General features: G+C 43.1%; 1 protein-coding gene across 1 annotated transcript; it reads right to left on the minus strand.

Moving 5' to 3' along the window:
- Positions 1–5,979: 5,979 nt before the first annotated feature.
- On the minus strand, positions 5,980–59,116 carry LOC120314716 (gamma-aminobutyric acid type B receptor subunit 1-like; the record flags this gene model as incomplete). The annotated part of the gene is made up of 6 exons (XM_039358100.1): positions 59,096–59,116; positions 58,171–58,249; positions 18,982–19,185; positions 17,707–17,895; positions 15,001–15,033; positions 5,980–6,140 (listed from the first exon to the last, which is right to left on the minus strand). Coding segments are annotated over exons 2-6 (666 nt in total), but the record flags the coding sequence as incomplete, so codon positions are not given.
- Positions 59,117–70,525: the final 11,409 nt, after the last annotated feature.

Here is a 70,525-nt window from a genome sequence, read left to right on the forward strand (position 1 = left end):
TTGCAAGAAGAGTGCACAGATTGACTACAAGCAGCAGCATGACAAAGTAGCAACAATGGTGCATTGGAAGATCTCCAAAAAATATCATTTGCCTGTAAGCAAAAACTTGTGGGATCATAAAAGAGAGAAAGTCATAGAAAATGATAAAATTAAACTGCTCTGGGACTTCAGAATTCAAACAGACAAGCACCTGCAACATAACACCCCAGACTTAACAATTGTCGATAATAAAGACAAAAAAGTCTGGATAGTGGATGTGGCAGTGCCTGGAGATAGCAGAATAGAAGAGAAAGAACTGGAGAAGATAACAAAATACAAAGACCTACAAATAGAAATAGAAAGACTGTGGCAAAAGCAAGCAAGGGTAATACCAATAGTCATAGGCTCCTTGGGTGCAATCCCAAAACAACTGGAGCACCACTTGAACACCATTGGCATTGACAAATTCGCTATTAGTCAATTGCAAAAGGCAGCGTTATTAGGAACTGCTTCCATCCTGCGACGATATCTGTAATACAATCAACATCCACATCTGCCTATCCCAGATCATGGTAAGGACTCGATAGTAGACAAAATGCCAAATCCAGTCTGAACATCTGCTGACTGTGCGATGATCGTATAATGATATTGGAAGGGACCTTGGAGGTCATCTAGTTGTTTCTCTCCTTAATTAGTTTCCATCTGTTGCTTCTTGTCCTGCCATTGGAAAATAGCTTGATTCCCTCTTCTTTGTGGCAGCCCCTGAGATATTGGAACACTGCTATCATGTCCCCCCTCATCCTTCTCTTCATTAAACTAGACATACCCAATTCCAGCAACCTTTCCTTATATATTTTAGCCTCCAGTCCCCTAATCATCTTTATTGCTCTTCTCTGTACTCTTTCTAGAGTCTCAAGATCTTTTTTACATCGTGGTGACCAAAACTGGATGCAGTATTCCAAGCGTGGCCTTACCAAGGCATTGTAAAGTGCCAGGCCATTTTCTCAACGTCCAGTCATCTGAGGACTCTCCAATTAAGAGGTTGGGAGTTGGAGCCAAGTTGGCTAATGAAACTTCACCTCCCATTAAGGCAGAATATAGGCAACCTGAGACTCTTTTCTGCGATTCCCCACAGCCACCTAAGATCGCAGCTGCTAAAAATGGTGGCAGTTTCCTAAAATGTGTAGATCAGGGGTCTTGAAACGTGGCCTTTTTATGACTGGTGGACTTCAACTCCCAGAATTCCTCAGCCAGGCCTGCTGGCTGAGGAATTCTAGGAGTTGAAGTCCACCACTCATAAAAGGGCCACGTTTCAAGACTCCTGGTGTAGGTGGAAAACACCCAACTGGAGGCTTAACCTAACCAAAACAGTAAATGAAAAAAAAATCCAACTCTACCACAAAACAAAGCCATCCTGCGCTATCCTTTTATCCACTGTGCTCTCTGGCCATGCAAAAATATCACTGGCAAATATCTGTAGCTTGGGTGTAGGATGAGGATGAAGGTTCGTTCTCCGAGCTTGTGGCTGGTTTCTGAATGTTTTGTCACCAGGCTAGGTAATGTCGTCAGCGGCGTTGAAGATGTTACCTAGCCTGGTAACAAAATGTTCAGAAACGAACCACAAGCTCGGAGAACAAACCTTCACCCTCAAAAATATTACTCTCATCCTAGCCATCCAAAGGTTCCTCACACCTCCAACGGGCTTGAGCATGCAACCGATGCCCACCTATAACTATTCCCTAACTCTGCACCTTCTGTCTAACCCCTGCCTCGCTCTGTCTATCTTTGAACAAATGTGCCACCCAAGACCCTCCTGCTGTTTTTTTTTCTACACCCCCCCCCCCACATCCATGTGCCCGGTCCTGTTCCTGGCTATGAGCCTCCACAAGGGGATGATGAATTATTCAGGGCATCGCCGCCCCAAAAAAGAGGATCAGTTTCCATGGAAACCTCAGGCAGGCGCTGCCACGGCAACCTGTCAGCACCAGGGAGCGGGCTTCAATAGGGATGGAACAAAGGGAACGCTATGGGGGGGCGCGGTTGACTGGGAACCACAGGAGAGCAGAAGACAGGGAGAGAGAAACAGGAACAGACAGGGCAGGGAAGGGAGGTGTGTGTGGGAGAAGGGACAGACGACCAGACAGACTGACGGGTAGAGGAATGGATGTGAGCAGAGACTGATAAGGGAAGCAGAGAATAATAATAATAATAAAATTTACAGAAATTCCATGCAAGGGAATGGGGCAGGATGGTGGCAACTGGGCCACGTTGCTTTGTGCCCTAGGATGAGACGGAGGGGGAAAGGGCTAATGTGCACAGCCCTTGGGTAGCTGGGCAAAAGCTACAGGGATTTCAACTTGAGCATCATGTGTGGGAAAGTTTGTAGGAATGTGGCCTGCCTCAAGTTGCCAAAGTCAGTTCAAGAATCTTTAAGGCAAGGAGTTGAAGCAAATGAGGAAGTTAAGATGGGCGTTTTGGGAAATCTTGCCCACATACGCCCATCAGGACCACATTAACAGGCTCAGGGTGAGACCACCACTCCGTAGGTACACGTAGACCCAATGGCAGTGAAAATATCTCAGGAAAGCCACAAGAAAGAGCAGAAATGGTTTGGTTCATTTCCAATCTTAGGAAGAAAAACACGGTCCAATTATGGCAATATGTGGCATGAGCACTCATACCGTAATGGGCTTTACAGTGCTGAGGATGAAAACCAGGAGTCTACTCCAGTTAGGGGTAAAAGACGTGGCTTCTTCCCAGTTGTTATCTAGCCTGAAGGACATTCCAGAAGGCAACTACAGAAGAGAATATTTGTAGCCCAGGGTTGAACTGTGGATCTTTGGTGTTCTCTGAGTTTGGTTGCTTGCTTACAGACTTTTCATTACCAAACTGGGTAACATCATCAGTGCACTTACCTAGTTTGGTAATGAAAGTCTGCAAGAAAACAGCCAAGCTCAGAGAGCACCAAGGAACCCACATTCCAAAAGGCTTAAACCACACAGGAAATAATATTTTACAACAGCACCCCGGTTTCTCTTCCATTCATTATTTGTGGCACATTGTGCTGTTCAGTGCACAAGAACTCATCTAATACAGCTGATTATGAGGGAAAATATTTAAAAAAAACATATAGAGGTAAAAGCAAAAGGACAAAGGATTGAATAAGAACTTAACAAACAAGGGGAGTTGTCCAACACATATTAGAGAGCAATGACTGCAAATGGAACGACTCAAGATTGTTATCAGTCAGAAATGGTGCATGCAGACCTAAATGGATGAAGAACACAGCATGTGAGTGTGCAATGAAAGCACATAAAACAATTGGGCATGACCAAAGCTAGGTCCCTGGAAGTACCATGCTGATTCTCTGCACAATCTTTTTCTGTACAGTCTTTCTTGAGGGAGGCACATGAATTTAAAAAATGAAATGTTGAGAAGCAGAGAGGGTGATTGACAAGGATGTTTATACTTCAAGAGCAAGATCTGGTTTAGGGAGCATTTGCTATTCAACCCTATTTGCAACTGACTTTGGAATATTTTGGTTTGGGCAGGAACTGGTGCTCTGAGGATGCGGAATTTCACATCAACATTGGCTCAAAAGGAGATGAATGCTCCTCTCTATGTTCCTCCTCACAGAACCTGCACCAAAATCCACCCACATCTATAACCCTAGAGCAGTGTTTCACAATCTTGACAACATTAAGATTTGTGGACATCAACTCACAGAATTTCCCAGCCAGAAGTTGAAGTCCATACATTCAAATTGTCAAAGCTGAGAAACACTGCTGTAGAAAACAGGGGGTCCTCAACTTATAACCGTTCAGTTAATGACCATTCGAAATTAGGACTGTTCTGAAAAAAGGTGACTTACTGGTCCTCACACATGCGACGGTCACAGAATCCCCACTGTCACGTGATCAAAATTTAGGCACTTGGCAACTCTCATGTATTCACAGTGATTGCAATGTCCCGGGGGTTCATGTGATCATCATTTGCAACCTTCTCAGCCGGCTTCCGATAAACAAAGTCAATGGGGGAAGCCTGATTCGCTGATTGCGTAATACCCAGGACAAAACAATTGTAAAATTGGGTGTGAATCACTTAACAAACACAAATTCTGGTCCCAGTTCGGGGGGTCATATGTCAAGGACTACCTGTAACCTTGAATCAGATTATAGGTCTTTTCTCGGTTTATCCACATGGCTGGTACTCTAGTGAAGAGAGTCTCGTAACGTCTGTGATGCTACCTCAATCAACCTTTCATGACTATTGGCATAGTGACCTCCCATTTAAGATCTATACCTAAAAAAAACCCAATAACCAAACTACCAACTGTTGTAGAATGTACTGTATTATCTTCAAGAAACTGCTATGCTGACAACAAGGCCTCCAGTCCTATAAGCCCCATTAAGGACACAGTTTTCTGAGGGATCCTTGGTCCTCTCTGGGCTTGGTTGTTTTCTTGTAGATGTTTCATTATCCAAATTAGGTAATATCATCTGTGCTACTCAAGTTAGCCAATTAGAGTAGCACTGATGATGTTACCTAGTTTGGGTAATGAAAGTCTACAAGAAAACAACCAAGCCCAGAGAGGACTCCCTCATTTCAACCATGAGCTACAAAAATTCTTCCTTCATTGATATAGTTTTCTTCAAGCTGAACTTGAATCCTGGAAAGTGCATCCCTGCATTCACACAGTTGTCTTGGCAGTTGCACGGAAAGATTTTCTGCTGCCCCTGCTGGGATCTTTTTCGGGTCTAGCCTAAAGCCAAGAATTTTCTGGTGGTCCCTTATCCAAGTACAAACCACTCTTAAGCCAGCTCCCTAAAATGTACTTCTCAACTTTCATTCCTTTTAGAGGGTTAATTCTTTGCTCTTGCTGTTGCTGCTTCTCCTCTTCTTCCTTCTCACATTAAAAACATGCATCTTCCTCCGGCACATGTCTTTACGTGGGAACCCTAGCAAATTGTTAACTGAGTCATTCTCATGTTTGGAATCTCCAAATGACTCTTTCTCTTGCGCCTCCAGCACCAATCCCTTCCACAAGCTCCATTTCTGAAAATGCTCTTCAAACTTTGCTTCCAATGGTTGCACCAATGTCACTGCTCCAGTCCCACCTTTCTTCCATCTGTTTACTTTCTTGCTATGTTGGACCATAGCACCCTATGAGAGCTCTCTGCCACCCCTGGTCTTCCAGGTAATTCTTTTCACCAGATACTCTAATCATTGTCTGTGGCAGTACCCCAAGTGCCCCATAACTCATTTCGTCTTGGAGTTCTTTGGAGTTGCCCAAGCTTGACCAACTTCCACCAGCTCTTGCAAAGAAGTGAGAAATTGCATAGGATCATACCAAATGAGGCTCTGGCCCAAAGGTTCTGTTAAAAGTTGGATGGCAAAAGAAGGACTTCTGTGGGATTATGCTCACCGTTTCTCCCTCTCACATAGCTTGAAACCCTTGAATGCCAACTTAGTCCTGCTATTGTCCTCTCCCTCATCTTTTAGCCTTCTTGTGGATCCTTCCCGTCCTATGTCCTACGAGTTGAACTTTCACACACACCCTTGCTCCCCCATCAAGATCAGTTCCAGGATTTCCACATCTCTACTTTGAAGGCTGCTTTCTCTTTCCATCCTTCTATGAACCTCTCCCCCTAAGAATACCCTAGTTGCGTAGACCGACATCTTTTAAAATATCTTTCCAAGCCAAGCCGCTTTGGTCTCCATTTACAGATGGGTCCCTGCATGATCTGGAGGTGAGGAGGACTTGTTCCAAGATTTTCCCAGTATGCTTAAGCATCCCACTGCACACACAGAACTACCTTGGTTATAAGGCACAACTAACGTCCCCCTCTCTCAATTTCATTTCTCCCACATCCTTCCAGTGTAACGGGGGGGGGAGGCTTCCCTGCCGCAACCGAGGGCCCTCTCCCTTCCCTCCCCCTGAGGAAGCCCACCTGTCCCCACCTGGGCGCTGGGACAGGTGAGGCGTGGGGCTCCGCTCACCTCGCTGTCGCGGTGGTCGAGACGCAGCTCGTAGTCGGGCAGGATGTCCCTTCGGCTGTTGACGTCCTCGAGGGCCATCTGGGCGGAAGGCAGGCAGGCTTGGCCCCCCGGCCAGCCGCCGGTCATGGGGAAAAGCGCCCCGATGTGCAGCCTCTTCTTGCCTGCGCCCAGCGGAGGAGAGAGCAAGAGCCAGCCCGTGAGTACCAGCAAGGCCACCTGGGGGCCCCCGCCGGGCCGCGGGCCGGGTAAGGCCATGGTGCCGGCCGGAGGTCAGGGGCGACGGCGGGGAGGGCGCGCGGTGGTGGCTGCACTGCGCGGCGGTGGCGGCGGCGAGGGCGCCGGAGCCGGCTCCTCCATGGCGCTGCCCGGCGTCGGTGCTGCAGTAAGCGAACGGGCGGGCGGGCGTGTTGGCGATCGAGCCAGCCAAGAGGAGGAGGGGGGAGAGGAGGGGGAGGAGGGGGAGGAGGGGGCGGGGGCTGATGTCAGCGCGGAGCCGGCGCGGAACGCCGCCGTCCAAGGGCGCGGGGGGAATTGCAATAAGCCCCCCGCACCGCCTCGTCGCAGGGGCGGCGGGCGGGCGAGGGAGCGAGGCGGCAAAGGAAACGCGGCGATGGTGGGGAAGGTCGAAGAGGGAACGAAATGCAGGGTTGGTGGAGGAAGGCAAAAAAAAAAAAAAGGCGCTAAGAAAAGAGCAGACGGTTAGGAGACGGTTAGGGCGATGGGAGAAGCATGAAGAGCAAATGGATGAGAAAGGCAGAGAAAAGGCAGAGATGATGGAGAAGGCAAAGGATGAACGGAGCTAGGAACGCTATGAAAGAGGTCTAACATAAAGGATTCAAGTGAGACAGACCAGAGCCACGAGGAACAGAGTTGAGATTAGTAAACACACACATATATATATATACACACAGAGAGAGAGAGAGAGAGAGAGAGAGACAGACAGACAGACACAGATGGAGAACAGGAAGATGCCAAAGGAATGGATTAGGCAGATTGGCCAAAATTTATCCAGCAAAATCCCTCCAAGAACTACTATAATAGCTGGGGTTACCCAGCAGGCTAAGTTTGGCTGAACTTTATTATTGGGAGCTGAGGAAAGGAGTCGGGATCATGTGGAGGCAACCTAATTAGGTAATGATTCAGAGTGGTGTGAGAAATGGAAATTCAGCGGACAGGTTTAAGTCCTAATCAGAAAAGGGGGGGGGGGAGGACCAACAGGAGGCAAGATGAAATGATGAAGGAAGAGTCTGGAATGTTTTGGAGATATGTGGAGAAAGAATAATAGAAGGACAAGAATAGGGATTAGGAGGTAAAGAGATGAAAGACAGAGCAAGAGAGGTTGGGGATTTGGAGTTCATTGGAAAAAATATGGGCTGAGATGGGGGGGCTAGGTTAGGATGATGGAAGACCAGAAACTGATGGAAGTCCAAAGGAATGTCTGATACAAGTTGGAGATCTGAAGATAGAATGATAGATAGAAGCTTGGATAAAGAAAAGCTATGCAGGGAGGGAAGTGATAAAGATGTTGGAAGGGTGATTAAAGAAAAGAAACATGTATTTTTTAAAAAGGCGAAGAAACCAGAAAACTCAGAGTAAAATACCAGGCCCTGCACTGTGACTAGCAACATGCTTCTGTATTACTCATATTTGCTGGCATGTTGGAAGATGGACTCTGGAAAAGGGGGCAGTTAAAGAATGAAGAAATTATGTGGAGATAAGAGCAGAAGAGAAAGAGCAGAGAAAACAGAGGGAAGATGAGAAAAGTGTAGTGAGGCTCCAAGAAAAAGATAGTTGAAATTAGATGTAGGGAAGGATGGAGAAACAAAACAGCTGAGGTAGAAGGTGGACTAATGAGGACAGAGGAGAACAAACAGAAGTGCAGTTAAAGTCAGGAACACAGAAAGAGGAAAATGACAGATGCAGTTAACAAGCAAGAGCCAGATAGAAAAGCAGATATAAAGAAACACAATGCAGGATGGGAGTCAAAGAGGTGGGGAAAGGAGGCGGTAAAGAAAAGTGAAGAGGCTTTACAAAGACACACACAAAGCACAAAAAGGCTGACAAAGAAAGGCTGGAGGCAAGGATGCAAAACAGGCATGGAGGGAGGGGGAAAAAAGCAGTGGGATTTATCAAAACACACCAGAAGGGAAGCAGGGAAGCATTGAGTGATGGAAATAAAATTGAGGCAAGGATGCTGTGGAAATGGTGAACAACAACCAGCAATTCAGACAGATCAGCAAATCATAGCCATCAATAAAGCAGCAACTCTGACATGCAGAGGGAGCCGGTCTAGCGTTACAGAGGTACCAATTCTGAGCTTGGTAAGTCCAAACCACCAATAGATAATAGTTGAGTTACAACTTTTCCTATATCTTTGCTGCCACCTATTGGGTGCCTGGATATTTGTAGCCCAGATCACGCAGTCCTAATCTAGGTGGCCAGAAGAAGGGACAATATTCTTTTAGGTTATCTTACTCACAGATAAATAGCACCAAAGGAAGTAAACCCAGTTGTAGTGTCTCCATTCTGCAACACAATTATCAGGGCAGCAAAGTTGGATGTCGGGCCTAGCATGGAGACTCTGGGAGACAGGATTCCTGGGTTTTCTGAAAGGGGGGCTAAATTGATTAGAATAGTGGTACTTGTGCTGTTTTTTTGGAGGGGGGGGGTTGCATTGTAGAAGTCCTTGGCTCTTTCCCCAGCTCTGAGAAATGGGGAGGAGGTAGTGTATATCACCAATTCCTCTCCCTGCTGGTTGCTGACATTTCCATGGCAAAGAGACACATGCGGAGGTGTCTGGAAAAGGAACAGAAATAAAAAAGGGGGGGCTCCCTGCACCCCCTATTTAGTGTTCACCCCTGTAGGGAAACAGAGGCTTTGTAAGAAAGGATTATGTGGAAGAGGAAAAACAAGTGGAAAAGCAAAGGTTTGCCACCTGGTAATGGAGCCCCTGTTCCATCCTGTGTCCAGTTTCCCTGTTGTAACTCCTTAGATTCTCATCATAGTTTCTTCCCTATCTTAAAGTCCATTCTGCCTCTGTTAGGCAATTAATGTGAAGTCTTGTGAGGAAAAAGGAAAAAGGATTTGGAATTTGGGCTGTCAGGATTTTGATAGGTCAAATTATAATTCACATCATCTCCTGGAGGACCGCTTTCCAAAATGGCCAGGAGATAAATGTGTCCCTTTATACAGAGCACACACACACAAACACACATCAAGCAGCCTGTTTCAGCTCACAGAGCAAGGTGTTAAGGCTATAGATAGAATATTTGGAGATTCCATTTTTCTTGGCTATATCTTGTGAAAGGTATTGCCTCAAATGATAATAGAAGAGAAGTGTATGTGCAACAGTATTAAGAATACAAGAAGTCTGATGCATATTCTGGACTGCATCAATAGAAGACTTATCAAAAGACATTTGCCAGCTGTTTCCCCATTCCTCTATTGAAACAGCTGGCCTTCAGCAGTAGCTACTCTGAGGGGCAGAGCTGGTGAATGAAGAATGTGACAGTTGCTAGGCAACCGTATCCTACTGCCACTGGTAGATTTGGGCTTGGCAACAGAAGCCTAGTCTAGAGTCGGTTCTTGAAACCTGGTGCCCCCAGATGTGATAAGAGTATAAGGATGTTGAAATCTATTCTAAAATTTGCCTGGCATTTCTCTTTCCAGTAATGAAATAGCTGTCCTAGGGAATATGCTTTTCCTATGTTTAGGCTGTCACCTTCTAATCTGAACCCTAGTCCCATAGCTACCAATGGCATGACAGATGAGGCAGGGGGTATTTTCCTATCTATTTCTTCCCTATCTTAAGGTCCACTCTGCCTCTGTTAGGCAATTAATGTGAGGTCTTATGGGGAAAAAGGGGCACTAAGCCCCAGAGGAACAGGGAGGAATTATGGCTGCCTTATCTCCAATAGCAGTTAGATGATTTAATGTGTCTCATGCTTGGGTTGCAATGTGACAACCCTAATTCCTATTTAAAATTAAGTTTCTTCAAGTGGATGTGCACATATTCCTGGCATGTTCTTGGCAATCATATGGAAGAACTGGAATTACTAGGTGATTTTTTTATTCAAGTACTATCAGATCCGTCCTGCTTAGCTCCAAGCCTAATCAGGGTTGGACAACTGCTGCAATCTGCAAGAGACACCTGCCTTTAAAGAAAACCCAAGTCTGGCTCCTATGCCAACTGCTCACGCATGCTGGGGTAAAGGAGGAAGCCATCTGATCCTCCGCTTGTAGAACACCAAAAAAACCAAACAAACCCCACAGCAGTATGAAGTTATGCCTCTGTGAAAAGCACTTGTGGTCCACTGTGTCCTTTAAAATCCCAAGGGGAAATTACCTCATTGAATGACTTCAAAGTCTAATGCTTTTAAACAAGCTGCCCTGCAAATAATGAGGTCAACTTTTTTATCTGCCTGTCTAGCCAAGGCAGCATTCACACAGCCCAGCCTAATCTGATACTTTCCACATATGTGAGCCCCAAATGTATTTATTTATGAAATTTATTTGCCACCCATCTCATATCCAATGACTCTGGGCGGTTTACAACATAATCCCCAAGCTTCCATTTTAGCTAAATGTCCATGTCAAATTTTCTTCTAGTTCAACTATCTCAAATTTCTATTTTGCCATTTGAGACACTGGAACTCTTTCAGGGGCTTGCATATGGGCCAGTCTCATAGTATGGAGGGAACTGATGTGGACCACAATCATACTGTAACTAGACCAATTTCATAGTGGGAGGGCTGGCTTTTTGGAACTGCCTCCATCCTGAGGCTAAGAAATTGCCTTATTCCTCAGTTCTTGATGCCCTTACAATAGGTTCCAGGATTGTTGGTTAGGCAGCTCTATAGTTTTATTATTTTTTGTCTTGCTGCAAAACAAGCAAGATACTAATCAGCTCAGATATTTGCAAAGTCCACACTGGGAACAACCACAGGCTCCTGCAAACCTGAATATAAATCCAGTATGTGATATGAGGAACATACTGTGGAAAATCACAATATGATGGCAGTATATTAGATAAAAATACTGTCTACATCAGAATATTGGATCTGAATGACTGGGAAATGGAACAAGCATGATACAGGAGTATTCTTAGAAGCCTGAGAAGCATCATGTTTGCTACCATGGATCTGCAGGGCCTCAAGCCATTTTTTCTCAGTTGGATTAATCCCTGACCTGGCTGCCAGACATGGAATCATTCGTGCCATTAGTCTTCAGATACAGCTTCTATTTCTCTGCACACTTTCTGGCAGCTGTAAGGAACATGAATGGAACAGTGGAGAACCACAACACGATGGTAAGTTCCACAGGATGTATAGCCTTATAATTTATGGCCCAGCCTGGGATTATTCACTTCTGGGGAATGGTTTTGGCAGCATGCCTAGATAGCAAGTATTACAAATGCACAGACCAAAGGTTTCAGCAATCTAGCAACTGATAGAGGAAGAGAGGGAGAGTTAGCAGGCGGGTGCTTAATGTAAAAGCATACTAAAATTTTGGAAAGAACATTTGTTATCACCTTAGAAAACTCAAGATAACAGATAGGCAGGGGGTTCTTTCATATTGTTTTAACAGCAGTCCCATGAGTTGGGTTGAGTTGAGAGAGAGTGACTTGTCCTAAAGATACCCATCGAGATTCATGATTTAGTAAAGATATTTGACATCTCTTGCTTTACTTCCATAGGTAATGATGATTTTTTTTTCCCATACATCTAAGAAAGTGCAGGAAAAAACATGCAACCATCACTGACCATTTTCCAAACTAAACCTGGCATTTGCAAAAAAGAAATAAGATGTAAGTAGGCCCCTCTGTATATATTTGGGTGGGTGGGTGTGATAAGGAAGTTAAAAAACATCTATCTACAACTCAAACTTAATTAATGTGGTAGATCATGGTCCATAATCTTCACTGAAGAGGACTTCATCTTACGGAGGGTTGATTTTGGCTGATGATAATAAGAGCAACAACAATAATAATATAAATGCAGATTTTTTTCTGTTTAATTTGGGGCCTGCTGCACTATTACTTAACTACCAATATGTGACTCTCTTAGAGGTATGTGCATGGATCACGTTTTGCCTCATTTTTTTAAGCTATCAGCAGAGAAGTTCCTAATTATATTTTTGCTTCACTTATTCAGCTGGTCTCAGATGAACCTACCTCTCCTCAGCTTGTCAATAACATGAGGATTTTAGATAATTATTAATAGTTTTAATTATATTATTATTTTCGTTTTTAATTTGTTAATATTTGCTTTGAAAAGGAGTTAGTGTGTTATGGTTTTGATTGATAGTATAGTTGGTTAATGTTAGTTAGATTATGTTTGTTTATTTGTTACCCTGTAATCAGCTCTGGGAAGTGGGGAAGGGGTGGGATTGGGTGGGAGGGGTTTATATTGTAATTTGTAAAACTTTTAATAAAAAAAATAGTAATGCAGGAGGAATCAAAAAAAAAAAAATAACATGAGGATAAAGTATGTGGCTTCCTTTACACAGAGCACCTCTAATACCTCAAATCTACTATCAAAATGCAAACCTGAATGATATGCCCCATTCTGTATTCTTTAGACAAGGGTTTATGACTTCTAAATTAACTAGTTAAATAAATAAAACACGGAAAAAAATTCTTTTAAGGAGAGATGGATGAAAGAAATGACAGAAGAAGCAGGAGGCAACCCTTTATATGCAGGATCAGCAATTGAAATTCTGTGTCTCAAAGATCAAGGCAAGATACTATAAAATATGAATAAAGATGTAGCTCCTAATTTGTGCATAAAACACAACTGGCTGAAGGAAAGGCTTGTAGCCTGGACATTTTGCCCATTAAAAGATCTTCAGTCCAAGGAGAGCTCAGAGTGAGGGAGAACTGCAGCCTTGTTAGCAAAGATGGCCCTCAGCTACACACAGGCATCTTCTGATCTGAAATAAGGCAGCTTCCTCAGAGTTTACAGCAATGCCCCTTTAGATGCCAATAGAGTGTAGGTGGGGAAAAGCAAGCTTAGATTCCAAAAGTTTTGACTTCCTAGAAAATACATCTTTTTATTCAAACCATATTCAGTGCTGTATGGCTCCCAGCAATTTTTTCTTTCACCACAGAGAGCTAATACTAATTTTCCACCCTGATGCCCTCCACCAATGTTGAACCTCAATTCTCATAATCCCCAACCAATATCGCCAAAGCTGCAGAGCTGAGAAGGCAAGCTTTAAAAATAGAGGGTTCCATGTTCAGCTTCTGATAATCTTCTACTGGAAAGACTGAAAAGGCCCAGTTCTGCCCAAGACTTTGAAAAACCTTTTCTAAGGTAATGAGACAAAACTGGCGAAAACAGCACCCCATAATCCAGTGGCCCCAGTGCCTCCCAGCTCATGACTCACATTAAGCAGAAGAACAAGTAGTCTCCCAAGACATCTGGCAACTGGGGGGGAAGGGGGCTGCAAGCATTACCTATCAAAGAGTCAAGCTGGAGAGTTTCAACCTGGGGTTGAAAGGGATCTCTCTTTTCATAGCTTTAAAAAATAAGATCTGGATGAAAAAAGAGAGAAAAAGAGAAGGAAATGGCCTCCCAGCAACCAACTTGACTGAGAGACAAAATACGCAGGCAGAAAGATCCCTGCAGAGGGTCTGACCACAAAGTTGCAGCAGAAAGAATCGGAGATCAAGAATTCTGGGCAGATATGCCCCCTTTCAGCAAAATGGACAAAGCCCATAAAGTGAGAGCGGAGATGCATTAAAAGCACAAGAAAGAGTATCTGTATCTCTTCTGAATGCTAAAAACAACCCAAAGAAAACAGATCATGCCTTTTCAGCTTATTGTCACTTACAGAGTTGCTGTAGGAATGCAAAAGAAATTGCAAAGCTCCTAGGTGCCTGAAGGGCAGCGTATATAAAATGGAGAATCCTGGTCTCTTTGAATTGTCTGGCTGGGACTGGAAGGAACAACTTCACAGGGAATCTGATTCTCTTTGTTTAGTTAGGGATTCTTGTTGTGCCATATAGGTTTTGAAATGTTCCATTTTATTCCCTGTAATAAAATGGAATGACCAAGAAAATGCACATTAACAAGAAACCACCTCGGGAAATGATCCAAAGGTATAGGTTAACCTTTGACTCTTAACCCAGACGTTTGATGAGGGAAATTGAGACCTCTAGTCTCATCGCACATGCCATTTTTTATTTTTATATTCGATTGATTTGATTGTAACTTCTTTGTTCGATTGCTGTGAGCTGCCCAGAATTGTTCAGAATCAAGCTTGTTGTTGATCGCACAGTCAGCCTGACCTTTAGAGTAGTTTCGGCATTTTTAATCCATCTATCAAGTCCTTCCCAAGGACCTGCAATAGGCAGATGTTGTTGTTTGAGGGTGTTAATGATATTGTCAACTCAACCTGTTTTCTACCCACTAATTCAAAGGACGCTGTTGAGTTTTGGTTTTGGCATGAATGAGGGTGAACAAATTGAAGTACAAGATAAAAGTACATTTTGTGAAGAAATGTGCTAATCTGATAGAGAAGGGTTCTTTTTTTAAAAAAAAAAATTGGATAGTGTGGCAAGAACATCAATCACGGCTATTGCCAATTTCTTCCAAAGCCCATGTTGACCTGCCTATTTATCATCCATATTTGCCAAGTATATCTTGACACTGTACTAACTTGGTCTCATAAAAACTCTAAACTAAGTGACAGTTGCTTGGAGATGTAGATTGTTCTGGGATTAGTGAAGAATTTAAACATGTATGTTCTCTGTGTGATGCTGACACACCCCTCTTACATGTGTAGTGTGGTTGTTAAAGAATGGTGTAGTTGCCAAAGAATAAGCTTAACTATTGTGATCAGGATCTCAGAGAGAACAAAGCCTTGTCACCTATTAATGTCAGCTGGAACAGGCTGCCAGAGTTGCAGACCTTCAAGAAATATGCAAGACACACCCAATATTCATGAACACAAAGGGATGAAGTGAGCTTTGTAGACATGTGGGAACAAGGATGGCAGGCAAAACAGAAATCAACTCACCTGATCCAGACCGGGAAACAGGAGGACGCCACACTGCACAGAAACAGGAAGAGAAAGGGATGAGGGCCAAGAAAGATCTGGGAAACTATATTCACCCTTTCTCAAAGAGTGTGCCAGTACAATATATCACAAGAATATACTCTTTCACATGCCAAATTAAATGATTTGTGAGTGGCTGTTGTTGGCAGACAGCTCATTATCTTAGTAATATCACCAATAAAGCTGCTTAATAACATTGAGGATCCCTAAAATTTATTCTAAGCAGACGTATCGACTGAAATTTCAACAGACAAGTAAGTACCAAGTCCAACGGATAAATGGGAACTAGGTTGCAAATATGTGGACAGGTATTCCTCACCTTATGACCACAATTGGGATGGGAACCTCTGTTACTAAGTGATGTGATTGTTAAGTGAGTCTTATCCAATTTTACAACCTTTTTTTTTTTTGCCATGATCATTAAGTGAATCTAACTTACCCCATTAAATTTGCTTTTTGGAAGCCAACTAGGACAGGGGTAGGTAACCTTGGCTCTTTTATGACTCGTGGACTTCAACTCCTAGAATTCTGGGAATTGAAGTTCACGAGTCATAAAAAAGCCAAGGTTGCCTACCCCTGAGCTAGGAAGATCACATATGGTGATCATGCGACCCCAGGGTGCTGTAATCATCATAAATACATGCTGGTTGCCAAGCACCCAAATTTTAATCATGGGATCCCGGAGACATTCCAATGGTTATTATAAGACTGCTGGTAACTTTGAACAGTCATTAAGCAAATAGTTGTAGGTCAATGATTTTCTGTATGGCAAAAAGACACAGGAAACTTTACTACTTTGTTGTCATTTAATGATCATCTGGATTTTTGCAACCCATAACTGATAATCCTGTTGCCTTTGCTGGATTCAATCTGGTTTTGAGCCTGGATGGATTGAGATGACTAATCGTGGCCTTCCTTATATGAGTAGCTGAGGCAATTTTTTTAAATGTATTTTTTCTTTCCGTCTTCCACATTAATATAAATATATGTGGGTTTTTTTTACTGTTACAAACATTTCATTACTCTTTTTAAACCTGATTGTAAAGAACTTTGATATATTTTATGGGGAGAGGCAGATAAATGCATTTCATCTTTTATCATCCTCAGTATGATTAGCCTTGAAAAAGGCCTTCCGTTGAACCCCATCAAAAGACTTTTTGTTAACAATGGCATGAGTTGAGGGCGTATGAATTTGCATGTATGTGCCTGAGAGAGCATGCTTAAAGGAAAATATAAAGGAGTGTGTATAGGTGTATGTATGCTATACAGGAATGTATAGGAATCAATGAGTTTGAAGGCATGTATAGATGAGATGTGGGGGACAGTTCTGCTCCCTGATTCCACCCACTTGTCAAGGGTATGCCTATCTCCTGTCCAGTTAGCAGAATGAAGCCCACAAGCTTAAAATAAGTTTCCCACTCTATCTTCCTTCTTTCAGACCTTTGAGAGAGGCCTAATTGATAGAGGAGGCTTTTAATTGATTGCTTTTTTGGCTGTGTTATTTTACATATTATTTTTTTTCTCCCCAGCTGATGCTTTCTTTGATGCTAATAGATTCAACTGTAATTTTGAACTGCATATTTTTCATTTGTTGCACGATGCACTGTTAGGGAAGTCACTCTGAATTCATGCCCCGAGAAAGGTAGTATGGAAGCAGTTTCAATAAAGGAGAAGGGTCTGCTGTGAACTTATTTTATTCTGACTGATTTTTGCCATCAGCGCTATTACTGGTTGGGCTGCTGGAGTACTCTCATTCAGTTTACCAGGAAATTACTCACCACCATGAGCTAAAATGAAGTTCTAGGAATAATATTCCAATGCAAAGAAAACTAGAGCATACAAAAAAGCCCCACCAAATATGACTACTGCAAAACTCAGACTAAATCTGTGTTTTTTTCAAACTTGGCAGCCTTGAAATGTGTTAAAGATGAGTTGAAGTCTGCACATGGCAGGGTTGGGAAAAAACACTGCTCTAAGTCCATCTATCACAGTAATGGCGAACCTTTTAGAGACCGAGTGTCCAAACTGCAACCCAAAACCCACTTATTTATTGCCAGATGCCAGGTGGGCATGGCCCACTGGATGGGCGTGGCTGTGGTCATGGCAGATTGGGTGGGTGTGGCCAAGGTAGGCGTGATCACCTCAATGTTGCTCATGGGGAGGGACACCTGTGGGGGCCAGGCAGGGTGGGGGAGATCCAGGGGGTCTGGCAGGTGGGGCGGTGGGCAGGAGGCTCGTCCTGCGGGGTGAGGCGAGGCAAGGTGAGGCAGGGTGGGGGTGCCATTGTCACAGGGCAAGGTGAGGCAGGGGCCGGGGCGGCTGCTGCCTGACACCATCGGCCCCTACACACACAGGCCAGCGAGCGCATGGGTGCTGGGATGCATCCAGACATGTGGGACTTCGGCGAGTTAATGGGCGGTTAGTTGAAGAGGGACGGTTGCCATCTCCGGGGCATGGCACACGTGCCCACAGAGAGGGCTCTGAGTGCTGCCTCTGTCACGCGTGCCATAGATCGCCACCACTGATCTATCACAATTTTTTTTTCTCCCAGAATTTCTGAAGTTAACAATCTTGAATACTACTTTTTCCCCCAAACCTTCTGCTCCAAATCAACCTTCCCTATGTCTCTAAGATTCCCCAACTCTGCTCTCCTGCCTTATGACTTACACTCGCAAACAGGTTTGGTGGAGCTCCAGCGGCCCACCTTGGTGCAATTGCTGCGGGGACTGCCCACTAGGTAAAAGCCAGGATTGCAGCGATACTCCACCCATGTGCCTTCAACAGGCACCCGTTCAATTGCCCGGACAGTGACTTGCCCATTCTCCAGGTTCAGATGCATCTTGGGACAAGTAAGTACTGTAGAAAAAGAAGTATTCGTTTCAGAAATATTGGGTATTATTGTACATAGCTTGGCACTGCTTCATGAACAAACTAGCTCTTCACGCTGTATAAGTCTGTGGCTACCTGGACACAAAATTAATGTATCTTTGCGACAGGAATTTGACTGTTCAGTAATTCCATTGTCAGGGTTTCCCAACCATGGCAACCTTAAGACATGTGGACAGAAATTGGTGGCTGGGGGGTTCTGGGAATTGAAGTCCACGGGTCTTAAAGTTGCCAAGGTTGGGAAATCCTGCATTATGCTAGGCTATTCACATTTTCAAAGCTGAAAGCATCTTCTGCAAAATTCCTTTGTGCACTGTCACCCATCTTGATGAGTCCAAACTTAATGGACACAAGCTACAAGCAAATGTAAGTTGGCACTGTAAATTCCCCACACTTGTGTGGGTATTCTGGAGCTTCCTAAGAAATTTAAAATGACCATTTATAGCTGCCTGCCACCTGAAGACAATTTCAGTCTTGCATGCTGATGCCAGACCTGTGGCCTAAGTGCTAAGCTCAGGATTTGTTCGACCTATTGAGTGCTTCCTTTCAGTTACCTCCCCCAACCACCCCACAGAGCAAGAGTCTTTGCACAACAAGCAGGAATCCAACAGGTCAAGCTTTCCCCATCATATTCTCCCTGTGTTAAAGAACTTCCTCATGGATTATGCTGTTTCCACATGAATGCTCTCATGATGAAATAAGGTGAAACTGAAAAAGAATAAAGCTGCAAGGTTGTTTTTTCTTTCTTTCTTTTTTTAAAAAAACACCTTGCCTAGTAGGATGAAGTTAGTTGCAGAAGATATTTGGAGAGCAGGAAATTAGCTAAATGAAATAAATAGAAATCTGTCCAATGTGGCAGGTGCAGCTCATCTAGAAGCTCTGGACTGCACTGAAAGCTAAGCTATTTTGTCTCCCATTGTTCCCCAAGGCCTGGTGCTTTTAGCCCAAGCCAGGACAGTTTCCATAACCACCAGAAAGTTTCACACCCGCACATATCCACGCCACCCACTTTGAGCACCACAGCGGAAAGCCTCAGACACTCCAGGTGTGACTCACAGCAGCGGCTTTGAACCTCACTGTCTGTCCAGGTCCCGTTAGGGAGGCATTTTCGTACTTTGGGCCCCACAATTTCTCTCTCTGGACGGCAGACGTATTCAATCTCATAGTCGAAAGGAAGGAAGTGGGCGGTCTTCACCTGTTCACGGGTCAGGCCTCTGTAGCGGATCCCACCGTCCCAAGGAGGGAAGATGAGTTTGCAACCTGGGTAAGAAGGTAAAGCAAAAGATGAATTCAAAGAATCGAAGCAATATTGCATGCCTGAAAAACATTTTTTGACCTGAGCCCCAGAGCTGTCTATGTAGGAGTTTGGATCTGGGACATCAAGTGAGAGATCTCAATCAGCTACAAAGCTTATGACTGGGAGACCTGGAGCTAATTACTGTACTGGCTTTCGCTTTCAACCTACTCTTTGCAAGAGAGCTATGATGGTAAAAAAAAAAAAGTGTATCTGTTTACATCTGTGTATTATTTCCTGAGCTTTTTGGAAGAAGGCCAAGAAACGAGTTCATCCTTGAATGTTAATTTAAGAAGTCACTGAGGCGCTTTAGATCAACTCTTCCTCCCTTGGCTCCAAACAGCCATCTTAAAAGCTGGATTTTGTGTTTCTTTATTCTAACAATCACAGAGGTTTCCCTAGGTGCAATAGTAACAATAAAAAAAGAAAGATTCTTTTGAGTCAAATTCAGCTTTAGGTGACTACACAAACACATCAGTGTTGTCTTCTGGATAGCATACAGAAAGAATATGCCCTTGTTTTGTTCAACTTGCCTGGTGATCTTCCATTCAAGTCCTAACCATGTCCAAGGAGAATTAAGTGCCCCAGTCTTCTGTGACACATATCAATTATTTAGTCACTTGCTTATTAATCTTAATTTTCATACAGAAGCTCAAGGCAACATACAGTATAGCAGTAGCAATAGCACTAAGACTTATCTACCTCTGGATGGTTTACAATGTCAGCATATTGCTCCCAACAATCTGGTTTCTCATGGAAAGCTGAATCAACCTTCAGCATATTGGTCCCAACAATCTGGTTTCTCATGGAAAGCTGAATCAACCTTCAGCCGGTGAGAATCGAACTGCTGGCAGTCAGCAGAATTAGCCTGCAGTACTGCATTCTAACCACTGCACCATCACAGCTCTGAGCACCACAATGAAATACACTCTTCCTCCACCCACAACCATCCAGTGAAGGGATGGGACCAAGTAAGCGTGATTGGACCAGTAAGCATCTATGCCAACCAGTCCACCATCTTATCAATGCACCACAACCCCTTTACAGAGCACAATTTAATTGCAGTCCAGAGAGACAATAGGCTAATGTAGGTTTATGCTATATTTTTTAATGTGTTTCCTGCTTCAGAGTGGAGGGAAACTGAAATTTTCCATGTCATTGAAAAAGACTGTTGGATCTTTGAAAAGGGATTTGGGAGCTACTGTTGCCAAATGAAGCACAACGAGATATGCTGAATCATATCGTTGGAAAAAGCAACACAAATAGGCAGATCAAACAAGAATGAAAGTGCAATGGTGATAACTATCTTATTAACTGTGGCAATTTTGCCATAAAACGTCTGCTACCTGATAATAGCTGTTATCAGGTATTTCCTTCTTAATTCACCATTTACAATTCTTTCTTCATTCCCCCTCCCTCAGTAATCTGTGACTCAAGATAAACCTTCAGGCATAAAACCCATGATGTTTACCTTGTAATATATGTGTTGTTTGAAAGTGCCATAACATATGCCACAAGTATCTCTCCTTCCTTAATCCCATCTAAATGCAGACTCAGTGATTTCTGCTTCATGCCAGCTTCCACCCTGCTCTGTCACCTTTTTCAGTTAACGTATAGCCCCACACCCATTCTCAAGTTTTGGGGTATCGTGACCCCCCCACACAAAAATGCATGATTTTTTGTGACAGCTTCCCCACCCCACCCCAAATTAATTATTTCATTGGAGTTAGGCTTGGACAAAAAAATACAGCTGCACTTGTTTTTTCTGAGAACGGGGAGGCATTGAAGAGACCGGAGTGAAAGTAACAGCTCGTTTATTCAATCAACACAGAAGCTGCTCTAACAGCCGCCTGACTCCTATTTATACGGATCGCCACTAGGGGGCAGCCAATAAGTTTAAAGCTTTTCAACCAGTGGTAGGAGTACCACCTGTGGTACATTAGCACGTGGCAGGTGGTATGCGACCATCCTAGAAAAGTGGTAACGGGGGAGGGGAATGAGCTGAACTGGTGGCAGCACCACACAAGCCTGAGCGAGAGATGGCTGGAGTTGCAGGCCTGTCAGGGCTCAGCAGAAGTGCCAGGATCAATGCCGCTTTCCAGCTGATCGGCGCTTCTTTGGGGCTGTCAGGGCTCAGTGGAAGCACCAGGATCAGCGCCAGGCTCCAGCTGGAGCTTGGAGCTGATCCTGGTGCTTCTGCTGAGCCCAGAAGAAGCGCCGATCAGCTGGAATGTTGCAGCATCTCCAGGGTCTTGTGATTTACATTCAGATGCTTGGCAACTGATTCATATTTATGACGGTCACAGTGTCCCAGGATCACGTGAAGTGACCAAAACCTGCTGCAACCACCCAGCCGTCGGGGAATAAAAACCAAACACCCCCCCACCCCACCCCTGCTGCCAATCCTCAACAGAAATGCTCACAACAATGAAAACCTCAGACAGGAGGAAGAGCACCGCCGGGTGAGCTAGGTGTCTTGCTCGGCTGTGGCTTGGGGAGCACTTTTTTCAGTGCCATTGTAACTTCAAACAGTCACTAAGCAAACTGTTGTAAGTTGAGGACTACCTGTACTTTATCACTTTTTCTTTTTGGGGGGGGGTCATCAAGTTTTTGACACCTTGCTAGGTGACTGGTGGTACTCGGATATTGCCATATCCTAAAAGTGGTACAATGGGTGAAAAGCCCTGGTTTAAAGTATACATTCCTGCCCAAAATACAGGCTTGCAATATATATACAGACAGTAAAGGATTTGAATTGAACATCTTCAATTAAGCGTTTATAACAGCCCTATGAAATTGGGTTAATACACAATAGCACTCACTTTAATAATTAAAGTTTAATCTATTTATTTATTCAATTTATATAGCTGCGTATCTCACCTATGTGACTCTGGGGAGCACAAAATCAAAATAACAAAAAACAATAAACTAATTTACAAATAAACATTCAAAACAAATAAAACCATTAAAAACAATGAAACTAAACTGCAGGAAAGTACAATCCATACAGTGGAAACAGTGCAACCATCTTGCAGGCTTCCTCCCTCTGCTGGGCCTCCAGTCCTGCTGACAAACCAAGATTTCTGGAAGATCAGTAAAGCCAGGGCTAATTTAAACTGAAGAGGAATGATGTTCCAAAGACAGATCCCATGCCATTGAGGGCTATATAGGTCATTACCAACACTTTGAATTGAACCTGGAAATAAACTGGCAACCAATGCAACTCATGGAGCAGAGGTATCACGTGTGCTGATCTAGGAGCGCACACAAAGCATCTGGAAGCTCCAGCTGGTTCAAAAGTCAGCGGCCTGCCTGGTTTTGTGCAAACCTCAGTGTGCACATGTGTCACTCTCCTGTGGGAACTGCATAGGTTGCTGATTTGCTTCCAGGTGCAATTCAAGGTGCTGGTTGTCACTTTTAAAGCCCTTCATGACTGGGGACCAGGTTATCTGAGGGACCATCTCTTGCCAGTCATATTCATCCGACCAACTAGAGGGGGAGGGTAGGAATGTTGTGGGTCCCATCCATCTGGTAGGACCCAGAAGAAGGGTCTTCTCTGTGGTGGCTCCCTCCCTTTGGAATATCATCCCTTCAGAAATTAGGCTGGCCCCCATTTCAACACTCTTTTGTAAGGCCCTGAAGACTTGGTTTTGCCAGTGGGCCTGAGGAACCCAGAGTGGGATGGAGCCCATCAAATGGCTTATTTGACTGTGTGTTGTCGCCGTGGGTGGGTGGGTTATTGTTGTTTATTGTCTATTTTTATTTTTTTCTATACTGTGTTTTATTGCTTGTAAGCCACCAAGAGTCGCTGTAAGCGAGTAGGTGGCTATATAAATTTTCTAAATAAATAAATAAGCGCCTGTCCTGCTACATTCTGCACAAGATGCAACTTCTGGATGCTCTTCAAGGACAGCCCCATATAGCATACATTATAGTAATCCATTCAGATGGTGACCAGAGCATGAATGACTGACAGTAGAACTCCCTGGAATGGGTGCAAGTGGTAGAAAACCCAAATTTTGTGCACAGGCTCTCCTAACCACAAATGTCATCTGTTTATTGAGAAGGAGTTCCAAATTAAGAAGCTCTCCGAAGTTGTGCATAGAGCCTGTTTGGGGCAGTGCTATCCCTGCCAGTACCAAAGATAATAGGTGTAGGAGCAGGCTGAGCTTGAGAGTGGGATTAAATGGGTCATCAGTTTGGAGTATTTGCGTTCCCATAAGAGACCCAAGTCCAGCCCTCTGTGAATTCCATTGACCCTTATCTAGGGCCAGTTTGGCTTGATTCAGATTCTTGTATATAAGTAGCATGTGATAAAATTTTAGTGCTTTGAACTCAACTCCTGTTCCTGGTTACTTGTGTCTGTCACTATGTTCCTGGAATCTGAAGCTCCCCAAACCCAAGTCTTGCTAGAATTGAGCTGAAACCTGTTGTTCTCCACCCAAACCTCCAGACCCTCCAGACATGCCCAAGACAGGACATCAACAGCATCACTATGTTTTCTAGGTGGTGTCTCTACTGAGTTACCATCAGTGTACTGATGATACCAAGCTGTATATTGAGATGTACAGCTTGATATCATCAGTACACTGGCGGTATCTCATTCCATGAAGATGAATGACCTCAGCAGCATAATTTAGATGTTACACAGCAGCAGAGGAAGTACTGAACCCTGGAAAAAATGGATCCGTGGAATTACAGACCTATCAGCCTGATATCAATACCTGGAAAAGATTCTGGAAAAGATAATCAAGCAATGAATGGTTCAGTTGCATCCAGTTTGGGTTGTCACGATATAAAAAAGATGTTGAGACTCTGGAAAGAGTGCAGAAAAGAGCAAATAGAATTAGGGGGCTGGAGGCTTAAACCTATGAAGAGCAGTTTAGGAATTGGATATGTCTAGTTTAATTAAAAGAAGGATTAAGGGTAACATGATAGCAGTGTTCCAATATTTCAGGGGCTGCCACAAAAAAGAAGGAGTCAAGCTATTCTCCAAAGCACCTGAAGGCAGGACAAGAAGCAATGGATGGAAACTAATCAAGGAGAGAATCAACCTAGAACTAAGGAGAAATTTCCTGACAGAACAATTGTTCAGTGGAACGACTTGCCTCCAGAAGTTGTGTAACCTTCTATTACTGGAGGTTTTAAAGAATAAATTGGACAGACATTTGTCTGAAATGGTATGGTGGCGAGCCTATGGCACGCGTGCCAGAGGCGGCACTCAGAGCCCTCTCTGTGGGCACGCACGCCATTGCCCGAGCAGAGTTCGCCAGAATAGCGAGCATGTGGCGTTTGGAAATGACACGGCAGGAAGTGAGCGAGAAGTGGTGTTGGCCCCCCCAGGGATGCCTCAGAGATGGCAAGGGACTGGCCCCGGCCTCACTCGCCCCGTCTGTTGTGACCACTACAGCCACACCCACCCAACTGATGCAGCCTGGCACTTTGCGATAAATAAGTGGGTTTTGGGTTGCAGTTTGGGCACTCGGTGTCTAAAAGGTTCGCCATCACTGGTATAGGGTCTCCTGCTTGAGAAGGGGCTGGTCTAGAAGACTTCCAAAGTCCCTTCCAACTCTGTTGTTCTGTTGTTCTGTAAGTAGGCTCCAAAGATGGGACCTCTCACTCCCAATCTTGCTCTGTATGAAGAGCTTCTCAAACTTTGCTCTATCGCAGTGGTTTTCAACCTGTGGGTCGGGACCCCATTTGGGGTCGAATGACCATTTCACGGGAGTCTCCAAACAACGCAGTCTGCCATCTTTTCCCCCTTTTCCTTGAATAGAGTCTAATTCTATTGGCTTCCAAAAGCCAATAGGAATTGTCCAGGCTGTCTCTGCCCTGCTGAGCCCGCCAAAAGTCCCATTCTGCAAACAGTGCTGCAAGTTGTCTGCAGCGAAGGCGAGCTGTCTGAAAGTTTCCATCCCTCCCTGCTGAGCAACTACTAAAAATGTAAGTAAAAGAGGGCCAGGGGTGGGAGGTGGGAGGCTGGTGGGCGCAGGGAGGGTTGCTGGCATGCGTGGGGCCCGGCGGGTGCCTTACCTCCCTTGGGTTGGGCCAGCTGGTGACCCAGCCGGTAGTTGGCCTGCGCTGTCTCTGCTGCTTGCCAGCTACGATTCGGACAGCGCAGGGGGCGGCACCACACATGCACGGCGCTCCCAGGCAGGGAAAGTCTTTGACTTACGACCGGTTGGGTAGTCCTCGACTTACGACCGGTTGGGGATCGTGGCATTAAAAAGGTTGAGAACCACTGCTCTATCGGAACTGCCCCTGAGGAAAGGGGCCCAGCCCTGAGTAAATTTTGTCAGGGATCCTGCTTTACCATTGCAAGATAGATCAGATTTAAAAAAGAAAAAAAAATATGATCTCATGCTGGTCACTCAGGATCCATAGGGAAATCCTGACTCACAGTGTGAGAGCCCTAGATAAAGCCTAAAAATATTTTGGTTGGTCTTGAAGACAGCCTTAGTAAAGCCTCCTTTGACTTCAGCTGAATTCCTGCTGACTTCACAGATGCATCCTCATACTTTTCTTGGCAACCACATGGATGTGATTTGCTATTTTTTCAGGCGTTTGAAGGGTTGTTTAAAAAAAAAATAATTCCTGAGACTTTGAAATCCCTAAAAAGGGGGACTCCCACTCAATTATTAACCAAGCCCAACTCTGCTTTACCTCTGAGTCTATACAGGGTTGGCCAGGCACTTGATCATTTGCTGAAGCTAAAGATGCCACATAGGTAGCAGATGATTGTTAAGACTAAAACATAAAAGCACGACTTCTTCCCACTGTTTGGAAAAACAAGGCACAATTGGCTGGATTTTGCATGATGTGAGAGACAGTGGGGAGGCTGGGAAGGTACCACGAGAAATGCTGAGCGACGAATAGATTGCAGTTTGTTAGCCACTTATTTCATAAACGGGTATTCAATTGGTTACAGAAAGCCTGAGAGGAAAAGATTCATAGTCTTTGAAGAAATTCCATCAAACAAACTCAATAATAAATAAGGGGTGGAAATTCTATTGCAAATTCCACATTTCTCGACTCTGCACCTAATCCTTGCATTAAAGCCCCTTCTTGAAATCTGTGTAGTTCTTGCTTGCAGATTATATTCTGCTGTGAAGGGCTTGATACACAGCACACTTTGCCTTAGGGATCCCAGGGCCTGAGTTCAAATCATCTGTTAAGACCAACTGAAACTACATTAAGTGCAAAGTTCCCGGCTGACTAGAAATCTCTGATCGCAACCCGGCACTAATGTCACAACACAGCCCCGTCCCACAAAATTCTTGGCAACAATAGGATCTAAAGATGGATTGGATGAAGGGGCTTCTGCAGGGAACATCAATATCTGAGAATGTACTTCCAAAATCAATGAAAGTCTCAGAAAGAGAGTTGGTTTCGTTGAGAAAGTAAGACGGCAACTTAAAAGAAATAGATAAATTTGGAAATAGTGGGAAGCCTTCTAACTCAGCCCTCATTTTAAGCATCGGGTACAAGCCAGGATTATGTCTCACGTGCCATGATGTCATCGTACAAATGGCATGAATTGGGGTACTGGAATTACACAATTCACATCATTCCTATGATGATGTCATGATGTCTTTGATGCCATGTTGCCTCCTTACTCTTGTCAGATACCCCTGACCTTTAGCTTGATGCAACTAACCCAGAATTAAGAGATAGTGGTCAAGCCTGATTCAGGAAGAAGGGACCCACCAGCAAAAATCTAAGTTAACTTGTACAAAAACATTTGCATATGGTGCAAGAGCTTTTGGGATCCTGGCTTAAAGATTGCTTTAACCATTTTATACAATGGCTATGGCAAATCTAGACAGCATACTAAAAAGCAGAGACATCACCCTGCCAACAAAAGTGCGTATAGTCCAGGCCATGGTTTTCCCAGTTGCAATGTATGGTTGTGAAAGTTGGACCATAAGAAAGGCTGAGCGCCAAAGAATTGAGGCCTTTGAATTATGGTGCTGGAGAAGACTCCTGCGAGTCCCCTGGACTGCAAGGCGATCAAGCTGGTCAGTCCTAGAGGAGATCAACCCTGACTGCTCTTTAGAAGGCCAGATCCTGAAGTTGAAACTCAAGTACTTTGGCCACCTAATGAGAAGGAAGGACTCACTGGAGAAGGGCCTAATGCTGGGAAAGATTGAGGGCAATAGAAGAAGGGGATGACAGAGAATGAGGTGGCTGGATGGAGTCACTGAAGCTGTAGGTGTGAACTTAAATGGACTCCAGAAGATGGTAGAGGACAGGAAGACCTGGAGGAACGTTGTCCATGGGGTCGTGGTGGGTCAGACAAAACTTCGCAATTAACAACAACACAACAACAAATTCTAAGTCACCCCTTAAATGTCATTCATGCAGGTTTCAGAGAGACATTTCCAAGGGTAACTCAGTAAGCAGGTAGCCACAGGAGGTGCTGCTCATAGCTTGTGGGGGAACCGTCGGCTGAAGGGGAGGGGTTTCCACCAAGAGGAGTAAAAAGACATCCCAGCTTAAAGTCTGATCTCGGGTGGAAATGTCTGAGGTCAAACCCTTAGGTTGATATTTGTTATTTCCCAAGGGCAGGCAGAAAGTTTGGCAAAATTCTTGTAATATAGGCAATCAGCAATAAAGTATCTGTTTGGGCCTATCCATGAGTAATTCTGGCTGCTTGCATCTGATAAGCATTAGAGAAAATGTGATTGCAGCTTCACCTTGTCAATCAATCAATCAAACGACAAGGAATAGGATTCTCTCACCCCAGGAATAGAGACATCAGGTGGATGGTAGCCTCCTGACCAGTATGTCTGCAAGGATAAATAGCCATCTGCAACCTGTCCACCCATACCCCCCACACACCAAGTTTTAGCAAATGCAAACACAAAAGGGGACAAAGGAGGGCTCCATCTGATGGAAATTGAGAAAGAACACATGATGGAGGAGGAGGAGGAGGAGGAGAAGGAGGAGGAGGAGGAGGAGGAGGAGGAGGAGGAGGAGGAGGAGAAGAAGAAGAAGAAGAAGAAGAAGAAGAAGAAGAAGAAGAAGAAGAAGAAGAAGAAGAAGAAGAAGAAGAAGAAGAAGAAGAAGAAGAAGAAGAAGAAGAAATCATAATACTAGATCAAGTATAATCTGAATGAGGATTACACTGTAATTTGTCCCAAATTGAACCAAACCCCGTTAGGCCAGTCACTCAAAGTCAGCCTCATGTAGCAATTCATAGGTTAGACAACATACCACAGGATGCAATGTCAGATGAGGTCATTCCTGGAAATATGGGATTATCTGGAAGGCTTCCTCTGAATTTTAATATAGACCATCTCCAAGTGGAGTGACTTGATCTGATTGTGACTGATTCACAACAATCTGCCTTTCCATGAAGGCAGCTCTCTGTTTGCAGGAATCCACTGTTCTGGGCTTCGAGCCTGATCCAAACTTGTAGAAACATCTGATTTGCTTTTTTTAAAAAACAAATTATTTGTAATCAGGTCATAAGAGCCTAGTTCATGCTATGCAGTAAGCCATAAACCATAATTACCATATGCTGCTAACCCAACTCCGAAGAAACCACATATTGGCTTAATGTGCTCTATGAACCAAGTCACTGAACGAAATAGCAGTCCTGCTGGATTATCTCAAAGGGATCCCATACGAGGAGACTCTGGGAAGCCCATGAGCTGAGCAACATTCCTGCCATGACATCGCAATGCAACAAACTGATGCTCAGTGGCTCGAAGTGGAAACTCCCTTCCCTTGGGGCAGGCAGAAAAAAAGAGTGCATGCCTGAAGGCAGTGAAATCACATGGGAGATGCAAGGCAGGCTGAGGATTTCCAGTGCCGTCTTCAGTTCCCTTGCTCTTGCTTCCTAATGAGAAAAAAAAGAAGTGGGATTTCTGCATATTAAAAATATTTTTTCAGGTGCAGGAGGGAATGGTGGGCTTAATTTTGATTCAGGCAAAAAGGAGAAATCTAGGCAGCACCTGGCAGCACCTAGGAACCTGGTTAGCTTCAAACAGCTAAGCAGGATCAGAACCACTTAACAACAGGATGAAATCCTAGAGAAGTCAAGAAAATATGTATATCAAGCTTGACTTAAAGAGGAAAGTTTACTATAATGAGCCAGATCCTCACATATTTATTGTTTGGTTTTGCCTATTGCGTCAAACTATGGTTTATTTAGTCATCTTTCATTGAATAAACCACCATTGGCAGCTTCACATCGTACAATAAGCAAATAATAATAATAATAATGTTGGAAGGGACCTTGGAGGTCATCTAGTCCAACCCCCTGCTCAGGCAGGAAACCCTTTCGGACAAATGGCTGTCCAGTCTCTTCTTAAAAACTTCCAGTGTTGGAGCATTCATCACTTCTGGAGGCAGGTTGTTCCACTGGTTAATTGTTCTAAGTGTCAGGAAGTTTCTCCTTAGTTCTAGGTTGAAATGGTATAGGTCAGTGGTTCTCAACCTATGGGTCGGGACCCCATTTGGGGTCGAACGACCATTTCACGGGGGTCGCCAAACAATGCAGTCTGCCATTTTTTTCCCCTTTTCCTTAGCTGTGCTACTCCCTTTTATTCTATTGGCTTTTGAAAGCCAATAGAATAGACTCTCTTAAATAGAGTCTAATTCTATTGGCTTTTAAAAGCCAATAGGAATTGTCCAGGCTGTCTCTGCCCTGCTGAGCCCGCCAAAAGTCCCATTCTGAAACGGTGCTGCACCAGTTGAGTAGTCCTTGACTTACAACCGGTTGGGGGTCGCGGCATTAAAAAGGTTGAGAACCACTGGTATAGGGTTTCCTGCCTGAGCAGGGGGCTCATCATTTTATTATCCTAAATCATCATTTTATTATCCTAAGAGTTGCATTTATGCAACATGTCCAGCCAAACTAAACGAACCATGTTACGGCTTAGCACAATATGTGAACCCAGTCAGGGTTTCCGTGAGGATAAAAGGGGAGAGTCTTCTGTAGCTTTCTTATATTTCTCAACACTGTTATCTCTCCCTGGTTCCAGGGATGGGCAACGTTGCCAGAAAGAAAAGTAGTGAGAGGTTTGCAATGAATAGCGCAGGTGGGTAGGGAGGAGCAAAGGACTTGGATGGTGCACAAAAGATTGTGTCAATGAAGTAGGCATTATCAGGCAGGAGAAAAGCAGAACTATAATTAAACAGTGGACAACAGTCATGCTGCTGATCTAATAAAGCTAATTGGTCCAAGAAAGGGAAAGCTAATTTAAGAGAGCAGAAGCCCATTATTGAGATACTTTCCTGCAAGGTGCTAGACTTCAGCTCTTATTATCCCTGGCCAGTGTGATTTGGGATTATGTCTGAAGAGCATCAGAGCAGCAGAAAGGGTGTAATCCCTGGTGAGGTCCCCTGTGATTTCTTCCCTGGTCAGGGAGGAGAATTACTGCAGATCAGAATGGATTCTCCCAGCTGTAAAATATGCTATGAATAGCAAATTCTACTCCTGCCTTTTTTTTATTACTTCCTAGAGTTGTTTCCCCTCTTCTCTGAAACAACCAGCCAATCACATTTAAAAGGAAGATTTTATAACTCGTCTCTAATAAGCGTAGGGTTGGAAGTAGGAAGGTATGAGAATGCAGCAGATGGATAGGATGTGGGGTGTGGGGGGGGGCTTCCTATCATGGGAATGTTATTTTGGTTGCCAAAGGATTAGACCTAAAGCAAAAAATAATCAAGGGTCTTCTAGAACAGCGGTTCTCAACGTTTGTGTGACGGCGACCCCCGTCACACAAACGTTATGCGCATGCGTGGCGCGGCGCGCATGGGGGTGGGGGCCCCGCGCGCGGCGCGCATGCGCGGTGCCCCCCGCGCGTGGCGCGCATGGGGGCGGGGCCCTGCACACGGCGCGCATGCGCGGCGGCACCCACACCCGCGGCGCGCATGCGCGGCGCCGTCCCCCGGAGGCACGGCGCCGCCCCCATGCGCGGCATGCATGCGCGGCGGCGCCCCCCAGAGGCGCGCCGCCGCCCCACGCGTGGCGCGCATGCGTTGCGCCGCCCCCCGGAGGCGCGCCGCCACCCCCACGCGCGGCGTGCGTGCGCGGCACTGCCCCCCCGGAGGCGCAGCGCGGCACCGCCCCCCCGGAGGCGCAGCGCGCCCCCGGAGGCGACAAAATGGTGGATCGCCGCGTTTGGCGACCCCACAAAAGAGGTCGATCGACCCCAAATGGGGTCGCGACCCATAGGTTGAGAACCGCTGTTCTAGAAACTTAAAGTCTAGCACATTTATTATTACATCAACTTTTGTAGTTCGCTTCATCAGATCTACACAATATGGATTGCTGACAAAGTGTGCACGCCTACACACACACACACAGAGAGAGAGAGAGAGAGAGAGAGAGAGAGAGAGAGAGAGAGAGAGAGAGAATTATTGATAAGAGAGGATGGAAAGGGGTGAAAGAGAATTGCCCAAAAATAAAGTTAGTAGCATCTGTTTGAATCCATCCCACACATAGTTCCAACTATAAGACCCACCCAATGAAATTAAATACCAGATCGACTAGTTCTTGGGAATAATCTGGTACAAGAGACGCACAGAAGAGGGGGGGGGGTAAGGAACCAATCAAAATGCCACTCATCACCTACTGTTCTCAGCTAAAGCTGCTCAACAGTATAATTAATCATCAAAGAAAGCCTGCTTCCTTTTCGCGCATCTCCAAGGTGCTTGGCCCGGATTTGTTGCAGATAACCGCTGAGCCCACAACAATTAATAACCAGCCTCAATAAATAAATTGAATTTTAATTATTTTCAAAAGGAATTATTAATAGATTTGAATTATTATTTTAATTAATACAATAGTGCACCCTGCGTGCCACAGCAGGGTCTAAAATCTGCAATGACTCTTCCCAGCTATTTAAACAACAGGATAGGACTAATAAGATCATGCACAACATTGGGGAAACATCACATTTTCATTCTTCTATGAGGTACCTGTCCCCCTCCATCGGCACTGGGCAACATATTGTGCGCTACTTAAACACAACCTATCCTGATCACCTTGCAGGAGAGTAAATAAGCATAAATCTGATACAAAAGATGGCAACAGTCCCAAAAGAGAGAGATCATTTCAACTCCCCAGGCTGTTTCTGATCTCGGGGGTCACCATCCTTGGAAAAAAAAAGAAAAGAAATGAATCAGCAAACAATGGAGCTGGAATTCATCCAACGATTTAACACCATTTTTCACAGATTAAACAAAGGCTGCAATTTCTTATCAGCCATGTATTTACCAATTAAGTGCAGGAATATCTGGGTTACACCTAACTACTATCTAATTTTGGTTGACTGTTAGGTAATTGTACCTTTCAGCTTTTCTTTCACCCTCCCCCTTCTCTTTCCTCATTAAATCAACATTTCTCTCTCTCTCTCCCTCTCCCTCTCTCTCTCTCTCTCTCTCTCTGTCCCTCTCCCTCCCCCCCTCAAGTTCCCACCAGATGGATATACTCAGCACATTTTAAAACAAATGAAACCATACCCATTATGAAAGATGGGCAACTATATAAATTTGAAAAATTAATAAATATAATACAAATATTGTGAAGAAATAATGGACCACCTAGTTAGCTGCAGGAAGAACATCTCACAGACTGATTTCAAACAATGGCATGAGAAAGTAGATAGTGGATGTTGCAATATCTGGAGACAGCAGAAGAGAAGAAAAAGAACCAGAGAAACTCACAAAATGTAAAGACCTGCAAATGGAAGTAGAATGTGCGTGGCAAAAGAAAGCAAAGATAATATCAATAGTAAGAGGTGCCTTGAGTACAATCCCAAAACATCTAAAGCCCCACTTGCACCCCATCGGCACTGACAAAATCATCATCAGTCAATTGCAAAAGGCAGCTTTACTTGGGAGTTCACATCCTGGGATGATACTGATGAAGACTGGCTCAGTCCAAGATGGGAATAAACAACATGGCGATTGCTTTAGAAAGAAGGCTGCAGTTTACTGAAGAGGAGAGCCAGACAGAAAGATGGCTCTGGAAGAAAAGAGAGAGAGCACATGTAGGGAGTGGGTTTTTATACCCTCTTGAGCCTTTTGTTTGGAGTTGTTCCTGTGGCATGAACTTTGACCTGAGTCTGAGTGTGCCCTTTGGCATCTGTGGGTTAATCCTATTATGTCCTGTCTTAGAGTTTGGGTGGAATATGTAGATTTTAGGTCTTTGTCTTCTTAATCTTCTAGCTTCAGCCTTCCTGAATGGATTACATCTGCATTTCTGCAGAGCTGGTTTCTGCTTGGAGAAGGGAGATTTGGGACTATTAAGAAAACTGGGCATGCTTTTCTGCCTCTTTAAGATCCTTTGAGGAAATATATTTTTCTGCCCTTTTAATATTTCCTTCTCTGGGGGGCTGACTTCCCACAATAACTTTAATACCATCTGTTTATCCCAGGTTCTTAAGAAGGACTCAATGGATGGATAAAATATCAAATCCAGTCTAAACCTTTGGCAGAAAGTATGATGAACCATAATAATTATTACTGTGTGTTGTTGTTGTTGTTTTTAAAAAACCTAGTGTGCCACCCAGAGTTACTTGTTTTGTGAGATGAGTGGCTAATAGATTTGAAAAATAAATAAATAATGATCAAAATATTTCCTTCTTTAGAACTATTATGCTCAAAATCTAAAATTAACTAAACCAGGCCTCTGAACTGAGAATGGAAACCTTGTTCCAAGGTTTGAGAACTACTGGGCAGAATATGTGGAAGGAAAGATAATGCCTGCATCCGTATACATGTATCCTGTCAGGCACAAGTGACCAGAATCACTCAAGATTCCTCACCACTCCTCGAATTACGAATGGAAAGGGCAGGCTCCATTATATTCATAACTCGAGGACTACCTGTGTTGGCTTTCCCATGCACTGCTCCGTGGATCTGCTGCTGGTAGGGAAGTTATGGCAGGTGAGAGAGGAGACCCTCACACCAGCAAAAACCATATCATAAATAATGCAGAGCACCTTAAGAAGAGAGCAGCCAAAAGCCTATTAAGTCTAAAAGGTGGAGCTGATAGCTGGTCTCTGAGCCTCCTGCTGGTCTTTCCATTTTTTTACAGCCTTAGGCCATAACTTTATTGTTTATCACTTATGCTACAAGAATCTCATCAACTGCTTGCCTTCCTCTGGGAATGGCCAGATAAGGCTTCATGGATTTGAGGGGTGGGGGGAGATCCTGCTTATGCTGTTTGCAGCTCTGCACTGACTCTAAGCTAGGCCCTTGCTTGACCCCTCCCTCTAGCCCAATTGGCAATTCTCCAAAACATCTTGTCTATACAGCAGAAGAATGAATGCCATATCATCCCTCTTATGGTAGCAATACAGTATGGTAGGGTAGCAACACACTCCATATTAGCTCCTGACCCTACCTGATTTTTAAAAAATACTAATTAAAAATCAGAAATAGAAAGCTAGGATGAGACAAGAGAAAGCCTATGCCACTAGCCCATTTATGCCTTTTATTAAATGAATATTTTTTTTTATTGCCACAGCCAGCACTGTGACCATTTGCAAACAGGCAAGATTTCTATGGCAGCTATTTTTAATACATCTTTCATATAGTCTCACAATCTCAGGTAAACTCAGTGAAACTGCCTACCCTTTTCCTGTTGTGTACCTATCCACAGAGCCTAGAGAACTGGCTGCAACAAAATCATTGCAGTGACTACAGGTGCCATAAAATCTGCAGAGTCTTGGTGCTCTCTAAGCTTGCAGATATGCACTGATGATTTATTTATTTATTTAAGAAAATGTATATGGCTGCCCAACTCACTCTCAGTAATTCTGCATGGCTTACAAGGATAAAACCCCAATACAAAAGCAATACAAAAAGCAATTACCCCCCCCACCCCTTTGGAGACAACAATCAAGTGAGTGGGCTCCATATCATTCTGGGGTCCCCAAGCCCATTGTCAGAACCGTATTTTCAGGCTTGTGAAAGAGTGTGGGCCAATCTTTTCTCTGCAGGGATGATGTTCCATAGGGAGGGAGCCTCCGGAGAGAAGGCCCTTCTTCTTGCTCCCACCAGATGGACCTCCTTAAGAAAGGGGTCCCGTAGCATTCCCTGACTCCCGCTCTGAAGGGTTGGGTAGATCTGATCCCAAACCATGTAGGGCTTTGAAGGTGATGATGTTACCTAGTTGAATAATGAAATGTCTCCAAGCAAACAACCAAGCTCAGAGAACATCAATAACTCGACCATACTCAGCATGTGGTCCTCAATGGAACTGTATCTACATAGAGGGAAGTGTGTAATGGGGTGCCCCAGGGCTCTGTTCTGGGCCCAGTGCTCCTCAACATCATCAAAAATTTGGATAAGGGGATAGATGTGGAACTCATCAAATTTGCAGACGACACCCAGCTGGCAGGAATAGCCAACACTCCAGAAGACAGGCTTAAGATACAGAAGGATCTTGACAGAGTTGAACATTGAGCACTATCTAACAAAATGAAATTCACTGGTGAAAAAAGTAAGGTTCTACATTTAGACAAGAAAAACCAAACACACAGGTATAGTATAGGTGGTACCTTGCTCAATAGTAGCAATTGTGAGAGGGATCTTGGAGCCCTAGTGGACAATCACTTAAATATGAGCCAGCAGTGTGTTGCAGCTGCCAAAAAAGCCAACACAGTCCTAGGCTGCATTAACAGAGGGACAGAATCAAGATCACATGAAGTGTTAATACTACTTTACAATGCCTTGGTAAGGCCACACTTGGAATACTGCATCCAGTTTTGGTCATCACGATGTAAAAAAGATGTTGAGACTCTAGAAAGAGTACAGAGAAGAGCAACAAAGATAATTAGGGGACTGGAGGCTAAAACATATAAGGAACGGCTGCTAGAATTGGTATGTCTAGTTTAATGAAGAGAAGGACGAGGGGGGACATGATAGCAGTATTCCAATATCTCAGGGGCTGCCACAAAGAAGAGGGAGTCAAGCTATTCTCCAAAGCGCCTGAAGGCAGGACAAGAAACAATGGATGGAAACTAATCAAGGAGAGAAGCAATCTAGAACTAAAGAGAAATTTCCTGACAGTTAGAACAATTAGTGGAACAACCTGCCTCCAGAAGCTGTGAATGCTCCAATACTGGAAGTTTTTAAGAAGAGACTGGACAGCCATTTGTCTGAAATGGTATAGGGTTTTCTGCCTGAGCAAGGAGTTGGACTAGATGACCTCTAAGTCCCTTCCAAAATCATCATCATCATCATTATTATTATCATCATCATCATCTCCACAGTTCAACCGTGAGCTACAGATATTCTCTTCTATTGGTATTATAAAACCTTCTACCATTTGGTGTCCCCTCCTGTGTGTTAGACTAGGAGCCCCATTATTCTTAGCAGATAAGAAAATAAGGTTTTAGCCTCAGTTTTAGTCCAGCATACCAGGAAGAGCACCAAGGGCTGCTTTAAAATATAACACTGTCTTCATTCTGATGGTTGCTAAGGAAGAGGCAACGTCTTCTCTGTCCCTTCCCCTGTTTGAGCTCTGACTGTGCAAATCCGGATTTCAAAGAAAAGAAAGCAGGTGCGCTAATGATCATGCAGGCAAAAACCTGAACCACGCATGGAAATCAAGCAATTATTGTAAAAAAAATGTAATTGCGAAAACATCTATCGAGAGTTGACTTTTTTCCAAGGGAACATTATATGAATCATAAAGCATAATTTTGGGGGAAACAATACACTCTTGATTACCATCGATACCTCCATTGAGGTTTATTCTTGTGCACACAATGGAGCTGGATTTATGAAGAACTGCTTTCTTAATAAGGCTGCCAAGTTCTCAGACCATCTCCTGAAGCTGTGCCTGTGATGGCAGTGTGACTAAATGAGTGTCAGAATGTATTTGTCCTTGCTGTGCCAAGTCAGGACGAAGCCTTAACGTGTCATCTTGCCTATACCATTTCAGACAAATGGCTGTCCAGTCTCTTCTTTAAAACCTCCAGTGTTGGAGCATCCACTTCTTCTGAAGGGAAGCAATTCTACTGATTGTTCTGTCAGGAAGCTTCTCCTTAGTTCTAGGTTGGTTCTCCTCTTGATTAATTTCCATCCGTTGCTTCTTGTCCTTCAGGTGCTTTGGAGAATAGCTTGACTCCCTCTTCTTTGTGGCAGCCCCTGAGATATTGGAACACTCCTATTATGTCACCTGTAGTCCTTCCTTTCATTAAACTAAACATACCCAATTCCTGCAACCATTTTTCATATGTTTCAAATCCTAAATTTCCCAATCAGGATGGCCACTGCTGAGAACTCTTGAAGTCTACACATCTGGATGTCCCCAGACTGGAGATGCTTGCCTTGAGCAGCTTTCTCCAAGCTATTATCTTTCAGCTGCATTGGGAATGAAACTTAGCTAAGCATTCTGACAATTGCAGTTTCAAAACAGCAAGTTTGAGAACGCTGCCTTGGGACCCTTTACCCAAAACATGAGGAAACTGCAAGGCCCAGTACAGCCCCTGCTCCTAACAGCTTATACACCAAGTTTATTTTTATTTTTATTTGATTTCTATAGCTATCCGTCTCAATAAGTGACTCTGCACTGCAAGGATGAAGGAAAGGCCTCTTTTTTTTCTTTTCTTTTTGAAAACTTGGAAATCTAATTTGAGGCTTTTCCAAGGACTCACTTAAAATTTAATCTTACTTGACTTGGAATACACAGAAAGAATACTAGACGGGTCTAGGATCATTTTCAATGCATTTCAATCAAGAATACACAAATTGCTGCGCTGAATCAAATCGCAGGCCCATCCAAGCTTTAGCACGCCATCCCCAGCAGTGTGCAGCCAAATGCCCCTGGGAAGCTGAAAAACAGGGCATGATCGAGATAGTTGCCCCCTGTTGTTTGTCCCCAGCGTCTGATAATTATGTTAGCCGTAATGAAGGCAAATCGCTCAGCAGCTTCCTCCACAAAGAAAATTGCCATGTAATTAACCGGCATTCAAGTCGGTTTCACTTCCAGACAAAGCAGCAGCCAACCACCAACCGCGGTTGTTATTTTTTGTATTAATTGAAGACATTTACCCTCACAAAGGCATAAAAAAAGGAAGCGGAGAGTTCTACCGCTGTTGTTGCTTCCATAAGTTTTGAAAAAGATTGACTCCATTTGACTTTTTGAACCAAATAACTTGGCAAGGGGTGGATCCGGAGGCAAACACGTTATTAATATAGTTATTGTTATTATTGTTAATGCTATTGTTGTTGTTGTTATGTTCTTCCATTTTAATAAACAAAATGCATTATATATAATTGTGAACATACTTAATACTTCTACCTCTATTTTTTCTCAGAACAACAACCCTGTGAGGTACAGATGGGCTGGCCCAAAGTCTCCCAAATCCAGTATGTTATTACAGTGAAAAGATAAACAAATGGATATTTTGGACCAAGAAAAAATAATCATCTGGGGAGCAGAGGCAGTGGATTTATATCAGTTTAGCTCCTGCCTATTTTCAGCCTTACGCTTTAACACACAGTACAGGTTGTCCTCCTCGACTTATAACCATAATGGAGCCTGCCAACTATGGCTGTAAGTCATAATGGTTGTGAAGTGGGCAATCGTGCGACAGATCTGATTTTACAATATTTTTTGTGGTGCCCATTAAGCGAACATAACAGTCATTAAGCAAACCCATTGTTCACAATGGGATGTTTTTGCCCCAAACCAAAAGTAACTGTTGGGTGAGTCGGATGCTGCAAGCAGCAATAAATGCAAGCTGGTTACTGAGCGCCCCAAATGCAGTTGTGTTACCTCAGGGGAAGGGGTGGCCATCAGAACTTCAGAACCCTACCTTTTGGGAGATCTGTCATAACTTTGAACGGTCACTAAAAAGGTCACTAAAATAGTCACAGAGAAAAGGGAGTCAACCTATTCTCCAAAGCACCTGAAGGCAGGACAAGAAGCAATGGAGAGAAGCAACCTAGAACTAAGGAGAAATTTCCTGACAGCCAGAACAATTAATCAGTGGAATAATCGGCCTCCAGACGTTGTGAATGCTCCAACACTGGAAGTTTTTAAGAAGAGACCGGGCAGCCATTTGTCTTGAAATGGTATGAGGGTCTTCTGCCTGAGCAGAGGGTTGGACTAGATGACCTCCAAAGTCTCTTTTAACTCTGTTGGAAGTAACCAATCCTAAGTTGAGACTACCTATAAGGTTTTTCTTATAGTATTAATATTTATTATTGTTTTGTCCTAATGGAATTGAAAGACAAAGGAACCTCAAGGCCAAAACAGTTTTTAAACTGACTGTTGTAGTCAATCACTCCTTTAATAGCGATCTGATCTGATTTAATCAGTGGGAGAATGCTTCCCTCCATGCCATGAGAATTTTACCCACAGAAGATATACGCCAGTGGTTCTCAACCTGTGGGTCGGGACCCCATTTGGGGTCGAACGACCATTTCACGGAGGTTGCCAAACAACACAGTCCGCCATTTTTTTCCCCCTTTTCCTTAGCTGTGCTACTCCCTTTTATTCTATTGGCTTTTGAAAGCCAATAGGATAGACTCTCTTGAATAGAGTCTAATTCTATTGGCTTTCAAAAGCCAATAGGAATTGTCCAGGCTGTCTCTGCCCTGCTGAGCCCGCTAAAAGTCCCATTCTGCAAATGGTGCTGCACTAGTTGAGTAGTCCTCGACTTACGACCGGTTGGGGGTCACGGCATTAAAAAGGTTGAGAGCCATCTCCTGAGTACAGGTAGTCCTCGAAGTATGACCACGATTGAGCCCAACATTACTGTTGTTAAGCGAGGCAGTTGTTAAGTGAGTTTGCCCCATTTCACAATATTTCTTGCCACAGTTGCTAAGTGAATCACTGCAGTTGTTATGTTAGTGACCCTTAACGGTTGTTAAGTGAATCTGGCCTCCCCATTAACTTTGCTTGTCAGAAGGTCTCAAAAAGTGATCGCAAGGCCCTGGAACACTGCAAAAATCATAAAGATCAGGCAAGTGCCAAGCATCCAAATTTTCATCAGGTGACCTTGGGGACGCTTCAATAGTCGTAAGTGTGGAAAACAGTCATAAGTCACTTTTTTCATCTTGCTGTAACTTCAAACAGTCACTAAACAAATAGTCATAAGTCGAGGACTACTTGTAACTCAGTGGATTATCTGTAGATCAAGGATTATCCTTGATCTGTTATCTTTCATGACCTTTACCTTATTATTTGTCCTGTAATAATAATGATAATGATGATAATGATAATGATAATAATAATAATAATAATAATAATAATAATAATAATAATAATAATAAATCCCCCAGTGAGGCACTACCTTGACGTGGTTGTGGGACTTGTGTACTCTGAGGAAGATGAGAGCTATGCCAAAGGTTCAACCATACTGGACAGGTCTCATCAGAGGAGTCAGACAAAGAGTGTCTCTCCCATAAAAAATATGGTGAGATGTAAATTGCAGAATGCCATACCGGCTCGGACGTCGCCCGGGTTAACAAGGTCCGCACTAGATATTGGAGTTCCTGGATATCTGGTGAAAACTGGGTTACAGGACTCAGGACTGTTGGCTGAGCAACCAGGGCTAGCAGCTGCAGAACTACTGGAAGAAAAGGTGTTTACCCGTCGCAGATACACAGTGATGGAAAACAAAGAAATAATGATCTGTTACTACAGATCAAGTCCAACAAGAAGAGGATATCTAAAACGAATGCACCAGTTCTGGAAAGAACAACATCCAGAATCAGAAATAACAGAACAGAGACTAGCAGATCAACGCCGATTTATAACACGAAATAAAGTATTCACAGAAACAGAATTGGACGAACTGCAAAGGTTTACCCAGGGCAAAGAAATCAAAGCCTTACCAGAAGTAATTCAGAATGTAGAGGCAAACCAGGGGGAGTTGGAAGTGAAGGAATCTAGCAGAGATATACAACTGTTCTCATTTGGAAACCAGGCACCTCTACCTCAGGAAGAACAAAACCCTCTAACTAAAGAAATAAAAGAATTGAAACAAAGAATAACTGAGCATCTAGAACAGCACAAAAACAACAGAATAAGGCTACCTGCATTGAAGCTTGTTCCAAAGAAACAGCTAGCACAAGCATTAAAAGATGCAAATATTGCAATATCAAGTATAAGCACCAATTCACTGCAAGAAACAAACCAACTAATGTACAGCACAGCTGCAGTTATAACAGAATACCTGGGATGCAAAATCAACAAAGAAGAAAAACAAACAAACAGTGCACCAGAAAAATGGAAGGTTAGACTAGAAAATAAGATCAGCAAGTTAAGATCACATGCAAGCAAGCTAGAACAGATGAAAGAAAAGAAGCTGAAGAACAAGAAGACCAAAGAATACCTAATCAAGAAATACCACTTAGAAACAAGGAAGATCAAGGAAGCACTGGAAATAATAAAGCAACAAATAACAGCTATAGCCAGGAAAATCAGTAGATATGAAGCTCGAATTGCAAACTATAGGCAGAACCTCCAATTTCAATCCAATCAGAAACGTTTCTACCAATCCATCAATGGAGAAACTGCAAGGAATCAGTCAGTACCTGACAAGGAAGAAACAGTGCAGTTCTGGAAGCAGATATGGGATAACCCAAAGAAATACAACAAGGATGCGGCTTGGTTAAAAGAGGTGGATGCAAATAAAACAGAAGTTGAAATGAAAGAACTAGTAATAACAACAAAAATGGTAGAAAAAAGAGCAAAGAAAATCAAAAATTGGTCAGCACCAGGTGAAGATGAACTGCATGGGTTTTGGTTGAAACATCTAACTGTTATACACCCACTCATTGCCAAGCAGTTCAACAATATACTACAAGGAGGAGAAATTGAAAAGTGGCTAACAACTGGGAAAACCTACCTAATAATGAAAAATCCAGCAAAAGGGGCAACACCAGGTAACTACAGGCCAATTACCTGCTTACCAACAACTTTCAAATTACTAACTGGTGTGGTAGCTGATGCAGTACAACAGCATCTAGTTGAAAACAATCTCTTTCCACCTGAGCAGAAAGGAAACCGCCCCAATAGCAGAGGAACAAAAGATCAACTCCTAATAGACAAAATGATCTTGGAAAACTGCAAGAGAAGGAAGACCAACCTGAATGTGGCATGGATTGACTACAAAAAGGCATTTGACTCTCTGCCACATGATTGGATAATAAAGTGCCTAGAAATAACAGGAGTCAGTAGAAACATCAGAAAATTTGTGCAAAGATCGATGGCACAATGGAAGACACAGTTGCAGATCAATGGTGAGAGGCTGGGAGAGGTTAATATCAAGAGAGGAATATTTCAAGGAGATTCATTATCACCATTACTATTTGTTATTGCACTGTTTCCTCTGTCAACAATACTGAATAACTCAGGACATGGCTATCAAACATCAAAAACATCTGCCAGACTATCCCACCTCCTTTATATGGATGATCTGAAGCTGTATGGAAAAACATCATCTGAAATAGAATCGCTGCTCAACACTGTCCGTATATATAGCCAAGATATTGTAATGGAGTTTGGCTTGGACAAATGTGCCACACTTACTATCAAACAAGGAAAAATAGTGAAAACTGAAGGAATCAAGATGCCCCACGAAAATAACATTAAGAGTCTGGATGAGGAAGAGTACTACAAATACTTGGGTATCCTTCAAGCTGACAACATCAAGCACACTGAAGTCAAGAAAAAGATTAGAGGTGAATACATCAAGAGAGTGAAGAAGATCTTAAAATCCAAACTCAATGGAGGAAATACCATAAAGGCAATCAACACCTGGGCAATCCCAGTCATTAGGTACACAGCTGGAATAGTGGACTGGACTCAAGCAGAACTAAAAGCAATGGATAGGCAGACCAGAAAAATAATGACAATGAATCATGCCCTTCATCCACGCAGTGACATTGATAGACTTTATCTACCAAGGCAAATAGGTGGGCGTGGAATGCTACAAGTACATCAGATGGTTGAAGAAGAAAAAATGGCTTTGGAAGAATATCTGAAGAACAATGATGAAGATGCACTGAAATTAGTATATCAGGAAGGCTTACTAACTACTGGAGAGACCAAACTGGCCTACAAGAAAGACCAAATGAAGAACAGAATAGAGGCATGGGAAGACAAAGCACTACATGGCCAATACATGAAAAAAATAGCTGGGAAAGCAGATAATAATAAAACCTGGCAATGGCTAAGAGCAGGAAAATTGAAGAAAGAGACCGAGGGACTAATTCTGGCTGCACAAGACCAAGCCTTAAGGACAAATGCATACAAAGTCAAAATTGAGAAGACAGCAACAGACAGTAAGTGCCGCCTATGCAAAGAAGCTGAAGAAACAGTGGACCACTTGGTAAGCTGTTGCAAGAAGATTGCACAGACTGACTACAAGCAGCGGCATGACAAAGTAGCAACAATGGTGCATTGGAAGATCTGCAAAAAATATCATTTGCCTGTAAGCAAAAACTGGTGGGATCATAAAATAGAGAAAGTCATAGAAAATGATAAAATTAAACTGCTCTGGGACTTCAGAATTCAAACAGACAAGCACCTGCAACATAACACCCCAGACTTAACAATTGTCGATAAGAAAGACAAAAAAGTCTGGATAGTGGACGTGGCAGTGCCTGGAGACAGCAGAATAGAAGAGAAAGAACTGGAGAAGATAACAAAATACAAAGACCTACAAATAGAAATAGAAAGACTGTGGCAAAAGCAAGCAAGGGTAGTACCAATAGTCATAGGCTCCTTGGGTGCAATCCCAAAACAACTGGAGCACCACTTGAACACCATTGGCATTGACAAATTCGCTATTAGTCAATTGCAAAAGGCGGCCTTACTAGGAACTGCTTCCATCCTGCGACGATATCTGTAATACCATCAAACATCCACATCTGCCTATCCCAGGTCCTGGGTAAGGACTCGATAGGTAGACAAAATGCCAAATCCAGTCTGAACATCTGGCTGACTGTGCAATGATCGATAATAATAATAATAATAATTGGAAGGGACCTTGTAGGTCATCTAGTCCAACCCCCTGCTCAGGCAGGAAACCCTATACCATTTCAGACAAATGACTGTCCAGTCTTTTCTTAAAAACTTCCAGTGTTGGAGCATTCACAGCTTCTGGAGGCCGGTTGTTCCACTGGTTAATTGTTCTAACTGTCGGGAAATTTCTCCTTAGTTCTAGGTCTTTGGTTAGTTTCCATCCGTTGCTTCTTGTCCTGTCTTCAGGTACTTTGGAGAATAGCTTGACTCCCTCTTCTTTGTGGCAGCCCCTGAGATATTGGAACACTGCTGTCATGTTCCCCCTCGTCCTTCTCTTCATTAAACTAGACATACCCAATTCCAGCAACCATTCCTTGTATGTTTTAGCCTCCAGTCCCCTAATCATCTTTGTTGCTCTTCTCTGTACTCTTTCTAGAGTCTCAACATCTTTTTTACATCGTAGTGACCAAAACTGGATGCAGTATTCCAAGTGTGGCCTTACCAAGGCATTGTAAAGTGTTATTAACACTTCACATGATCTTGATTCTGTCCCTCTGTTAATGTACTAATACTTCTTTATATATTTCTTTTTTTCCTCCCATCAGAGTTTCTTGGCAGCTTGCTGCTATTACTACTACTACCTCCAAAACAAAAGGCTCTAGAAATTCAAGTAGACTTGGAAGGAATGTGCAAGATTTTTGATCTTACTCAAAGCTATCTTTACTGGCTGGTCTGCGAGATGCTGCAGGGTGCAGTCTGCTTCTGCTTCTTTTTAACAACTCCTTGGAGCTGCTGGGGAAGAGCATCCACTGCCATGAGGGAAGGTATCATCTGTATGCTGACAACATTCAGTTATATCTCTCTGCCATGACAAAGTAAGTGATGCTGTGGCTGTCCTATCCCAGTACTTAGAGGCTGTAGGGGTCCGGATGGAAAACCACATGCTCCAACAGAATCCTGCAAAGACTGAGTGGCTTTAAGTTTTAGGGCCTAACAAATCTGGGACTTTACCATCTGTTGTTCTGGATGGGATGGTAGTACCTCAGATGGGCCTAGTGTGCACAATCCAGGGGGTTTTTTTTGGAGTCAGAACTTCTGCCCGAGGAACAGATGGCAGTCATGTCCAAGAGGATCTTTGCGCAATTTTGCGATGTGCACCAGTTGTGCCCATTCTTGGATCATGAGACTCTGCTCACGGTCACCCATGCCCTGGTCACCTTCCAAATGGGCTACTGTAGCATGCTTTACATGGAGCTGTTCTCGAAGACGAGTATCCAGAAGTTTTAGCTGGTGCAAAATGCAGCAACATGGGCAGTTATGTCTATCCTTAGATGGCCACCTATTACACCTGCATTAGTTGCCAGTTTGCTTGCAGGCCCAATTCAAGGTGATGATTTTTACCTTTAATGCCCTATATCAGTGATGGCGAACCTTTTAGAGACCGAGTGCCCCAAAACCGCTCCCTGCCCCCCACTCCACCTCCCGTCCTGCCTGCTCCAACTCCTGCCCTGCCCACCCGCAGGGCCACGCACCGCCTCCATGGCCTGCCACAGCAGATCACCCAGGCAGCCCTGCAGCACCATGGCAGCCATGCCCTCCCCTCACACCCTGCAGCATCATCTGCATGCTATGGAGCGCAAGGGCAGAGTCTTGTCCCTGCTGCCTGGCTATGTCCTTGGCTGCGCTGCTTCGTTCGGGCCGAGCCTGGGGACAACTCTCCTCCAGGGGGGCTGCTATGAGGAGGAGGCCACGGGGGGAGGTGGGGCTGGGGCAACAGCGCGCGTGCCCACAGAGAGGGCTCCGAGTGCCGCCTCTGGCACGCGTGCCATGGGTTCGCCACCACTGCCCTATATGGCATAGCACCAGGTTATCTGAGGGACTTCTTCTTCCCGTCCCGTCAGGTCTAGAAGGAGAGGCATTCTGCGGGTCCCTTCTGCCAAGGAGTCTCATATGAGAGGACCCAGGAGGCGAGCCTTTTCTTCCATGGCACTCACCCTCTGGAACCTCATTCCTCTTGAGGTGAGGTTAGCCTCAACTCTTATGGCTTTCCGTAAAGCTGTCAAAATGTGCTTTTCCAGGAAACCCCTGGTAACAACAACAACAACAACAACAACAACAACAATAAAAGTTGGAAGGGACTTTGGAGGTCATCTAGTCCACCCCCCTGCTCAGGGAGGAAATGGCTGTCCAGTCTCTTCTTAAAAACTTCCAGTGTTGGAGCATTCACTGCTTCTGGAGGCAGGTTGTTCTACTGGTTAATTGTTCTAACTGTCATGAAGTTTCTCCAAGGACATAGCCAGGCAGCAGGGACAAGACTCTGCCCTTGCGCTCCATAGCGTGCAGATGGTGCTGCGGGGTGTGAGGGGAGGGCATGGCTGCCATGGCACTGCAGGGCTGCCTGGGTGATCTGCTGTGGCAGGCACGGAGGCGGTGCGTGGCCCTGCGGGTGGGCAGGGCAGGGGTTGGAGCAGGCAGGACGGGAGGCGGAGTGGGGGGCAAGGAGCGGTTTTGGGGCACTCCGTCTCTAGGTTGCTTCTCTCCTTGGTTAGTTTCCATCCGTTGCTTCTTGTCCTGCCTTCAAGCGCTTTGGAGAATAGCTTGACTCCCTCTTCTTTGTGGCAGCCCCTGAGATATTGGAACACTGCTATCATGTCACCCCTAAGTAGCCTACATACTGTTTGTATTGTATGTAAATAACTTCCCTCTCAGGATCTTGTTTTGATCCATTTTTATTCTTTTCTTGGGTTTACAAAATGTTTTAATTACTGGCTTTACCGAACAGTGCCCACTATCACTTTGGGTGAAATGGGCAGCCCTGTAAATTAGATCGATAAAAATAAAAATAAATTAAATAAATATCAATCACTGGACTCTGATTGCCCTTTGGTTAAAGACACAAATGTAGGCTGAGATGTTTGTTTTTTTCTTGTCCCTTGTGAACGTGCCTTGCTTATAAGTACAGATGGGCAGATATTCAACAGGTAATAGCCGAGGAAAGGAAATAGCTTCATCTTTAGAATACCTACTTATTATTCAACGGCTGAATGGCCCTGGAGCACTGAAGGAAAAGAAGAAATGACAGATTTGTGCAACTGAAGCAGCATATGAAGATAATTGTCTCTGCTGTTCTCATCTTTTCTACCCTCTGAGAAAGCACATCAGACACTACCCAGTTTTTATGTGGGTCACCTCATCTATCAGTATTCGGAAGACGACTCTGGCTGGGAAGGAACGGCAGACAGAGTGAAGCGCTGGGCTGCAGAGAACTGAAAAGGATGGACTAGGATAACCCTTCCTGGAATCTGTGCTGGTTTCAAGGAGGACAGGAAACTCGCGCCGATTCTCACTGTGACATCATACAAGCAGTCCTCGACTTATGATCACAAATTGAGCCCAAAATTTCCATTGTGAAGCAAGGTGGTTGTTAAGTGAACTTTACCCCATTTTACAACGTTTTGTGCCACGGCTGTTAAGCAAGTCATTCCAGTTCTTAAGAGAATTATGCAGTTGTTAAATGAACCTGACCTCCCCCGTTGACTTTGCTAATCCTAAGCTGGCTGGGAAGGTTGTAAATGGTGATCATGTGACCCCGGGACAGTGCAACTGTCATAAATACGTGTCAGTGGTCAAGTGCCCGAATTTTGATCATGTGACCATGGGGATGCTGGAACAGTTGTGTGAAAAAATGTTCACAAGTCACTTTTTTCACTGCCATTGTGACTCTGAAGGGTCACTAAACAAATGGTTGTAAGTCGAGGACTACCTAAATAGTGTCACTACCAGAATAACACCTGATAAGGATGATGGGCTACCACCGGAATCTAGTCTGAGTGATGGATTCTGCATTTGGAATTGGGGTGTGTGTGTGTGTGCGTCATCTTGCAGCTATCACTCTGGGAACTACATTTTTATATACCCTGAATCATTCATTTTTTATACACCCTAAATCAATCATTTAGAGCAGCGTTTCTCAATCTCAACCACTTGAAAATGTGTGAACTTCAATTCCAGCATGTTGGCTGGGGCATTCTGGGAATCCACATATTTTCACGTTGCTGAGTTTGAACAACACTATTGATATAGAGTAAATATTATTATTGCCACTTAAATAATTTTAATATATTATCAGAAAAATTTAAGCTCCAATGGCAGATCAGTAACACTGTTTATTCTGTCTCAAATTCCCCATAATTTTTCCAAGGACCTACCTAGTGAGGAAGACTAAGGCATTGTCCTGCCTTGAATTGCAATGAAACAGCAATGAAAGAATCAATAATAATAAAAAGAAGAAGAAGAAGAAGAAGAAGAAGAAGAAGAAGGAGGAGGAGGAGGAGGAGGAGGAGGAGGAGGAGGAGGAGGAGGAGGAGGAGAGGGAGAGGGAGAGGGAGAAGAAGAAGAAGAAGAAGAAGAAGAAGAAGAAGAAGAAGAAGAAGAAGAAGAAGAAGAAGAAGAAGAAGAAGAAGAAGGAGAAGAAGAAGGAGAAGAAGGAGAAGAAGAAATTGGAAGGGACCTTGGAGGTCATCTAATCCAAACCCCTACTCCAGTGGTTCTCAACCTTTTTTTTTGGTTGCACGGCGTGCATGCGCGGCGGCGTCCCCATGCACGGCACGCATGCGCGGCGGCAGCCCTATGTGCGGCGCGCATGCACAGCGGCGCCCCCATACGCGGCGTGCATGCGTGGTGGCGGCCCCATGCGTGGCGCACATACACAGCGGCGCCCCCATGCACGGCGTGCACGCGCGGCGGTGTCCCCATGCGTGACGCACATGCGCGGTGCCGCCAGCTGAGAAAAAAATGGCGGATCGTGTTGTTTGGCGACCCCCGTGAAATGGTCGTTCGACCCCAAATGGGGTCGCGACCCACAGGTTGAGAACCGCTGCCCTACTCAGACAGGAAACCCTATACCATTTCAGACAAATGGCTGTCCAGTCTCTTCTTAAAATCTTCCAGTGTTGGAGCATTCACAACTTCTGGAGGCAGGTTGTTCCACTGGTTAATTGTTCTAACTGTCAAGAAGTTTATCCTTAGTTCTAGGTTGCTTCTCTCCTTGCTTAATTTCCATCCGTTGCTTCTTCTCCTGCCTTCAGGCACCTTGGAAAATAGCTTGACTCCCTCTTCTTTGGGGCAGCCCCTGAGATACTGGAACACGGCTATCATGTCCCCCCTCGTCCTTCTCTTTATTAAAAATAGAAAGCTAGTTTGATCTAGTGATTAAGGGACCATGCTAGAAAGCAGGAGACTGTGAGTTCTAGTTCCCACTTAGGTCTGAAAGCCAGCTGGGTGACTTTGGGCTAGTCACTCTCTCAGGCCACAACAGCAGGCTCTGGTGACAAGCTAAGCAATCAGTTTTCAGTGCAACCAATTGATAAACACTCGGTACATCTGAAAAAAAATGCCAACCTTGCACTTGTGGGAAAAATGCTAAGAAGAAGAAAAAGCAGTCCTTAGAGGCAAATATAGTTTATATAGGACTTTCTTGCAGTGATGCTTTAATGGTGGCGATTTCAGCATGCGGTCTATATTTTAGCTTGACCCTGAGCTTTTATTTTTAACCATTCCTTAACTGTTTTATGGTATTATGAAAGTTTTGTGTTTAGTCTGTGCCTGCTTGGTAGGGTTGTCTCAAGGGTTGATTCAATATCACTTTGAATATTGATTTTTAAAAATGATGTTGATTGTGCTTGGTTTCTTTGCACTTAAGTATAAACACGTTTTTTTTTAAAAAGAGAGATATCACAATACACTCTGCCTTTGATTCTATGAAGATAAAAGGTGATGCAAAATTACCAGAAAAAGAAAAAAAAATACTATTTGGCTTATGTATTTCCTTTGAGGTTGAAACCTTCTGTATCTAGAGTTATTTTTTTTTTTAAAAAAAACCCCTTTGATTACTATAGCTAAAAATACGCTTTAATGGAGCAATCCTAGGCTTTGCTCAAAATGCTTCTACAGCAGAATGTTCTGACCTTGCCAAGCATCCTGCAGGCAGGGAGGAAGCAGAAAAGACGTCAAATGTATTTCTACGATTGTTGGTTGGTTTGTGGGGGGGAAAAAAACAACCCTTTTCCATGGTAAGCAATGATATTATTTACAGAATCTTTGGAACACAAAAATGTGGAGTTAGAAAGAACCGTAAGGATCATCTAGTTCAGGGGTCCCCAACCTTCCGTCTGTGGCCCAGTGGTGGGCTACAGCCCATTTGGAAACGGGCCACAGAAGTGGTGAGGTAGCACGCATGTACACACACGAAGCTGCATTTGTGGAAGTGGCACGCACATGCAAAACCATCCCCTCTCCCCCCCCCCCACCGCTGCCTCCGCCGGTCCGTCAAGTCAGAAAGGCTGGGGATTGCTGATCTAATCCAACCCTCTACAGTGGGCAGGAAAACTACCCCTGGCAAGTTGTACTGCAGCCTCTTCTTCAAAGCACCAGAGAACCCCACCACTTCCACAGGGAGAGGGTTTAACTCTTGCAGAGATCTTAACAAGATGAAGATAACCAAGCACCTAAAAATAACAAAAGTCAGTAGAAACCTCAGAAGCTTCGTGGAAAGTGGCAGGCACAATAGAATACAGTTGCTTGATCCAACTGCAGAATGGGACAACTCACCCTGACCGTCTTGCCTTGGCCCTCTTGCCACTGGACAACTTGCCACCGGGCAACTAAGCTCGGCCAACTAAGCTTGGCCAACTAGCCACAGAACGCCATGGGACAATTCAATGCAGGCTAACTCAAGAGAGAGATAAATAGAATTGTAGCCTGCCGCAGCCTCGAAGACTTCTAACTTGAGAAGGTTCAGAGCTGAAGCGAGACAAGGTCCACTGCAATTCACTTGTCTCTCTCTTGAGTTACCCTGAATTGAATTGTCCCGTGGCGAGTTGGCTGCAGTGAGTTGTGCTGTGGTGAGTTGGTCAGGGTGAGATGGTCAGGGTGAGTTGACTGAGGCGAGTGGTCCTAGACCAGGGGTAGGCAACTTTGACTTTTTTATGACTCGTGGACTTCAACTCCCAGAATTCCTGAGCCAGCCATGCTGAGGGGAAAAGGAGAGGTTTCCAAGCTGAGCCATGCTGGCTCAGGAATTCTGGGAGTTGGTCCACCAGTCATAAAAGAGCCAAGGTTGCCTGCCCCTGGGATAGCTGAAGGGCTGTAGAAGGTTTGGACTTATTTTTACTTGCTCCCCCCTCCTACCCCCGTCCTAGAGAATGGTGGGATTCAGCCAGTTCGCACCACTTCGGCAGAACTGGTAGCTAATTTTTTGTTGCCCAGGCTCAGAATGGGCTTCTGGAAGCAGCATCCACACAGAGAACCAGTTGTTCACATATCTGAATCCCACCACTGGTTCTAGACCCAATGACTGGGAGACTGGGAGAGGTTAATAGCAGTGTTCTAATATCTGCCACAAAGAAGAGGGAGTCAAGCTATTCTCCAAAGTGCCTGAAGGCAGGACAAGAAGCAACGGATGGAAACTGATCAAGGAGAGAAGCAACCTAGAACTAAGGAGAAACTTCCTGACAGTTAGAACAATTAACCAGTGGAACAACCTGCCTCCAGAAGCGGTGAATGTTCCAACACTGGAAGTATTTAAGAAGAGACCAGACAGCCATTTGTCCAAAATGGTATAGGATTTCCTGCCTGAGCAGGGGGTTGGACTAGAAGACCTCCAAGGTCCCTTCCAACTTTATTATTATTATTATTATTATTATTATTATTATTATTATTATTATTATTATTATTATTATTGATCATCACACAGTCAGCCAGACTTCAGACTGGATTTGGCATTTTGTCTACCTATCAAGTCCTTACCCAGGACCTGGGATAGGCAGATGTGGATGTCTGATGGTATTACAGATATCGTCGCAGGATGGAAGCAGTTCCTAGTAAGGCCACCTTTTGCAATTGACTAATGGCGAATTGTCAATGCCAATGGTGTTCAAGTGGTTCTCAAGTTGTTTTGGGATTGCACTCAAGGCGCCTATTACTATTGATACTACCCTTGCTTGCTTTTGCCACAGTCTTTCTATTTCTATTTGTAGGTCTTTGTATTTTGTTATCTTTTCTCCAGTTCTTTCTTGTCTATTCTGCTGTCTCCAGGCACTGCCACATCCACTATCCAGACTTTTTTGTCTTTTTTATCGACAATTGTTAAGTCCGGGGTATTATGTTGCAGGTGCTTGTCTGTTTGAATTCTGAAGTCCTAGAGCAGTTTAACTTTATCATTTTCTATGACTTTCACTGTTTTATGATCCCACCAGTTCTTGCTTACAGGCAAATGATATTTCTTGCAGATCTTCCAATGCACAATTGTTGCTACTTTGTCATGCCGCTGCTTGTAGTCAGCGATCTTCTTGCAGCAGCTTACCAGGTATTGTTATTATTTGCCTTTGTTATTATTTGCTTTCCCAGCTATTTTTTTTTAATGTACTGGCCATGTAGTGCTTTGTCTTCCCATGCCTCTATTCTGTTCTTCATTTGGTCTTTCTTGTAGGCCAGTTTGGTCTCTCCAGTAGTAAGTAAGCCTTCCTGATATACTAATTTTAGTGCATCTTCATCATTGTTCTTCAGATATTCTTCCAAAGCCATTTTTTTCTTCTTCAACCATCTGATGTACTTGTAGCATTCCATGCCCACCTATTTGCCTTGGTAGATAAAGTCTGTCAATGTCACTGCGTGGATGAAGGGCATGATTCATTGTCATTATTTTTCTGGTCTTCCTATCATTGCTTTTAGTTCTGCTTGAATCCAGTCCACTATTCCAGCTGTGTATCTAATGACTGGAATTGCCCAGTTGTTGATTGCCTTTATGGTATTTCCTCCATTGAGTTTGGATTTTAAGATCTTCTTCACTCTCTTGATGTATTCACGTCTAATCTTTTTCTTGACTTCAGTGTGCTTGATGTTGTCAGCTTGAAGGATACCCAAGTATTTGTAGTACTCTTCCTCATCCAGACTCTTAATGTTATTTTCGTGGGGCATCTTGATTCCTTCAGTTTTCACTATTTTTTCTTGTTTGATAGTAAGTGTGGCACATTTGTCCAAGCCAAACTCCATTGCAATATCTTGGCTATATATACAGACAGTGTTGAGCAGCGGTTCTTTTTCAGATGATGTTTTTCCATACAGCTTCAGATCATCCATGTAAAGGAGGTGGGATAGTCTGGCAGATGTTTTTGATGTTTGATAGCCATGTCCTGAGTTATTCAGTATTGTTGACAGAGGAAACAGTGTAATAACAAATAGTAATGGTGATAATGAATCTCCTTGAAATATTCCTCTCTTGAGGAATATTATTATTATTATTATTATTATTATTATTATTATTATTATTATTATTATTAGATGTGAACCTCAGTCAATTGAACATTCAAATTGACTGGGGCTGATGGTTGACACGGGTTGCTGCCAGCATCCTAGGTATCAACCAGGTACCTCCTTAAAATGTAAGATGATGATAATGATGATGATTAAAAAGGAAATCTTCCAAGGAGACTGACTATCACAACTATTGTTATCAGTGCATTGATTCCTCTGTCAACATTACTGAACAAGTCTTGCTCATGGTTATCAAACATCAAAAACATCTGCCAGGCTAATCCAACCTCCTTTACATGGATGTTCTAAAGCTGTATGGGAAAATACCCTCACCATCTGCATGGAAAAAATAGTGAAAACTGAAGACACTTTATGGAAATGACATGAAAAGTCTGGTTGAGGAAGAGCACTACAAATGCCTAGGCATCCTTCAACATCCTGACAACATCAAGCACACTAAGGTCAAGAAGAAGATTAGAAGTTGAATACATCACGAGAGACTGAAGAAGATCTTACAGTCCAAAGTCAGTGGAGGAAATATTATCAAGGCAATTTACACCTGGACAATCCCAGTCATTAGATACACAAATGGAACAGTGGACCGGATATAAACAGAGCTAAAAGCCCAGAGTAGGAAGACCAGAAAAATAATGACAATGAATCATGCCTGTCATTTAACTTAGCAATGTTGACAGATTCTACTTACCAAGGAAAATAGGTGGGCGTGGAATATTGCAAGTATACCAGACAGTTGAAAAAGAAAAAAGGGCATGGGAAGAATATCTGAAGGACAGTGAAGAAGAAGCACCCAGACTAGTAAAGCATGAAAGCTTACTGAATACCAGAGAGACCAAACTAGTGTACAAGAAAGACCAAATGAAGAACAGAAAGAAGATGTGGCAAGGCAAAGTATTGGATGGCCTGTAGATACGAAAAAACTAGCAGGCAAAGCAGATAGCAAGTCCTGGCAATGGCTAAAATAGGAAAGTTAAAGAAAGAGGCAGAGAGGCTAATTGTGGTTGCACTAGACTAAGCCTCGAGAATGAATGTGTTCATGGCTGAAATGCTGCCTCCGGTTTTGGTCACATTACAAAAAATATGTTGAGACTTTGGGAAAACTGCAGAGAAGAGCAACTAAGATGATTAAAGACCTGGGGACTAAAACATATGAAGAACAGTTGCAGGAACTGGGTATGGCTACTCAAGAGAAAAGAAGGACTAGGGGCGACATGGTAGCATTATTCCAGTATTCTGCCACAAAGAAGAGGGGGTCAACTTATTTTCCAAAGCACCAGAGGGCAGGACAAGAAACAATGGATAGAAACTAATCAAGGAGAGAAGCAATCTGGAATTAAGGAGAAACTTCCTAATAGTGACAATAATTAACCAGTGGAGCAAATTGCCTTCAGAAGTTGTGAGTGCTTCATCACTAGAGGTTTTTAAGAAGAGACTGGACAGCCACTTGAACTGAAATGGTATAGGGCCTCCTGCTTGAGCAGGGGGTTGGACTAGAAGATCTCCAAGGTCCCTTTCAGTTCTATTCTGAATGGCTGGAATTGAGTGGATAATAACGGACAGCAAAAGCCACCTCTCCTAAAAAACTGGGGGGGGGGGAACAGACTTAACAATTGTTGATTAAAAAAAGACAAAAAAAGTCTGGATAGTAGACATAGCAATATCTGGAGACAGCAGAAAAGAAGAGAAAGTACTGAAGAAAATCACAAAAAGACCAAATAGTAGTAGAATAGCTGTGGCAAAAAGCAAAGATAGTACTAAATGTAAAAAGCACCTTGGGTGCAATTCCAAAACATCTGGAGCAGCACTTGAACATTGACACTAGTCAATTGCAAAATTGGGGCTTTACTTGGATCAGCTTAACAGCAATATCTTTGCAGCAATATCTTTAATATTGTTAAACAATAACATCTACAACAACATCTGCCTATCCAAGGTCCTTGAGAAGTACAGTACTCAATAGATAGACAAAAATGCCAAATCGAATCTAAACATCTGGCTGATTGTGCAACCCACCATAATATATTAAACTGTTTGCTGCCTGACTCAAAAACTCTTGCGTTATGCCATTTGCCATTTTTGTTTTGGAAACCCTGGCTACTAGAGCCGTGATGGCGCAGTGGTTAGAATGCAGTATTGCAGGAAACTCTGTCCACTGCCAGGAGTTCAATCCTGACCAGCTCAAGGTTGATTCAGCCTTCCATCCTTTAGAAGTGGGTAACATGAAGACCCAGATTGTTGGGGGCAAATATGCTGACTCTGAAAACTGCTTAGGGAGGGCTGTAAAGCACTGTGAAGTGGTAAATAAGTCTAACTGCTACTACTGTTATTGGTATCTGGCACCTTCAGTTTTATAACTTTGCCAATTATTCATGAAACATCATTTTGCCCATGTTTCTGCTCATGATATCCTTTTTTTATTACTGGATCTCATTTTATATAATATTAGATTTAACTTTCTGGTACTCTGAACTTCATTCTATTTATTTAATACCCTACCTATCATACTACAGTGCTTCAGGTAATGTAGGAAATTATCTTCATTTTAATGCAGCAAACATAGAGTGTAAAAGCACCCAAATACAATAATAAAGAAGACATAAAATAATTAACATAAATAAGTAAGCCTGGCCACAGTGATCAGCCATATGCCTCTAGGGCAGGGGTCTTCAACGTGGCCCTTTCATGACTTGTGGACTTCAACTCCCAGAATTCCTCAGCCAGGCATGCTGGCTGAGGAATTCTGGGAGTTGAAGTCCACAAGTCATAAAAGGGCCAAGTTGGAAGACCACTGCTCTAGGGTATTCACAAGGAAGAAGAGAAGACAGACACCCATTCTGTTCTTGTTTCATGGCTACTGGTATTTGGAGCAGGCTGTCCCCAACCTTGAACTGAATCCTTGAGAGACCAATCCTTCATAGACTGAACAGAATAACAGATGGAAGAGATCTTGGAAGTCTTCTAGTCCAACCCCCTACTCAAAGCAGGAGAGCTTATATCATCCTGGTCAAATGACTGTCCAGCCTCTTCTTGGATACCTCCAGTGTTGGAATACTCACAGCTTCTGAAGGTAACGCATTCCACTGGTTAATTGTTCTCACTGTCAGAAAATTTGTTCTCTCCTTGTTTAGTTTCCATCCATTGCTTCTTGTCCTGCCTTCAGGTGCTTTAGAGAGAATAGGTTGACCCCCTTTTCTTTGTGGCAGCCCCTCAAATATTAGAAGATGCCACCATGTCATCCCTAGCTCCTCTCCTTGTCAGATTAGTCACAATTTCTCCATTCCCTTCTCTTCTTAAGCCCATCCAAGTCAGAAACCCTCCCTTGTTTTGTAGCAATAAATTCGACAAGTTAATGATCCATTAAGTAGGTCACTTGCCGTATCATGAGCTTTCAAGGTCTGAGGTGAGTTCAACCCTTTTTTTAGCATTATGGCACAGTCTCTGCATGAGTTATCTCTACACGAAATACAGCACAGACATTTAATTAACAACAAAAATAAAAAAGATGACTAGAACCTTCCTGGCTCACAAGAAATTATCAAAATATAAGATTGAGGCAATTTCTAACAGCGTGTGCTGCTTTCCTGTTTAACCTTTCTTGTTTAACCTTTCAAAAACACCAGATGGATGGAGGCTGACTGGGCCTCTGTTAGATTCCCCGTTTTGCCTGCAGAAAATCCCAGGTAGGTTCAGCTGAGAGCAGAACAAGAAAACCCTAACAAAGAGCAGACAGCCGAATTTCTTTGCCTGTTTACCTTGGAGGGCATGAGGTTGATGAACAAGAAGGAAAGGAAGGGCCGCTTTCTACCATTTGGCACCCATCACACAGATTTTATCTTCCTGGGCTCCAAGATCACCTCAGATGGGGACTGTAGCCAAGAAATTAAAAGACGCTTGCTCCTGGGGAGGAAAGCTATGGCAAATCTAGACAGCACACTCAAAAGCAGAGACATCACCCTGCCAACAAAAGTGTGTGTAGTCAAGGCCATGGTTTTCCCAGTTGCAATGTATGGCTGTGAGTTGGACCATAAGAAAGGCTGAGTGCCAAAGAATTGAGGCCTTTGAACTCTGGTGCTGGAGAAGACTCCTGTGAGTTCCCTGGACCACAAGGGGATCAAACCAGTCAGTCCTAGAGGAGATCAACCCTGACTGCTCTTTAGAAGGCCAGATTCTGAAGTTGAAACTCTAATACTTTGGCCACCTAATGAGAAGGAAGGACTCACTGGAGAAGGGCCTAATGCTGGGAAAGATTGAGGGCAATAGAAGAAGGGGACGACAGAGAATGAGGTGGCTGGATGGAGTCATTGAAGCAGTAGGCATGAGCTTAAATGGACTCCAGAAGATGGTAGAGGACAGGAAGGCCTGGAGGAACATTGTCCATGGGGTCGCGATGGGTCGGACATGACTTCGCAACTAATAACAATAACAACAATAACACACCATCACACAAGACTCAGAAGACCCATTTGGGTCTTTTTTAAAACCAAGGTTAGACATTTTAAATATAAATACATTATTTTGAGCAGAGCTTGGACAGGTATTAGAAAAACAGTAGCGTGTTGGCTTAGACCAGAATGTACCATCTTTGGGGTATGCACCTGACAAGAAACTTGAGCTCCCAGAAAAAGAGGCCCAAGGGCAAAAGTATAGAAAGAAAAGGAAGGAATCTTACCTTCTGTGATGTTCAGATGGACTGCTCCATGGCCAGGTTGTGATATCACCAGAAAACTCAGCACAAAGAGAAGTGGCATCTGCGAATAAGAGGAAAGGTAATGTCCATATAAAGATTACACTGCAGGATGTAACAAAACAGAGTTGGTAAAGGACCTTATAATCCAAGCCCCTTGCTCAAGCAGGAGACCCTATGCCATTTCAGACAAATGGATGTCCAATCTCTTCTTAAAAACCTCCAGTGATCACTCCAAGATAAATCATGTATTCTTCCATTCAATTACTGTGTCTACTCAACACTGGTGTGAGGGGCTGTCTGCTAAAACAAAGCAAGGCTATGGCATACACTTGAAAGAAAACCGGGAAGCCTGTATTTGTGTCTGGCAAGAACAAAGAGTGTTTATTCACAGAGAATATACATGTGTAAACCCTTGTGTCTATTCTAGGTGGTTCGAGAACTGATAAACAGTAACAAAGAGTTAGACATCCTGCATATCTCAGCGAGAAGTTAGGAATACGGATGGCCTGGAGCAAATAGGATGTGTATTAGAATATTAGATAACTCCTGGAGAATTCATTAGCCAAGGCTTAGGAACAGGGACGGCTAGAGACCAATATAACAAATGGTTAGATCATTACTAAAATAGTTATTAAATGATATTTCTTATGTATCCTGCCGTGTTCCACCTTCTGCTTTAGTGAAATTGTATAAAGCTCTCTTAATCCTTTGTTCTGGGTCCTGGCAGGTTGCTGGCTGGAACCTCTTTTGCTGAAGCATTTCAAGAAAAAGAAAACAAAATCTGCATCTCATGTCTGATGTTCTCCATTGGCTTTGACACCAGGCTTAGACCCAAATTGGGGACAACAGGTGGGTGCAAAAGATTTTGTAAACGTTGCCCTAATAAAATTAAGAGCAGCAGTCTTACACAAGTACCCCTATTTTGTCCACCATCAGAAGGAATGTGATCATAGAAACAGCAATAGTACTTAAACTATACCGCTTCACAGTGCTTTACAGCCCTCTCTAAGAGGTTTACAGTGTTAGAATATTGCCCCCAACACTCTGGGTCTTGATTTTACTGACTCGGAAGGATGGAAGGATGAGTCAATCTTCAGCCAGTGAGATTCCAACTGCCAAACTGCTGGCAAGTCGGCCGTCAACAGAATTAGTGTGCAATACTGCATTCTAACCACTGTGCCACCAGGGCTCCTACAATCATACAAACAATGACTAAACTTGTTTTCTATTTTCCTGTTTCCTTCTGACTGTTTCAGAAAGTACACAGTGAATGTTTGGCCTGCAGTAAGTTCCTTTGCATTAAATCCTTGGGAGAAATTCTGAAAATGGGCCTGGGAAAGTCTTCGCTAGGGAGAAGCATCACAAGTCAGTGTGTGCCTCTCTGAACCATCCATAAAGCATGATGTAAGACAGGCTTATTAAAAGCCAGGACAGCAACTTCGGCTGCCAAGCCCTGAAACCTTATCTTCTGGTTACATTTGTTTATTTAGATTTACTGATATCCCAACGCTAGTGGGTTTTGTTACCTCTCCCGGACTCCTGAGATTTTACCGTTTGGTTACTTTGAGGTCTATGCAGAAATTAAAACAAACGCATTTGTTTGCTTGTTTATATGCAGTATCGCTAAATCTTGCAACTCATGATGGTGGGACTGAGGCCTTTGCTACTGGCCATGCACACTAAATGTTGACAATGCTTGCATTCCTGATAGTCTTCTACTCAAATAGCCTAGTGTCTGGCACACGTATAGCTAAGTAGCTAAGTTCCTTTCAAGCAGAACCTGTAGGATTCTTGTTTAATGAATTTTTAAATGGCCTTTCAAAGCATGCTGCTCAGCCTCAACTTGCAACAGTTAATTTAGTGACTGTTCAAAGGAGAAACTTCCTGACAGTTAGAACAATTAACCAATGGAACAACCTGCCTCCAGAAGCGGTGAATGCTCCAACACTGGAAGTTTTTAAGAAGAGACTGGACAGCCATTTGTCCGAAATGGTGTAGGGTCTCCTGCCTGAGCAGGGGGTTGGACTCGATGACCTCCAAGGTCCCTTCCAACTTTATTATTATTGTTGTTGTTGTTGTTGTTGTTATTGTTATTATTATTGAGGATCATCGCAGTCGGCCAGATGTTCAGACTGGATTTGGCATTTTGTCTACCTATCGAGTCCTTACCAAGGACCTGGGATAGGCAGATGTGGATGTTTGATGGTTTTACAGATATCGTCGCATGATGGAAGCAGTTCCTAGTAAGGCCGCCTTTTGCAATTGACTAATGGCAAATTTGTCAATGCCAATGGTGTTCAAGTGGTGCTTCAGTTGTTTTGGGATTGCACCCAAGGTGCCTATTACTATTGGTACTACCCTTGCTTGCTTTTGCCACAGTCTTTCTATTTTTATTTGTAGGTCTTTGTATTTTGTTATCTTCTCCAGTTCTTTCTCGTCTATTCTGCTATCTCCAGGCACTGCCACGTCCACTATCCAGACTTTTTTGTCTTTCTTATCAACAATTGTTGTTGTAGTTGTTGTTATTATTGTTATTATTACTTATGACCATTTTTCACAGTTACAACTTTTACAGCATCCCCACAATCATGTGATCAAAATTCAGATGCTTGGCAGCTGGTTCATATTTATGAATGCTGCTGTGTCCCAAGGTCACATGATCATCGTTTGCGAACTTCTGACAAGCAAAAGCCAATGGGGATGCTAGATACACTTATCAACCAGTTACTAACTTATCAAGTGCAGTGACTCACTTAACAACTGTAGCAAAAAAGGTCATAAAATGGGGCAAAACTCACCTAATAAATGTCTGACTTAGCAACAGAAATTTTGGGCTTAAGTCGAGGATTCCCTGTATATGAAATTGGTTTTAAAACATAAATAGCTACAAACAACCAAGAAACTCAACAGATTCCAGACCCATGAATTGAAGCCAGAAGTTATTGTACCCCAAGCACATTAAGCACAGGTGGGCAGGAATAAATACCTTTTCAGAATGCTTTATAAAGCAACAGATTGAAACTACCAAATTCAACAGGGTTGTAGGAGTGTGTGGCCAGCAAAGAGATTATCTGATCTTGAATATGCACGATGTGAATAACTCTGAATGGTGGACCCAAGAGGCCAATTTTATTTCCCAGAAAGCAATATATAAGAATAAAATAATCCCTCAGATGAACATTTGTTCATTTAAGGCTCTAAAGGCAAAAATTAGCACTTTAAAATGGATTAACAAGAAGCCACGCAACCAATAAAGAACTTGGGTTTGAATGTCACACAGCAATCACAAAAGTTCTGGCCACCAGCTCCTGCTCTACCTGCAAATGTTAAATCATCTTCAAGGTAGCTCCATATGAAAGGAAGCTATATTCACCAACCCTGCATTTTACCCAATAAATGAGCTTTACTTTAACACGAAGTGGCCTAAATTGGTTATAAAACCATGTCTAGCCATTGGCACTAACTACACCTCCTCTGAGCATGCTGAATTTAAAAGGTACGTATTGCATAAATGACTTTATAGATTAAGTTCTGTCCTCTATAAATGAAGTGCTATAAAAAGTATGATTTTCTTCCTGAGCCCAAGCTTTAACCTGTTCATTGTTTCAGCCATTTCCCTAGGATAAAATGATCAAAAATAGAGCTCATGTAGAGTGTCATTTGCTACACATGTCTTGTGTAGCATCTTGTGTCAGAAATGCAGGAACTGGAAAAGGGGAAATTATTAATTTAATATTTAATTTTTTAAAAAAGCTTTGATAAAAGATAGATTTATATAGTTCTAGCCCAGTCACCAGGCCACATTAATGGCAGAGATATATCTGACTAGCAAGTCATTCTATGTGCAAGTCGGTTCTAGAGGGCCCTGTAAAAGATGGATAGTTGTTTGAACAGTGCCACATTCACAATGAATATCTCCATGCTCAGGGAGAAATCTCAATTTTCCCTTGTAATCTTTAGTTCTAACTAGGCCAGTGATTAAACATCTCCAGATCATCCACTCCTCTTCCGCACCTGCAGGCAGTTCCTCAAGTGGTTCTATCCAAATATGAAGATGTTTTATTTGAGATTTCCATCTTTTTTAATCGTTCTTTTGGGATGTAGTAACCTCCTCAGCACATTGGTGACATCTCAGTCCATAGCTTTGGATGATTTCTCTAGGTTGTTGTTAGTTGCGAAGTCATGTCCAACCTATTGAGACCCCATGGACAATGTTCCTCCAGGCCTTTCTGTCCTCTACCATCTTCTTGAGTCCATTTAAGCTCACGCCTACTGCTTCAGTGACTCCATCCAGCCACCTCATTCTCTGTCATCCCTTCTTCTATTGCCCTCAATCTTTCCCAGCATTAGGCTCTTCTCCAATGAGTCCTTCCTTCTCATTAGGGGGCCAAAGTATTTGAGTTTCAACTTCAGGATCTGGCCTTCTAAAGAGTAGTCGTGGTTGATCTCCTCTAGGACTGACCGGTTTGATCGCCTTGCAGTCCAGGGGACTTGCAGGAGTCTTCTCCAGCACCATAATTCAAAGGCCTCAATTCTTTGGTGCTCAGCCTTTCTTATGGTCCAACTTTCACAGCCATATGTAGCAACTGGGAAAACCATGACCTTGACTATACGTACTTTTGTGGGCAGGGTGATGTCTCTGCTTTTTAGTATGCTGTCTACATTTGCCATAGGTTTGCTCCCCAGGAGCAAGCGTTTTTTAATTATGCTGCAGTCCCCATCTGTGGTGATTTGGAGTTTTATATAAAAGTTTAAAAAATGAGGCCAAGAGAGAATTTTGAGTGGCCACTATAAAAGTTGGAAGTACCCACTTTCTGAGTGTGCCCACACATCAAGAATTTAAGTCACCCTGACACCAATTCTCCAAGTCCCATTCCATGGCACCAAAAATCACTGAGAGGTCTAAAGAATCTACAGACATGTATTCTCTCATTCCCCAACCTCCAAGGTAATCAGGATAGCTTTCATCCCAAAATCCTGGCTAGAAAACAGAACAGAAGGGATTTAAATAATTTGTGTCTTCCAAAAGTCTTGGGAATTGACAAGATGTCATCTGCTCTGAAACCCAAGAATTCTGTGAGAGAAACTGGATGATCAGTCTTGAAAACAGAAGACCTACGTTGGCTTCTTCAGCAGTTGGATCATGGTTTAACACATTTCGTCTCTGATCAACATATTGTGAGCCCAGTCCTGACAGATTTCATTAGTGAGGAAAGACAAGGATCTGGAACATGAGCAGTCAATCTTTTCATCTTCAAAGGCTTCCAGCTGGTGGGGCAGAGCTTGATTTGGTTTCATCTTCAGAGACGTGCATTCCTAATGTCATGCTAGGGAAATGCTAATCAACTGCCTCTGAAGTGAGTCATACAGACAACCATCAAGTGCCATATGAGGTCCATGATCTGCCTATATTAATAGTCGACAAATATTGCAACTCTATGATTTGTGGACTTCAACTCCCAAAATTCCTGGATGACTAAGGAATTCTGGGAACTGAAGTCCACAGGTTGTACATTTGCTATAGTTGCCCACCCCTAGCTTATATCAATCTAGAGATCAGTGACAGACTGCTGTCCTCAAGTAACTTGTCAGTACAGTATATAAATGACACAAGGTTTGTTCCATGCTTGTACTTCCATCTGAATTTGGCCAAACCAAGGCATCCTTGCAAAGCAACTATGAACATTTCTACTGACAAAATAACACAAACATTTTTCACAAGAAATTCATATGGGTTCCACATACTGACTCCATAATGCCATACACTCCTTTCCCATCTTGTAACTATGATTTTACTTCGATGTACTTTCATTTTAGTATCAGGAATATTTATCTTTGACAATTTTAATGTTTTATGCTGTAAGCTACAGAGAGTTGCTTCTAAATGAGTTGGGTAGCAAATAAATTTAATAAATAATAAATAAATAAATAAATAAATATGATGGACTGTCTCTTCTTGTACAAGCTTGTACAATTCCATCCAGATGGTTACATTTCTAATCCACCACTGTTTTGTCTGCATTATATTTCAGTCTATTTTTATTTATTTGTCTATCCTGTCTATCAGTCATCTATCCCTGTCTGTCTGTCTGTCTGTCTGTCTGTCTGTCTATCTATCTATCTATCTATCTATCTATCTATCTATCTATCTGTATCTATCTATCATCTCTCTCTATCACTGTCTCTCTACCATCTCTCTCTCTCTCTCTCTATCTATCTATCTATCTACTGTATCTATCTATTCATCCATCTGTCTATCCTCTATCTGTCTCTCTCTCTATCTACCATCTCTCTCTCTCTCCCTCTCTCTCTCTCTCTCTCTATCTATCTATCTATCATCTCTCTCTATCTGTCTCTCTACCATCTCTCTCTCTCTCTCTCTATTTATCTATCTACTGTATCTATCTATTCATCCATCTGTCTATTCTCTATCTGTCTGTATCTACCATCTCTCTCTCTCTGTCTGTCTATCATCTCTCCATCTCTATCTACCATCTCTGTGTCTGTCTATCTATCTATCTATCTATCTATCTATCTATCTATCTATCTATCATCTGTCTTTCTATCTATCTATCTATCTATCTATCTATCTATCTATCTATCTATCATCTCTATCACTGTCTCTCTACCATTTCTCTCTCTCTCTCTCTCTATCTATCTATCCATCTGTCTACTGTATATCTATTCATCCATCTGTCTATCCTCTATCTGTCTCTCTCTATCTACCATCTCTCTCTCTCTGTCTATCATCTCTCCATCTCTATCTACCATCTCTGTGTCTGTCTCTCTGTCTATATCTGTCTATCTATCTATCTATCTATCTATCTATCTATCTATCTATATATCTATCTATCTATCTATCATCTCTCTCTATCACTGTCTCTCTACCATTTCTCTCTCTCTCTCTATCTATCTATCTACTGTATCTATCTATTCATCCCTGTCTATCCTCTATCTGTCTCTCTCTATCTACCATCTCTCTGTCTGTCTGTCTGTCTGTCTGTCTGTCTGTCTGTCTGTCTATCTATCTATCTATCTATCTATCTATCTATCTATCTATCTATCTATCTAATCTATTTATCATATTCTTGAACTGCCCATCTCCCTCACAGAGTGACTTTTTGCCTTCAACTAACCCAAAACAGCTTTTGAATACCATTTGTTAATTTTACTCTAAAGTGGTAATTCTGCGTTTTATTTACAGTATCTATTCCTTAATAGCTAGACTGTTTTATCAGTTTTCATTATTCGGTCCACGCAGTTCCCTCAGTTCTTGCTGGAGCTGTTCTTTGTCTTTAATCTAAACCATAAACATTATTTTCTTATAATTAATGTTTGACTACATAATTTGGATCATATCCCCAAATCCTCCCAATTGCAATTCCTTGCCTCCCCAGCGCATTGTTGTAAGCGGCGGGGGGGGGAAATCTGTCATAAATGAAAGAAATCTATACTGTACAATAAATGTATATTGGGCAGGATGCATGTTTAGTCCTATATGTATCTGAGTGTGTTTGTGCATAATGACCTCATTTGTTTTGTTAAAATTTCAACACTTGGGACTGTAATTCTTATTCTTTCAAATACCCACGGAGGTGGTATACCATCTGAGTGCCACTTAGAAACAGCTTCCCCCTATATCTATATTTAGTTTTCTAAAAAAACCTTGCATTCTAAAAAATATTCCCATATATAGATTGGATGAGTTTTAGAGAGGCCATTCTGTAAGCAATAAAACTCACCACATCATAGGGGGATCTGATCCAGGAGGGTTTTGCTTAATTCTTTTAATGTTCTTAAGGGATAGAAAACCCCTTGTGGAGACAAATGGACTTGAGGGTCTTCTATTGTTGTAGGTAAGTGGGGAATATGGTCACCTTCACACTTGACTTTCCAAATCTCTCTCCTTTGCTAAAACCAAATGGCTCATTTCACACATTTCCAAATGTTTTAGAAGAAGACAGCTCCAAATGCTGACCCTGAGCCTTGGTCCGCACAGACAAGGGCTATTTATATATCAGCCAATCAAGAACACAAAAGGAGAAGCAGAGAGAATCACAATGGGGTGGCCGCACGAACCATCTGTTTGGGAAAAAATTCAGGAATGAAACAGGATTCTGTCTACCACACAAAATCTCCTCCTTCCTCGCCCCAGTTCTTATGATGTTCTATTCAGGGAAGCAACCGACAGACACAAGTGGAGCAAGGATGGCGCAGATACTTAATTTTGTTATTAAACCCAGTCTGGAGATGAAAAAAAAAAGGGAGCCCTTTCATCAGAGGGAGAGACGGTGTACGGCTGCCCTCGTGTGGTTGTTTCGTTGCAATCATTAGGAGGGACCACTGGTGCACCCTCCCATTTATTGGTGCTAGCAAAGGGTCTAAGGGAGGCAATCCTACCTGGGATGCTGTAAATCCCTCCGGTCCCAACTTCCACCTGAAAAAGGAGAGAGCTAATGTTTTGCTTTTCCAGAAGTAGGGGTAGAAAGTAAAACACTTGGTCTCTCTTGTGTAAGGAAAGCTTTCTCCTGCTTAAGTGTTTTTAAGCCAGTAAGAGGACAGTTCTCACTCTGTTTGATACACTCACTGGAATTTTTTGGGGGAAAAGTAGGATAGGATAGGTGTGAGCCTCATCAGGCTTAGAGCTGCAAAGAAAAACATTCCAGAAAAAAAACCTCCCTAATGGCAGAGGCATTTGGGCAGCAATTTCATTCTCATTCTCTCCCTTCTTCCTCCTGCTTATGTGATGTGGAACATAGGCACCCTGCCCTGTGCACACAAGAACCACATGTGCACCCGGATGCAACACAAGTGGAAATGCAAACACAAATACACACTCGCATACAGTCAGAAAGTATTACATGGGGGAAAATACAGGCACGGCTGCTGGAAAAGGCATTGGAAAGAATTCCACAAGGCAACCTCTGCAGCTTTTCCCTACTTGGTTGAGATTTATAGCTATAGAAGAAATACTTGGATGAAGTCACCTGCAGCGAGAGCTTCAGTAGGACACTGGTAATGTCCAGTTATACAAAGGATTTTATGGACGACAGGCGTAGCTTTTTCTGTGCCAAAAATCAATCAAAGGCAATGTTTTTGCATATTCCCAAAATGTATTTTTAGAAATGCAATACATTATTGGGGAGATTTGTTTGAAGTATTTTGAGTCACTTCTAGGTGAGATGGGTGGCAAAGAAAGAAAGAAAAGAGAGAGAGAGAAAAAAAAATTAAGGAATGAATGAATGAAAGAAAGGGAGAGAAAATGAAAGACAAAGAAAGAAAGAAAGAAAGAAAGAAAGAAAGAAAGAAAGAAAGAAAGAAAGAAAGACAAAGAAAGGGAGAGAGAGAAAGAAAGAGAAAAAGATCATGAAAGACAGAAAGAAAAGAAGAAAGAAGGAAAGAAAGAAAGAAAGAAAGAAAGGGAGAGAGAGAGAAAGAAAATGAAAGAAAGAAAAGAAAGAAAGAGAGAGAGAGAGAGAAAGAAAGAAAGAAAGAAAGAAAGAAAGAAAGACCCTCTCTTTTATTTTTTACCCAGAAAGCTTCAAGAGACTTTGATTTTCCAGATATAAATGTATACAACTAGATGTATTTTCTACCTTCTGTGAATGCATCCAGTCTTGGATTCAGTATATTTGGCACACCTTCAAAACAGAGAGTATGAGGCAGTCCTTGACTTACAACCAAAACTGGGTTCAGAATTTCTGTTGCTAAGCAAGGCAGTTGTTAAGTGAGTCCAATTTTATGAACTTTTTGCCACAGTTGTTAAGCAAATCACTGCAGTTGTTAAGTGAATCAGTGAATTTGTAACACACACACACACACACAAGCCAGCTTCCAACAAGCAAAGTCAATGGGGGAAGCCAGATTCACATAATAACCGCATGATTCACTTAGTAACTGCAGTGATTCACTTAACAACTGTGGCAAAAAAAAGTCTAAAATGGGGCAAAGCTAACTTAAGAATTGCCTTGCTTAGCAACAGAAATTTTAGGCTCAATTGTGGTCATAAATTGAGGTTTACCTGTAGGCTGCAAATACCTCCAGTTCATGGCCCTGAAGATTTACAGAAACAGAAAAGCCAAGTCTGCATTCAGAACAAAAGGAAAAGTTGACAATGAATGGAACAGGATTATGAATTTCTGCTCATTATGGCGCTACAATACAGGTATAATTTGTTTAAAAACTGCAATATTGGAATAATCTCCCACTGAAATACTTGTGGATGTCTAGATATGTGCCAGCATTCCTAAATTAGCCCTAAAAGAATTTAACAACACTTTGCAAAATAATTTTCCAAAAATTGTTTATAGATTTATTAGAGTAGATTAACTTGGCTATTGAAGAGTACAGAGTTACAAGAGGAAGGAAACTCTGATTTGGGGTCTATTGTACACGCTTCTTTTGGGGGAATAACTCATAGCTTTAGCTAACTATTGGAGCTATGCTTTGGTGTAGTCAGCATCTCCTTCCTTTATTTTAACAGCATCCTCAACTTATTAGAAAAGCAGATGCGAAATCATCCGCTATGGTTTATACAAAGAATCCCCATGCTGTGCTAACATAGGAAAATGTGGGTGTACAATCACAATGTACATCAGGATAAAATCAAAAGCAAGAGCCCTCAGGAAACTAAGTTCTCACAAACTAACATCCCAGAGTGTTAAATTTCATCTTCTTAAACGTGACCATGAAGGAGAAGGAGATACGATGGAAGATGGTGTAGGAGAGGACCAGGCTGAGCCCGAGGGAGGGGTCAAACTGGGCGCTATCTAACAAAATAAAATTCAGTGGTGAAAAAAGTAAGGTTCTACATTTAGGCAAGAAAAACCAAATGTACAGGTATAGTATAGGGGGTACCTTGCTCAACAGTAGTAACTGTGAGAGGGACCTAGTAGACAATCACCTAAATATGAGCCAGCAGTGTGCTGCAGCTGCCAAAAAGGCCAACACAATGCTACGCTGCATTAACAGAGGGATAGAATCAAGATCACGTGAAGGGTTAATAGCACTTTACAATGCCTTGGTAAGGCCACACTTGGAATACTGCATCCAGTTTTGGTCACCGCGATGTAAAAAAGATGTTGAGACTCTAGAAAGAGTACAGAGAAGAGCAACAAAGATGATTAGGGGACTGGAGGCTAAAACATATAAGGAACGGTTGCTGGAATTGGGTATGTCTAGTTTAATGAAGAGAAGAACGAGGGGGGACATGAGAGCAGTGTTCCAATCTCTCAGGGGCTGCCACAAAGAAGAGGGAGTCAAGCTATTTTCCAAGGCGCCTGAGGGCAGGACAAGAAGGAATGGATGGAAACTAATCAAGGAGAGAAGCAACCTAGAACTAAGGAGAAGCTTCCTGACAGTTAGAACAATTAACCAATGGAACAACCTGCCTCCAGAAGCGGTGAATGCTCCAACACTGGAGGTTTTTAAGAAGAGACTGGACAGCCATTTGTCCAAGATGGTATAGGGTTTCCTGCCTGAGCAGGGGGTTGGACTAGATGACCTCCAAGGTCCCTTCCAACTTTATTATTATTATTATTATTATTATTATTATTATTATTATTATTATTATTATTATTATTATTATTATTATTCCCTGCATGCCCACAAGAGATCTATGCAGTGGTGGGATTCAACTAATTTAACAACCGGTTCTCTGCGTGAAGAGCAACTTAAGAACACGTAAAGGTACGGGCTTCCCTGAACGCTAAAAGTAAAGTGGGGGGTGGGAGTGGAGTAAGCCAACTGAGGAAGAGGCAGAGGTGTAAAACTGCTGCAGGGTGGTCAGTTTCACCCACCACCACCCAGGAACAAAACTTCTCAAGTGGCCCTGAGGAGCCTCGATCACCAGGGTTTCACCCACTTGCACGAAGCAACAGCCTGTGTGGGCTGCCTCCATCTCAGCCGGGAAAGGGAGAAAGGGGGAAGGCGGCTTACGGTAATTTCCTTCGCCTACCTGGGTATCCTTAAGTCTTCTTTCCTTCCTTCCTCCACGCAGTGATCACTGGTCCGCACTTCCTTGCTGCCCTGCATTGGCCCGCGTTTCCCTTCTCCGTTCTGGAAATGGCAGTCCCGTTTTCTGCCACTTTCCTCCTGGTAGAATGGAGGAAAGGAAGGATGCTTTGTATGGAAGGATGTTACGCAGTGGTGGGATTCAAATATGATGGACAACTGGTTCTCTGTGTGGATGCAGCTTCCGGAAGTCCATTCTGGGCCTGGGCAACAAAAAATTAGCTACCAGTGGTGCGAACTGGCTGAATCCCACCACTGATGCGACGGTAAGCTCCAGGAAAACTATGCCAGCTGGAGCTGGGCAAGGAAGGCCAGGCTCCCCTTC

Source organism: Crotalus tigris, unplaced genomic scaffold (genome assembly GCF_016545835.1).
Source record: "Crotalus tigris isolate CLP2741 ecotype Arizona unplaced genomic scaffold, ASM1654583v1 scf7180000018991.70525, whole genome shotgun sequence".
NCBI classification, from domain to species: Eukaryota; Metazoa; Chordata; class Lepidosauria; order Squamata; family Viperidae; genus Crotalus; species Crotalus tigris.